The 53,625-nt window shown below is 51.9% G+C and overlaps 3 protein-coding genes and 1 long non-coding RNA gene across 4 annotated transcripts; 2 read left to right on the forward strand and 2 right to left on the reverse strand.

Moving 5' to 3' along the window:
• The first annotated feature begins 263 nt into the window (after window positions 1-263).
• MAPK8IP1 (mitogen-activated protein kinase 8 interacting protein 1) lies at window positions 264-28,521 on the forward strand. Its single transcript, XM_036762334.1, has 12 exons — window positions 264-370; window positions 19,156-19,261; window positions 21,845-22,231; window positions 24,220-24,301; window positions 24,675-25,499; window positions 25,627-25,702; window positions 25,814-25,986; window positions 26,428-26,537; window positions 26,884-27,000; window positions 27,913-27,983; window positions 28,066-28,164; window positions 28,297-28,521. Exons 1-12 carry the CDS (start codon window positions 264-266, stop codon window positions 28,367-28,369), a joined length of 2,226 nt encoding a protein of 741 aa, XP_036618229.1. The 3' UTR covers window positions 28,370-28,521.
• An 836-nt stretch (window positions 28,522-29,357) lies between these two features.
• Window positions 29,358-34,173, reverse strand: C6H11orf94 (chromosome 6 C11orf94 homolog). The gene is made up of 4 exons (XM_036762495.1): window positions 33,581-34,173; window positions 30,230-32,555; window positions 29,815-29,891; window positions 29,358-29,483 (listed from the first exon to the last, which is right to left on the reverse strand). The coding sequence occupies exons 2-4, from the start codon at window positions 30,424-30,426 to the stop codon at window positions 29,362-29,364; spliced, it is 396 nt and encodes a 131-aa protein (XP_036618390.1). The 5' UTR covers window positions 30,427-32,555; window positions 33,581-34,173; the 3' UTR covers window positions 29,358-29,361.
• Window positions 34,174-37,293: 3,120 nt separating this feature from the next.
• LOC118854459 lies at window positions 37,294-39,308 on the forward strand. The gene is made up of 2 exons (XR_005010720.1): window positions 37,294-37,418; window positions 38,530-39,308. It is a non-coding gene; the product is annotated as an uncharacterized LOC118854459 (long non-coding RNA).
• On the reverse strand, window positions 37,721-51,289 carry PEX16 (peroxisomal biogenesis factor 16). Its single transcript, XM_036764821.1, has 11 exons — window positions 51,091-51,289; window positions 50,207-50,242; window positions 49,880-49,956; window positions 49,667-49,800; window positions 49,442-49,542; window positions 47,251-47,331; window positions 46,966-47,118; window positions 46,784-46,856; window positions 44,990-45,109; window positions 38,752-38,816; window positions 37,721-38,404 (listed from the first exon to the last, which is right to left on the reverse strand). Exons 1-11 carry the CDS (start codon window positions 51,200-51,202, stop codon window positions 38,346-38,348), a joined length of 1,011 nt encoding a protein of 336 aa, XP_036620716.1. The 5' UTR covers window positions 51,203-51,289; the 3' UTR covers window positions 37,721-38,345.
• Between the last annotated feature and the right edge of the window lie 2,336 nt (window positions 51,290-53,625).

A 53,625-nucleotide genomic window follows, 5' to 3' on the forward strand; every position in this document is an offset into this window, starting at 1 on the left:
TCTCCTCTCTCTCCTCCCCCTGCCCCTCTTCCTCCCCCTCTCTTTCCTCCTCCCCCTCCTCCTCTTCCTCTCCCTCCTCTCTCTCCTCTTTCTTTCCCTCCTCCCCCTCCTCTCTGTCCTCCTCCTCTTCCTCCTCCTCCTCCTCCTCCTCCTCCTCCTCCTCCTCCTCCTCCTCCTCCTCTTCCACCTCCTCCTTCTTTCCCTTCTCCTCCTCCTCTCTGGCTCGCTCCGCCCGCCTGGATGGCCTGGGCTGCGCCGGGAGAATGGCGGAGCGAGAAAGCGGCGGGCGCGCCGGGGGCGGGGGTGCCGCGTCCACGCCCGGGGCCTCCCCGTTCCTGGGGTTGCATATCGTGTCGCCTCCCAATTTCAGGTGAGAAGTGCGAGGGGCCCAGGGCGCACATCCCTGCCATGCACTCTCCCCTCCTCGTCCTATCCCGGGGTAACTGGGGATCCCCTTCTCCCCTATCCAGGGCAGCGGCCTCTACCTGCACCCCAGGAGCAAGCCCTTCCCTCCTTGGAGCTGGACTGGGAGGGGCGGGGGTCGGTATTTGGGGAGGGAGGCTGGGGCACGGAGGAGGAGGAAGAGGGTGCCGGATGCCATTTCCCAGACTCGCTCTGGGTCCCTCTTCCCCTCCGCCAGAATTGGAGGTGGGGTCAATGGGCGGCGGACTTCAGCTTAGGCGAGGAGGATAGGGATTCTGGGCCAGCGACCCGGATCGCCAGCTCACGTTAGGGTACGCTATCCCTTGATTGGTGGTTACAGGACTTCCAAGGTGGAAAATGCCTCCCTAACCCAAAGAGAAAGCTCTGGGCCTTAGAATGAAGGGGCCTCAGAGCCACGTGTCCTTGTCTCTCCCCACCACCACGGTCAAGAGGATGAGGTCTGTGCTAGGCAAAGCTGGCCTCTGTCTGACCGTAATGTGAGGTGAAGGGAGACTGAGCAAGACATACTGGGAGTGGGGTGGGGGCATGGAATCTGGAGTAAGAAAACCTAGGCTTAAACCCAGCTCTGCCCCTTTCATTGTGTGTGGCCGTGGGCAAGTCACTTCCCCCGAGTCTCAGCTTCCTCGTCAATCAAGGGGACGGGACTAAATGATCTCTAAGGTTCCTTCCAGTTCTAAATTTTAGGAGCCTGTAATAATGGGAGGGCTCCAGGAGAGTAGGGGGAGAGCCCTAGATGTAATCTCGAGTGATCTCAGAGATACCTTGAGGCCTGACAACTCCCCCAAATGGGTCGGACAGATTGGGGAGCCAGGATGACTGGCGATCACATAAAAGGTGGTTTGAGCACCTTGGAGAGCGACAGGGGTTCTTCGATGGTTTTCTCCCCAGCCCCTCCAAGAGAAAGCAGGTGAGGTCAGAATAGCCTCTGGACCCCTTTTGCATTGGTTTCTGTCCTGGCTCTTCCTTATTGGACCCAGACCTAGGGAATCTCTCCCACTTGGGCTGAGCATTGTCCCTTGGCAGACATTTCATCTGGGGAGGACAGCCAAAGGAAGAGGAAGGGGAGAGAGAAGGCTGTTTTCTCTGTCTCCCCTTACCCCCATCAAAAGCAGCTCCAAGCAATCCTGGGAAGGTTATTCAGGATCAGAAGGGTCAAGTTGTTTTCAAAGATTTTTCTTTTTGCTCAGCTTGGACTGTCTGGGAGACTCTTATAAAGCACCTTCTTTCCCTAGAAAAGATCCTGGTCAGTGCAGGGTATAGGTGAAGGGGGGAACATGGAATAGGAAATGTATGTGTGTTCAGATAAGTGGGAGGTGTGAGTTCCAGTAATTGAATAATGTCATTCCTCCACCACCACCCTCCTGCCCCTAACCCCAACCCCAAGAGTTTTATGGGACTGAGCAGCATGTCTACAAAGTGCTTGGAGATCCTTGGAGAAGGAGGTTCAAATAAACATCATTGTTCTTTCTTCTGCTAATAATCTTTCCCTTTTCCCATGACACTAGCATCCCCCACCCCCCGCCTGGCAGTCTGATCCCAGCTGGGGCGCAGTGCCTGAAGGTTCCTGTGTCTGTGTCTGTCTCTTGCTAGCACATGCCAGAGACTGAAGGCCCCCGGAGGGTCAATAATGGTGCCTTCCAGCCACCAGGGCCCTTGGGACTTCCAGTCTGGAGAAGGGGATGGGAGTGGGGAGGAGCACCTGAGCCACAGTGGCAGTCTAAGATGGGGAATTCATTGCTAATGAGACTGAGGTCATAGGGTGGATCCCTGGAGGGTCCCCAGATAGCCCCCCCCCACCAAGGCAGCTGCCTACCTGGGGGCCTGGGAGAAAGACTGTGGATGGCTCTGTGCAGCCCATCTCCACTGGGGGTGGGGTGCAGACAGCTGAATGTGAGGACTATGATCTACCAAGTTCCAAGGAGGAAGATTCTTGCTTCAAGGCTTCAGCTGTTTCCCTCCCCTCCCTATCCCCGCCATCCCTTTGCTCTCACTTTCCAAATCCTCTCAATGTCTTTCTCCCTGACCCTCTCCCTCCCCCATCTCATCCCTACAGTGGACAAAGATGATAATCCCAGTGGCTCTGACACCAAGCTCTTCACAGTCCATAGAACATTTCCTTCACAGCTCTGTGAGGTTGGAGGAGCAAGCATCATTACTGAAATTTTCACTTGAGGAAGTTGAGACTCAGTTAAGACTTCATGGCATTGTGGTGCAGATTTGGGTTAGGAGCCCCAAGTTCAAATTCCAGTTCTACCAGTTAGTGGTGTGACCTTGGGCAAGTGGCCTCTCTGAGCCTCAATTTCCTCATCTGTAAAGTGGGAATACTTGCGTTTGTTCCGTAATGAATAGACTTCTATAGATATACAGAATTAAGTTGTTCCTTCAAACGACTTGCCCACAGTCACAGAGTTAGTAGGTGGCAGATTTATGTTTTGATCCAAAATCTCCTGATACTAAGTTAGCTTCTTTTTTCACAGCTACTTCTGAAAATGTATTGGAAAATATCGGGGCATTAGAGCATTGGAAGGTACTAGAACAGTCATCTGACTTAACTCCCTCATTTTACAGATGGGGAAACAAAGGCTAATTGACTCTCCCCAAGCTGCATAGCAAGTTAGTGGTTAGTTACTGCATAACCAAGTTAGCCTAGACTTTCCCAGGGGTCACTGGTCCAACGTCCATGCATGGCCAGGGTTGGGGAAGGAAGAGGAGAGGAGAGGAGAGAAAGTCATTGTGGGGGGGGTGGATGTAGGGGTCAGGAGAAAGAAGAAAGAGTAAGAGAGTTAAAGAAGACCCCTGTTCCTAGAGAGGCAAGAAACACCAGCTGCCTCAAGGCCATTGCTTCCTTCCTCTTAAAACACTGGAGGAGAGAATAAAGAGGATTTCCCCTTTTCAAAGATGGAGAACCCTAGAGACCCAAGATTGGGAAGAGAGACCCCTATAAAGATCAGACTTAATCCTTGAAGGAGTTATGGGGGAGGGGAGATGAGAACTGGAACCCAATAGAAAGAAGATCTAGAAAGGTCTTCTAAAAGAGAAAAGGGAGGTCAATCAGTCAATGAGCATTTATAAAGCTCTTACTATGTGCCAGGCACTGTGCCAAGCATGGGTGATACAAAGAATAGTAAAAAACGTGGTCCCTCACCTGAAGAAGTAGATGTGTAAATAACTTGGTACAGACAAGATTTAGATAGATGAAGAGATTCTCTCTAGACAGAGACAAAATGGAGGGGTGAGGGAGGGTCACTATAGGGTAGTGTGCAACTGGAAAGCATTTCTAGCTGGCGGGACTAGGAGAAGGTTACTGCAGGTGGTAAGATTTGTACTGAGTCTTGGAGGAAGCCAGGGATGTTAGATAGGGCTGAGGAAAGGAAAAGTATCAGTGAAAAGGCATCAATATGTGTGATGATGAAGTGATGTGTTTAGGGGATTACAAGTAGGTCAGTGTCATGGATTGTAGAATGTGTATGTGGAAGATTAGAAGAAGGCTGGAAAGCTGGTGGGGGGGCAAGTTATGAAGGGCTCTAAGAAGATTTTATGTTTGATCTGGGAGAAAATAAGGAGCCTTTGAAATATTAAGTGGGGAGGGGTGGCATGGTCAGACTTGTGCTTTAGAAATGTCGCCTTGGGTAGCTGAATGGAGAATGGATTGTGGTGGGGGAGAAATTGGAAGCAGGCAGACCAATTAGAGGCTATTGTAATAGGCCAAGAAAAAGGTGCTGAAGGTCTGAACTCAAGGGGTGACTGTGTGAGTGGAGAGAAGGTGACATATGTGAGAGATATTGCTTAGGTTGGAGAAGCATGGAGAGAGAGTGAGGAGCTAAAGATGATGCCAAGGTTGTGAGCTTGAAGGATTGGGGTGCCCTCCACAGTAGCAGAGAAGTGTGGTGGGCTACAGGTACAGAATAAGGTATACAATATCAGAGTGGTCAGTGGATTGTTTTATTTCATTGTAATTCTTTGTCCTAATGGTGGATGGTACTGGGAAGTGGTAGCAATTTTTCGTAAAATCGTCGATTAAAATCTGTGCGTTCAATTGTTTTTCAGTTGTGTCTAATTTTTTGTGATCCTATTTGGGGTTTTCTTGGCAAAGATGCTAGTGGGTTAGCTATCTCTTTCTCCAGCTCATTTTATAGATGAGGAAACTGAGGCAAACAGGGTTAAATGACTTGCCCAAGGTCACACAGCTGGGAAGTATCTGAGACTGGATTTGAACTCAAGTCTTCCTGACTCTAGGCCCAGAGTTCTATCCACTGCATCCCCTAGCTGCCCTTTTCAATATGACTTTTTCATAAATACACATTTTTAACGTCAGGAATCTCTGCTGCCAATGACCTACAGGCATTTTATTTTGTGGCAAATTGCGTTGAGAAAGAATATGGGGTAATGGATACAGCACTGACCTCAGGGCCGGCTGACTCATGCTTGAGTTTCACCTCTGATGTGTCCTGGCCAGGTGACTCTGCAAGCTACTCGACCTCTCAGGGTCCCAGGCAATTCTCTGTCATTATGAATGGCCAGCCAGTTGGTGATCTGCATTGGTAGGGAGAGTTACTCCACTGGGAGCTCCCTATGCCAACGAAACCCCAGGTCTCTTTGCTCCCACCCACCCCCATTCAAGGGATGTGCATTTGGTCCCCCCTCTGGGCTCCTACTCATGGCTGAAGCTGCCTATCTTGGGTGCCTGCACCCCCTCTTTCTGTTCCCCTTTTTAGTTATGGTGCTACCTCCCTAGCCTCCACCTCTGGGAGCTAAGGAACCTGGGATCCCTCCACGGGAAACAACCCTCGTAGAAGGCAACCTGTCAGTGGAATAAACACCATCTTTGGAGTCAAAGGAGCTGGCTCTACTATTTAACGTTTGGGTCAAGTCCTTATGTGACTTGGGCAAATTCCCTAAGCTCTGTGGGCCTTGGCTTCTTCAGCTATAAAATGAGAAGGTTGGTGCAGTTTAAAGTATCACACAGAGCACAACAAGCTGGAGGCTTTGGGAGTGGGATAGCCAGGATAGTGGCTGGGATGGAGACTCTCACATGTGTGGGTCATTTTTGTAATTTTAATTTGTATTTGTATTTCAGTTTTCAACATTTCACTTTTATATTTTTTTCTCCCCCCTCCCTAAGATGGCATGCAATCTGATGTGGGTTATGCATGTGCAATCATATTAAGCATATTTCCACATTAGTCAGGTTGTAAAAGAAGAATCAGAATAAAAGGGAAAAACCACGAGAAAGAAAAAGCAAAAAGCAACAAAAGAGGGAAAATAGTTTGCTTCGATATGCATTCAGACCGCATGGTTATTTCTCTGGATGTGGATAGCATTTTCCATCATGAGTCTTTTGGACTTGTCTTGGATCATTGTATTGCTGAGAAGAGCTAAGTCTATCATAACTGATCATCACACAATGTTGCTCTTACTGTGTACAATGTTCTCCTGTTTCTGCTCACTTCACTCAGCATCAATTCATATAAGTCTTTTCAGGTTTTTCTGAAATCCACCTGCTCATCATTTCTTATAGCACAATAGTATTCCATTACATTCATACGCCACAGCTTGTTCAGGCATTCGCCAATTGATGGGAATCCCCTCAATTTCAAATTCTTGGCCACCACAAAAAGAGCTGCTATAAATATTTTTGTACATGTTGGTCCTTTTCCCTTTTTTATCATCTCTTTGAGAGACAGACAGACAGACAGACAGACAGAGACAGGGACAGAGAGAGGGAGGGAGGGATGGAGGGTCACTATAGGGTAATCTGCAACTGGAAGGCATTTCTAGCTGGGGGGACTGGGAAAGGGTTACTGCAGACAGTAGGATTTGTACTGAGTCTTGAAGGAAGCCAGGGATGCTAGGCAGAGGTGAGGAAAGGAAACATATCCGTGAAAAGGCATCAATATGTAGTAGTGGTATTACTGGATCAAAGGGTAGGAACATTTTTATAGCCTCTTGAACATACTTCTAAATTGCTGTCCAGAATGGTTGGACTAGTTCACAACTCCACCAACAATGCATTCATATTCCAATTTCACCTACATCTTCTCCACTATCGTTTTTTGGTCATACTAGGCAGTCTGATAGGTGTGAGGTGGTATCTCAGAGTTGTTTTAATTCGCATTTCTCTAATCAATAGCGCTTTAGAGCATTTTTTCATATGGCTGCAGATAATGTGTGGGTCATTAAAAGGAAAGGGCATGGCTAGCCCGAGGAAGAAAAGACTCAGGAGGATATCAGAGCTGTCTCAGACTACAGGATGGGCTGGCCCTGTTGAAGAGAATTGGACTAGTTCTGCTTGGCCCCAGAAGGAAGAACAGGAGCAATGATTGGAAGTTAGAGAGAGGCAGAGTTTGGCTTGAGGTAACCAAAACTTCCTGACAGTTGGATCTGCCCCAAAACGGAATGGATTGCCTCAAGAGGTGGTGAACTCCCCATCACCTGATGTCTCCAAGAAGAGGCTAGATGACCACCTGTTGAGAATATTATAGAGGAGATTCCTGGTTAGGTGACGGGCTTGGGCTAGATGACCCCGAGGCCTCGTCCAGCTCTTGATTCTGGGAGCTCTTTTATGCCATCTTGACATGGGAGGGCTGTACGGCCTGCATTTTCATTCATTCAATAATTACTCACTGAAGGTCTTTTCCAAGGCCAACCCTGAGCCAGCACCTTGAGAGCCCACTACCCGGACATGGAGATGACACTTCCACGGAAGAGGATTGTAAGACAACTAGGGAGAGTTGGAGAATAGGCCAGCTGGGTGGTGCAGCGGATAAAACGCTAGGTCTGGAGTCAGGAAGACCTGAGTTCAAATCCAACCTCAGACATTTAGTTGTGTGACCTTGGGCAAGTCACTGAGCCTCAATTTCCTCATGTGTAAAATGAGTTGGAGAAGGAAATGGCAAACCACTCAAGTAGCTGTGTGGTCCTGGATAAGTCACTTAGCCTTGTTTGCCTCAGTTTCCTCATCTGTAAAATGAGCTGGAGAAGGAGATGGCAAACCACTCCAGTATCTCTGCCAAGAAGACCCCAAATGGAGTCACAAAGAGTCGGACATGATTGAAACATGACTGAACAATGTCACATGGGAATAATGGACCTTTCATTGTCTATTTCAATTGTGAGAAAAGCACTTTATAAATATTAAAAGTACTATAGTGTTTTGAGTTATTACAGTACATAGGTCCCTTAGGTCACAGGACTAGTAACTATGGAGCCAAGACTGGAACTCAGGTCTCCTGCCTCTTGGCCCAGGACTTTTTCTGTTATACTAGATCGTGCCAAGCCCTCATTCAGAGACTGATATAATAACAACCCCCAACATTTATACAGCATCTACTATGTGCCAGGCACTGTGCTAAGTGCTTCCTAATTATCCTCACAACCACCCTGGGAGGCAGGTTTTCTTCTGGTCCTCATTTTACAAATGAAGACACTTTGGCAAACAGAGATGAAGTGACTTGTCCAAGGTCACTTGACTAGTAAGGGTCTGGGGCCATATTTGAACTCAGCTCTTCCTGACTCTGGGCCTGGCTCTCTATCCACTGCACCATCTCACCGCCCCTATTGTCTGTTATTTTAGACAAGGCTAGTTATTTCTTTCCCAAACTACAGCAAATCAGAAGCAGAGAGTGAGGAGGGGAGGCTGACAGGCAAGGAGAAACGACTGCTAATAGTGGAGGAGGCAGGTAGACAGATGGTGAAAAGAAGACACAAGAACTAATGTGGAAGCCCAAAGAGCTAATATATCTTAACCTGCATGAAGCAGCTAGAATTCATATAGGGGTGTAAGGCACTTTACATATGTTATCTTATTTTTTCTTCACAACAATCTGGGGAAGTGGGTACTTTTATGATCTCCATTTTACAGATGAGGAAACTGAGTCAGAAACAAGTGAGTTACCCAGGGTCACACAGATAGGAAGTGTCTGCGGCTGGATTTGAAGAGACAATAGTCCCCTTTGTCCTCTGCCCTGGTCAGACCACATGTGGAGAATTATGTTTGGTTCTGGGAGCCACAATTTACTTCATTTTTTCCACTTTTTTTTAAGGAAAAAAACAAGCTTAATTGATGTCTTTTGTTTTTCATGCCACAGTGACTGGGGTATGAGTCATAGTCCCCCCCAGTGATGCACAGTGGCATATCAGATAGAGAATCAACCTTGGCATGAGGAAGACCAGGGTCTCAGTCCTCTCTGTGACTTTGTAACCCTGGGCACATCACTTACCCTTTCAATGACCACAGGCACCTCTCTGAGGTTATAAATCACAGAAGAGGTGCTGACCTGCAATGGTAGGGGTAAAGGGGCAGTTTCATCTCCCAGGAGTTTCAGACACAATGAAATCAAAGGTCTGGACAAAAAAGTCACTTCTCAATATACCACGCTTCCCCTCCCCCCACTATTCCCTCCCCCACCACATACACCCTGAACTCTGCCTTAGAACAAAGGAAACAGAAACCAAACCAACCAACACAGAATGTCCATTCATGACTGTACATGCACCCTTCAGCACCTGGAGATCCCCACCTCTGCTAAGGGAAGGGAAATGTGTGTCATCCTCTCTCCTCTGGAGCCAAGATTGGTCATGGCATCCGATCTGTATCCTTCTGTCTTTGAGCATGGCTTTCATTTACATCATTGTAGTCATGGTACAGACTCTTCCTTTGGGCTGCTTTCTTCACTTGGAATCCGTTCAGACCCGTTTTCCTATGTGTTTTCTGAATTTGTCATATTTGTTATTTCTTATGTTGCAATAGTCCATTACATTCTCATGATCTGATTAACTCTTTCCCAAGTTATGGGCACCTTTGTTTCCTGTTTTTGCTCCAATGGAAAAAAAACAGGCACCATGTTTTGAGAAATATATTGATAAACTGGAAAAAGTATAGAAGAAGACAGTAAGGATGGTGAAGGGCCTTGAGATCAGGCCAAATCCATGAAGGATTCGACAAAAGGCTGGGGTGGGGAGACAAGGGGGTATTATAGTTATCTTAAAATTATCTGAAGAGCTGTTCTAGGAAGAAAAATGAGAGATCTAAAGCCAGATCTAGGGACAACCACCTAATGATGAGAGCTGCCCAAAATTATGGGCTCCTTCAAGAAGTAGTGAGTTCCCTGTCAGTGGCAGATTTCAAGTGGGAGCTGGGTGTTGCAAAAGAAATACTTGATCAGACCAGGTTTGGATTAGATGCCTTTTGAGGACTTTTCTCACTCTGAGAGTCTGTAAATAAAAGGTGCCCTCCCCCCATGATCTGGGAGCACAGGGACAAACAACCCTACCTACCCTACAGGTCCTGAGAATATCCAGATATTAAAGCCCATTAGTCTGCAAAATGATGATCCTGCACCACCAAGCAAAGGTTAAATGATGTTCGTTCTCCTCTGTTTAAGAAAGGGGAGGATATGTCTACTGCGGTTTAGAAAAGTATCACCCCAACAGGTTTAACATTTTAAAACATTCTAGTGTTTAAAGGAGTGAATTTTAGTTGTTTAGAAAGCTCATTTATATGGGAAAATAATTCATTCATGGGTGAGAAAGGAGGTGCTTATAAATTGATGCTCAATTTTATGGTACAGTCTGTAAGTACATCATAGGATACAGAGTTGGAAAGGATATAGATGGTACCTTGTCCAACTGGTAGTGTGCTGGCTTGCAAATGTTTAACAACGGACTCTCAACATACTCATAACATTTTTAATCTGCATTATTAACATTTTCTCCAATGATTGTCAAGATGATCAACAAAACAACAAATCAAGTGCTGATTTGTAACATTTGCTGATGATTTTAGAAGTGTAAATGCTCGTGCCAGAAATTTAACAATCAGCTCTGGAGAGCCAGTTTGAACTGACTTGAGCACACCTCGAGTCCAACCCTGTCATTTCATAGTTGAGGGAATGAAGACCTATAGAGAATCTCCCAAGGCTTGTCAGACCAAATGACCACTACCCTGTACTGGCATTTCATGAGGACACAAATGATACTGGCAGAAAGAATCCAGAGAACATGGCTAAAAAGTTATTGGGCAAGAAACTGAAGACCTTAGGAATGGAGATAAGGTTTTATCCCTGTTGCTAGTGATAGAAGACAAAGGACTTCAGTAGAGAAAGGCAGATTCATGAATGAACAGTTGGTTAAGAAGATGGCAGCTGAGAATCGGATTGGATTGAAATGGCAGATTCCTGTCTAGGAGTGGAGTTCACCTAACAAGACCCCATAAGAGGCATTTGCTGGAGTCTTGCATATTTCCTAGAGCCCAAGCAATCTTGATCAATAATTGAGAAAATGAAAAATTACCTGGCTCATTATATCTAGTGGGTCCTAGACCAGATGATGAACCACCCCATCTAGTCATCTCCCGAAGACATCTTTCCAATAGTACCACCTTCCTTTCCCCTTTTTGTTCTATGCGCAGTAGTCACGTTAATACTGTTACCTCTAGAAAGGGGCATGTCAGATGACTGTCCTGTGAAATTCACCATCCCTGTGACTCTATACACACACACACACACACACACACACACACACACCTTCATGTATTAGAATGTAAGCTTCTTGAGAGTAGGGACTTTCTCATTTTTTAATTTGGATTTCCAGTATTCCGCACACTTTCTGGCACATAGCAACTGCTTAATGAATGCTTTCCCATTCTTTATTCATTCACAATCATAAGGCAAAATGGAGATAATTGCCTATGTATAGCCACCATGCTAGATACCACAGAATGAGTCGAGATACCCAGATATTCCTAGAAAACAAAACCCAAGAAAAGAGCCAGCAATAAAACCCATGACCTCAGATGTTTGTATACGAATGTACAAAGAAGGGACAAAAAGCAAGCTGAACTAGAGGGCCTCATATAAGGAAACAAATTTGACCTCAAAGGCATCATTGAGATTTGTAGAATAACACTCAACACTTAATAGAAAGCTGGTTCACATTCTAATAACATTCTAATATATGTGATATGCTTCTGGAAGGATATGCCTTATTTAAAAGGAACAGAATAGGTAAAGAAAGAAAGAGAGAGGGAGGGAGGGAGGGAGGGAGAGAGAGAGAGAGAGAGAGAGAGAGAGAGAGACAGAGAGAGAGAGAGAGAGGAGAGAGAGAGAGAGAGAGAGTGTGTGTGTGTGTGTGTGTGTGTGTGTGTGTGTGTGTTGATGTGGGAGGGGACGGGGTTACTGTAGCATTAAATTTAATGACATCCTCATGTAAGGGCATCCAGGAACCAGGGGGTGTAAGTATGATGGCAAGTATTTGGAAGAGGACCCACAGAGACAGAAAGAACAGCACATGAATGGAAAGAAAATTAGATGAGGAATTTGGGAATCAGGTCACAAGGCTGGCATGGAAGCATGAAACTGTAGCAGTGGGTGACTACAAATAGAAATATCTATGGAGAGTTCCCTCTGCCCAAAACAGCACAGCTAATAACTCGGCTTCCTTTAATAAATGCATCCTTCAAAAGGTGGAGGAACTAATGGGGAAAATTCTCCTCTGAATCGGATTCTCACTAACAAGGAGGAGTTAGTGCATTTAAAATGATGAGAAGAGTTGGCCAACTGGGAAGAATTGACCCATCCACCTTAGAATTTGCTGTAGAAGAAGAAAGTCAAGAAGAGTTTAATGTGAACTCTGGATTTGGGGACAGCAGATTTCAAAGGGTTCAGAGAAAGTATAGCTAAGGTCCTTCGGAAGTCAACCCAAGAAGGAAGAGAAGCTCTCACAAATAAAATTCTGAAGTGAAAAAATGGTGACAATAAAATATCTTTTTAAAAAAAATATGATGAAATTCTTGACAACACCAAGAAAAAATAATTGGGATGAAGAGGGAGAGGGAGAATTGCATAGGAAACATGTTAAAAAAAACATGTAAAGAAGATGGAAGCAAGAACAGGTGACAAAATGTGTCTACAAAAGCACAGTACAGTCTTGTAAAAAATAGTATCCAGGATGCAAAATCTCAGAGGGAGCCGAGGCTACTAAGATAAGCTGAAGACAACTGGAAGGTATTTTAGCTATATCAGGGCAAAGTGGAGAATCAAAAAAGAAATAGGACCAGCACCATGATGGGACAATGATAATACATAGACATAGCTGCTCAACCATGTTTGATTTCTTTGTTCTTTGTCAGAGAATGTTGTTCGGATTTGAAAAAGGACAGAACAAAACTTACTATTAGGAAGTTAACACCCAAGATAAATAAGAAAATGGTTGCTGCCTTTGATGAGTTCAGGACACTAAGCTCAGATGAAAAGTGGCAAAGACAATTGCTGAGCCACTGCCTATGGTCTTTGAAAGATCATGGATAAGGGGAGAGGGACTCTAAGACTAGAAAAGAACAAAATACCAATTTTCAAGGACAAGAATTGAATTTGCAGACTATAGACCAATGAGCTTGACATTGACTCCTGGGAAAATTCTATAATATATTTATAAAGGGGATGGCTAGTGGATCTCTAGAAATGAGAGCAGTGATCACTCAAAAGGCCTTGATCAGCTTCATCAAAGACATGTCATACCTAAAAGCAATTTTTCAATAGAGTAAGTGGTTAAAGGATATGAACACACAGCACAAAAAAGTCTATCTTACTGTAAAGGACAGAAAATTGGTGACTTTGATTTCTGTTAATACTTCCATTATGTATCCCTTCTTTTGAGTTACTCATTTAAGAGTTTGGCCTTTATTATTGAATTTGTTTAAGCTCATGATTTTAAAAGTGAATTTTTATGAGCATGCTTGTTTTTTTTATGATTTGCATGTTAAAAAACAGAAATCTTGTCAGATGTAAGTGTTTAAGCACCCATTGATTGATTTTTTAAATATTATCAAGCATTTGCTATGTGTAAGGTATAGAAGAAAATATAAGGATAAATAAGACATTTACAACAATGACCGGGATTTCGCAATGGGGAATAAAAAATTTTACATAGAAAAAAAGGGCTATCAACAGCCATATGAAAACATGCTCCAAGTCCCTAAAAAAAGAGAAATATAGGTGAGATCTCACCTCAAATTCTTCAAATTGACAAATATGATAAAACATGGAAATAAACCAATGTTGGGGGAACTATGGGAAGATAGGCATATGAATACAGTTTATGAAACTGTTCATTGGAAAACATTTTTGGAACTATGGGAGAAAAATGACTTAACTGTGCATACCCTCTGATACGGCAACCCATTACTGGGTATATGCCCCCAAAGGGGTCAATGACAGAAACATCCTATGTACACCAAAACAGTCATATCTGCATTATCTGTAATGTAAAAAATTGGGAACTCCTTGAATAAGGACTGGATAAACAACTTTTGGCATATGAATGTAATTAAATATTATTAGACCATAAGAAATAGTGAAAATGGTGAAGTTGTAAAAAACCCCATGAGATTTGTATGAATTGATACAAAGGATAGAGGGTAAAATCAAGACAACAGCATATACAATGACTACAACAAAGAAATTATTATCCAGTGCTTGGCACATCATACCTGGCATTTAATAGATGCTTAATAAATGCTTGTTGACTTGAAATGGAAGACAAATCTAAAAGACATCAGAGTTCAGGTTCAGTCAGTGCAATGGCCAGACGGTCTTGTTTCTAGAGGCTAGGTGATGAATTGCATTTCCCTTCTTTTGGTAGAGTTCAGGAATTACAATTGCTCAGAACGTTGCGCCTGCTAGCGGATGTGGGTGCTTTGTTGTGACTCTCTTTGTTATGAGTATTCTTTGGGGGAGGGAATTCATTGTGAAGTGACCATGATATTGAAAGAAGAAAGTATCCATTAAACATATATAAAAAAAGAACAGATTATGCCAGACTAATCTAATTTTCCTTTTTGGCAGGGTTACTAGACTGGTAGAAAAGTGGCGTGCTATTCATATAGTTTACTTAGCTTTTAGTAACGCATTGGACAGCCTCCTGTGCTATTCTTGTGGCAGATAGAGGGGTAAACAAAAGTATGGTTAAGTGAATTAGCAACCAGTTGAATTGTCAGACTCATAGTATAGTTTTCAGTGGTCTAATATCTACTCAGAAGGTCTCTAATGGATCACCCTGGGGAGCTGTCCTTGGTCCTGTACTAACATTTTTTGTTAATGACTAGAGAGGTAGATGGTGTGCTTATAAAATCTGCAGATGATACAAAGGTGGGAGGGGCAGCTAACACTTTGGATGATGGAATCAGGATCCAAAAAAATCGTGATGAGAGAACACTGAGCCAAATTGAGTAAGACAAGATGTAATAGGGATATACATATATATTATTATACTTGGGTGGGTGCAAAAAATCAACATCACACATAAAAGATGAGGGAGATGGTGCTAGGTAACAGCTCCTCTAAAAAGATCTGGGGTGTTTTTGGATTGTAAACTTCACCATACACCCAAAGAAGCTAGTTTGATTTTAATCTTTGTTAAAAGAGGTTTAGTTCAGGACAAGGCAAGTGAATGAGAATTCTGCTGTACTTTGTTCTGGTTAGACCACTTCTGGAGTATTCTTGTGGTCTGGCATGGTCACCCTAGACTGGAGAGGGTCCAGAGGAGGGTAACCAGGACAGAAAAGGGCCATCTCAACTTTGCTTTATGGGAATGTGTTGAAGAAACTGAGGATATTTCACTTGGAAAAGAGGTTTGGTTGTGAAGGGCACAAGAGCTGTCTTCGAGTATCTGAAGGGCCGAATCAAAATTAGACTTACTCTGCTTGGCCTCTAAGGGCCGAACCAGAAGCAGGAGGTCAGAGTTGCAAACAAACCAATTTAGGCTGAATGTCAGACAAACTTCCTAGCAATCAGAGCTGTCCAAATATGGAAAGGCCTGTCTCAGGTGGTGGTGTTTGTCCTCAGTGGAGGTCTTTGACCTCTTGTCTTTCATGCTAAAGAGAGGATTCTTTTTTTGCTCTTGGTTGAACAAGATGACTGAAATTGGAAGTCCCTTCCAACAAAGGTTCTGTGAGCCTCTGCCCAACTCCATATCTTCATACAACCCTAGCTGCCGCTAAACTCACATATGACTTGCTGGACTTGTGGGATCTACTGTTGGTGTTCCCCAAGAATATGTCTCCGTGTCTAACATGGCAGCAGGGTGGAGCAGTGGATAGAGCTCTGGACCTGGAGTCAGGAAGAGCTGAGTTCAAGTCCTTACTAGATGAGTGACTCTGGGGAAGTCTCTTAACTTTTGCCTGCCTCAGTTTCCTCATCTGTAAAATGGTGGTAATTGTAGCATTTTGTTGTGAGGATCAAATGAAAGAATATTTAAAGTGATTTGCAAACCTTAAAAATACTATTGCAATGATAGCTATTACATGAGGAAAGTGTGGAAGGCACTGGAGAGCAAGGAAGCATCAGAGAGCCCCAAATCTGCTTATAGGTCCTGTTTCTGTAGTGACATCAGGGCCATCTCAGCTGGACCTTGCCTTCAGAGGGTGAGAAAGCTATTCCTTTTCCTATTTACCAGGGAATCATTTGATACTTTTGAGAATGCAAATTGTCTGCTGTTGGCCTTAGGTCCCTGGACAAATCAGCAGTTAGTGAGCATTAATGTATTCAAGGCTTGCTATGTGCCAAGCACTGTGCTAAATGCTGGAGATGCAAAAAAGGCAAAAATACAGTCCCTGCCCTCAAGGACCTCGGAGTCTGATGGGAGAGAAAAGACGTAAACTATCAGCCTACAAATACATATATATACATATATATATATATATATATATATATATATATATATATATATATATATATATATGGGACAGAGGCAAAGGGAAAAGAAGGGATCATAGGTGGGGAGCTTATGGTGGCATAAGGAGGACCTGGTGGAAACAGCTACCCCAACTCTTCAAGCTCAATGTGCCTAAATCCAAGCTCACCTTCTTTCCCACTGACCTAGGATCCTGGAGAGTCATTTGTCCCACATGCTGTGGTTTGGGTGTTGGGGGAGGGGGGTGGGGAGTCACACCCTAGGCTGGCAGGAGGATTAATCATACAATTTAGAACTAGAGGGACCCTCCATATCAGACAGTCCATCCCCCTCATTTTAGAGATGAGGAAACTGAGGCCCCAGAACCCAGGTCCCCTTGCTCTAAATCCAGGGCTCTTTGCATTCCCCAGAGCTCTCCTCTAGAGGTCTTTCTGTGGGGCTTCAGGGTCAACCCAGTTTCCCAGGTCTAGGGAGTGGAAGGCAGAGAATCAGACATCTCCATCACATTTTAAGGTTTACAAAGTACTTTCTATACAATTCCCTTGTGAAGTAGGTACTATAAATGTATTTTCATTCCCATTTTACAGATGGATTAAGCTGAGGTTCAGAGGCTAACTCAGTTGCCCTATCTCTTGCCCCCAGTTGAGGCACCCCCTGCCTCCTCCCCATCGGTTGGAGAGTAAGGAGAGGGCTGAAGAGGACTAGATCTAGTCCAAAGCTCTTTATTTTACAGAACAGAAAACTGAGGCCCCAGAGACTCGAGTTTATAGAGGTAGTAAGTAGCAAAGTTGTCTGGATCCACATCCTCTGACCCTTTTCTGCTAACCTCATGCTGCCTCTTAAGAGAGGAGAAGAGCAGATGGGTGTGGAAGTTTTCCCTCTAGCATCATAGAGAAAAGCTCTGTTGGTAAGGTTTGGGGAGTAGAGAGGAGGCAAGCCATGTCTGGGGCTGCGTCAGCCCAGAAGCTTCTGCCAGACCTGGGCAGGGGGGTAGGGACCCTCCCAGTTGAGGAATCAGCTCTGTCCTGCTCTGATCCAGGTGGTCCCTGGACAGTGCTGGTCCTTTAAAGAGGATTTGGGGTCAGGGAAAGGGGAGGCCAGAGGAAGCAAGATTTTTGCCGTCTGCATGTGAGGCCCTCTGGGAAGGGGAGGGCAGGGACCCTCAGCCCCCACAGGGGCACAGGAAGGACAGGTGGAGCCGCTAGCATCGATTGAAGTAACCTGACTCTGGTGGTGGGGGAGGAGGAGGAGGGCGAGGATGCAGAGGACTAGGGGGAGGGATCCGCAGCCTCCTCACAGAGAAGGCAGCCCGGCATCGCCAGAGCTGGGAGCCGGGCCGAGGCAGAGACAGCCGCTGCCTCCTCTCGCTGGGCCCATCTATTTTTAATGAACTCCCCATAGCTTCTGCAGTGAGCAGCGAGGAGGCAGACAGTCCAGGCAGCAGGGGGAGGGGGGGGAGAGGCCCAGTCCCTGCTCCGACCTCCAGCTCTCTACTCCTCGACCCCCCCCTCCCTCCCGGGCATGAGGACACTATTCTGTGGCCCTGAAGCCCCCAGGACGGGGAGGCCTCCCCATGTCTCTGGTGATGGAGATGGAGTCAAGCCCAGATAATAACAGCTGGCTGGAAGATCAGTGGGAACGCTGGTAGGGAGCTGGGGAATGGGAGAGGGAGGTGGGAGGGGGTCCCTGGGGGGGTCACCTGGGGCTGTGGAGGAGTCCTTGGAGTAGGGAGACCTCACTGGGGCGAGAGGATGAGAACCAGGCTTCCTGAATCATCCTGGAAGTTTGGCCATTGGTGCTGCTGCTAATACCTGTGTGACCTTGGCCAAGACACATTCCTCCTCTAGGTCCTGGGTTTTCAAATATAAAATGAGGTTGGACTGGATGACCTCCAAGGTCCATTTCAGCTCTAAATCCTGTGATCTGTGATCATGACCTTGAAGTAGCAGGGCTTCCCAACTTTGTGGCTCAGCCTCTTTACCAGATAGAAGAGTTGGAGCTAGTCTGAAATCAGCCTCCAATCTACCCTGCCTTATCAGCATGGCTCCAGGCTGAAAGCACCCAGAGTCTGAAGAGGGTGGGGGGGGGGTCTATGGGCATAAATTGTGCCAGGGTGTGGCTGGCACCGCAGAATCTTCTGTATTTGGGGGTGGGTGAAATAAGCCATTCAGCCCTTGGTGCCAAAGGTTGGCCTCCAAACATCTCTGCCCATTGGAGCCACCCCCTAGAGTCCATGAGTTGACTCTGTCCCATATGCCCCTGGGGAAGAGAGGGAGCCTCAGGGACCTCTGGGGGACTATGAGTCTCTAGTTACTAAAGTCTTCTTGGCCCCTTGGACATGTATTTCCCATTCCCCTTCTTTGTAACCCAGCCCTTCTCTAGACTTGTAAGGAAGGGATGAGTGGTGGGATACAATGCGGCATGAAGACCAGACTCTTAGCCCTGGCCTACACTGTTGTATCAGTCTGGATTTTCTGTCTCATCTCAATCCCAAGGACAGGAGGGTCATTGGGGAAATTCCAACCCCTTGATGTTGGGGGGAAGAAGAGGGCATCTTCTTGGCTGATCATTTTCATCCTACAGCCAGCAGTGCGTTGTTTGGCAAGGGGACCCCCAGAGCTTCAGAGATTTTTGTGTCTCAACCTCTTTAGGCTTCCCAACTGACCCCCACACCTCATGCCACATGGTCCAGCCCACAGGAAGGCTTGGGCTGTGCCCTGGTTCTTCACCTTAACCCTGACAGGCGCTTAGCAAAGATGCTGCTCTAATATCTCCCACTACGCCTTCTTGTAGGCCCTGAGGCTTCACTTTGGGACCATGGATGAATCCCATCTGTGTTGAGTCTGAGAATTGGTTTTATATCTCTTCTAGAGACAGACTCCTGGGCATGCCCTCAACAGCGTCTGCACTAGCACAGGCCTAGCTCCCATCAGCATGAACAAGCCCTACCTGAGCGTTCACCAAGGATGGCTCTTGCCATATCCCCACCCCTCCCAAAGTAACACTTGTCCTTGTCTCTTCCAGGCTCACCCATGACATCAGTCTAGAAGAATTTGAGGATGAGGACCTCTCGGAGATCACTGATGAGTGTGGCATCAGCCTGCATTGCAAAGACACCCTAGCCCTACGGGTAGGTGAAGGAAGGCCATTGGGTGGAGGGGGCAGGGAAATACTAGAGGACAGAAGAAGGTCCAGAATGGGCTGGGTTTGGTTTTCAAGAGGCAGTGGGGGTTGGGAGTGCGGGGTAGAAGAACAAAGCCCCCAGTGGTGGAGTTATTTTTCCATGGACTGGTTTTCAAGTAGCAGCGTCCTAACACCTGGTGTGTATGTGGTGTGTAGTGTGTGTGTGGGGGGTGTGTGTGTGTATGTCTGTGTGTGTGGTGTATGTGTGTATCTGTGTGAGGTGTGTGTAGAACAAGGGTATGGCATCCAGGGGGTCACACAGGAATCGAAGAGGGCAGAGAAGGGACACTGGAGTTTTCATGCATGTCAGTCATGTAGGCTCAAAACAGGAAGCAGTTTTCCTGGGACCATCACAGGAGACTGAGGAATCTCCAGAGGAATCGGGAATGCAGGCCAAAAGCTAGGGAAACTCAAAGCCCAAAGCCCTAAAATGATGCCAGCAGCAGGGAAGGTCAGTAGGGGAAGGTGGAGTCCGTCCTGCTCTGGGGTTCGAGAGGCAAGCTCTAGGTTGCTGCACAGGAGCCCGGGCTGGTTCCAGCCAGGATGCTCCAGCTGGGCTCCTCCTCTTGGCTTGGGCCGGGCTCCGGGCTGGGCAGAAGCCACTATCCCGGGCCACCTCTAGGAGGCTTCTGCCCAGGCCAGGGCCGCTTGCCCACCGAAAGGCCGAGGTTGCCAGGGAGATGGAGCTCTCTCCAAAGCACTCCAGGGCCGAGGCACAGCGTAAGAGGCTGGAGCGCCCGCAGCTCGGGTGATCCTCTCTGGTGCCAGGCCCCAGGCCCCAGAGCCTGAGGCGGAGATGCTTGTGTCCAGGTGCAGGCCAAGGGTCATTCCAAAGTCCTTCCTCTAGCCCCCACACTCACAAAAGGGAATGAGGTCGTGAGAGGCTTAATCCTAGGAAAGAAAGGGGGCAGAGGGAGGGAGACGGGCAGGTGCCCCCAGGCACAGCAGGGTCTCCCTCACAGCGGGTGCACAGACAGGTGGAGAGTCTTCCCCAAGGAGCCACCTTACCCTGGTCCTCCCGGGAGGGGCAGAAACTCTCCAATCCCGTACCCACCGTGCCCAGGGCAAAGCTCCCTAGGAGCCAGGCGGGGCCGGAGGAATAATTAGAACGCCAGCCTGGGGTCCTCACGAGGAGCTGGCTCTCACCGGCCGCCTGCAGAATGCTTCCGATTTGGGGGCGTCTCCAGGAAGTCGCTGCCCTGGGGACCCCCAAGGAGAGCGCCCAGCAGGTCCGCAAGCGCGCCTGCGGCCAGAGCTGGCCCCTCCTGCCCAGCAAGCCTTCGGGGCTGTAAGAGTGTGCCCCTGGAAGGGTCTGGAGCCCCGGGGCTTCGGGGACCGCGGAGGATCGGGGTGCCTGCACCCCAAAGCCAGCCCAGCCCAGCAGGCCGCAGACTCCCACTCACGTCCCTGATGGTCCCCCATGAACTCAACTCAGGACCCTCCAACTCACCGCCCAGAGACCCCCACCTTGGCCCTTCCCTCCTCCTTGACAGCCCCCCCTCCTCTCAGCCCCCCTCACGGCCCCCTCTACTCTTAGCCTCCACCCCGCAGCTCCCCCCTCAAAAACCTCCAGCTTCTTCTAAGCCCCCACCTCCCTTTACAGACCCCTATCTGGCCCCGCCCCCCAGCCCAGTCAAGTGACGTAGTGGAGAAGGCTGTGCGTTTGGAGTCTGGAAGGCCTGAGTTCAAGTTCTAATTCCGATGCTTATTGGCTTAGTGACCCTGACAAGTCGCTCGATCGCTCTGTGCCTCAGTTTACCCTTTCGTAAACTTGAGGAAGTACCTCCCTGAGGTGTTCTGAGATTCCCCATATGTCTAGCGCTTTGCGAATCTCAAAGCGCTACATAAACCTAGCTAGATCGCATTATCGTCGTATTACGCCCACGTCGCCCCGCCTTTTCCACCTCCCCTCCCTGGTCCTCCCCATTGCGCAGGCGCGGACTGCAGGCCCAACCCGGCCCGCCAGGGGGCAGCTCCGGCCTCTTCCGTGATCTCAGCGAGAGCTCAGAGCCCGCCCCAGCCCCGGCCCAGAGGGACCCGTCGGTCCTCGCACCAACCCCCAGAGGGGCCCCCGCGTCTCCATGACAACAGAGGTGACCTCACTCCCCCGCTCGGCTTACAGCCCGGGTGAGGTCATCGGCTGTTGCCACGGAAACGACAGGGCGTAGGGGGAGGGGAGTTTGGCGGGTCGGGAGAGGAGGGTGGAGAGGGATGAATGGGAGCGGGAGGCGATCGGCGCGGGGCGTGGCGAGGGGTCGGGAGCGGGCGGACCCAGGGTAGAGAGGCAGGCCCGGCGGCCCGCCCCGGGAGCGAGGAGGGCTAAGCCGCTGCTTCCCCGAGCGCGGCGCGCCCGGCTACCCCCAACCCTCGCCGCGGGCGGCCTAGTGGACTTGCCCGGAGGCGCGGCGGAGGATTGGCTGCTTGCGTACGGCCCCGCCTCCGGCCGGCCGGCCCCACCCCTGTCGTCCAGGCTCCGCCCCCTTCGGCCCCGCCCCCGCTGACGCCCCGCCTCTTGCCTGCCGGCCCCCAGCCCCAGCGCGGCGGACTCGTGCCGGGAGGCGGCGGCTGCGGGGGAGCGGGCAGCCGGCTGCAGGCCGAGATGCTGCAGATGGACCTGATCGACGCGGCCGGGGACACGCCCGGAGCCGAGGAGGAGGAGGACGAGGACGAAGACGAGGACGAGGAGGAGGAGGAAGAGCGGCGAGGGCGGCCCCGGGGCCCCGGGCAGCAGCAGCAGCCGCCGCCACCGCCGCCGCAGCCTCCGCAGCCTCCGCAGCAGCAGCGCGGGCCTGGGGGCGGCGGGGGCCCGGCGCCCGAGCCCTGCCAGGACACGGTGCCGCGAGGCCTCGGCGGGGACACCTACCGGCCCAAGCGGCCCACCACCCTCAACCTCTTCCCGCAGGTGCCGCGGACGCAGGTGAGGCCCGGGGAGGGGAGAAGTGGGGCGGGGGGGTGGTCCTCGCTCCGGCCCCATGCCCGTCATCAGCTTCATCCCAGGCCCTCCCCATCAGCACCATCCCCGGCCTCCAGCACCGTCCCAGGCCCGCAGCACCGTCCCAGGCCTCCAGCATTCCCCCAACCCCCTGCACCGTCCCAGGACCCCAGCACCCTCCCAGCCCCCCAGCATCGCCCCAGCCCCTCCCCATCATCACCATTCCAGCTCCCTTCATTGACCCAAGCCCGTCATATCTTCCCCATCTCCCTCATCATCCCAGTCCCCATTAGCTCACTTCTCATCATCTTAACCTCCCCATCATCATGTCAGCCCCTAGTCATCTCCCCACCCTTTTCTTCGGCCCATCTCATCTATCCCCATAGCAGCCCCCCCATCTTATCTCCCTCCCCCATCTTAGTCTGCTTCATCTCATCCCTTCTCATCTTCTCAGTTCTCCTCTTAGTTCGTTTTCTTTCCTATCTCATCATCCCTCTATCTCACACATATACATTGGCTCACCCTCCTCACAAAGAGGGAGGGAAGAGGAAGGAGCTGGGGGGGGCGGAGAGGAAGTTGGAGAATAGGGTTTTTGGAGGGAAATACAGAAGAACGGGGGAGGGAAAGGTCCAAGGTGTAAGAGAAAGGAAGAAGTTTGTCTATGGGGAAATTCAGGGTCGAAAAGAAGCTTAGGGATGGGATTTGAAAGACAGGTGAGGGAATGACCCCCAGATTGTTGAGTACAATAAGTAGGGAAGTCTCTTCTGGCTCCACCACTGTGAGCCTTATGAGAGTTGGAAGGATTGGGGGACAAAGTTCTGGGAGGATAGGGGGATGGGAGTGGGGCATGCTGGAGGTGGGCTGGAGTTGAGGAGGGGAGAGAGGTTTAGGGGAAGGGGGTCTTAGCAATGAGGTGGGCATGGAGCCCAGGATGTCATATGGTGGCCAACAGAGGGAGGAGGTAAGGCTGGAAGCTGGGAGTCCTGGAGACAGGCATTGAAGGAGGGAGCAGGTGTCAGGAGTGGATAGGTCTGGTTGGCTCCAAAGGTACCAAGCAATGGCAGAAGAGGGAATAGGATCAGAAGAGGGGCCTGATAAGGAGGTCTGGATGGGCAAGGGTTGTATGTCTGGGGAGGGTGACTGGAGACGGCCTAGGGGAAAGGCTGGCAATATTCTCGTCTTAGTGCCAGAGAAGGCTGGTTTGGGAAATTGGGGAGAGAGGACAATGTTGGTACCAAAGGGAATGGGCTGGGTTCTGGGGACTCCTCTGATGGTGAATGAGAGTGACCCTGAGCTGCTGGGATGGGGACTGAGGGAGAGGGGGCTTACGTGTTTATTTTGGGCAAACAAGAGGAGCCCTGGAATGTAGGTGGGAGTGGAAGAGAGGGCCAAGGGCCTATGAGAGCATGGACAATACAGGAAATTTAGGAAGTCAGCAGCTGACAGTTACAAAGCCTCTTCCATCATTCTTCAGTCATGCGCTGCTGTGGCAAAAAATTCCCCAGAGGAGGAGGAGGCTCAGAGAGCTGGAAGAGACCTTGGGGAGAACATGGGGGATAAGGGAGGTGGGGGCAGGGTGTGGAGATGAAAGGGTCCTGAAGGACAGAGGAGAGGGGGATCAGACCGTGGATGAGTCACCTTTGTGAGTCATCCATTGCCTCCCCCCTCCAACCTTGAGATATAGGAGACCCTTTCTCCAGCAGTCAGCTCGAGCTAGGACCCTAACTGAGTCAATGCCAGCCAGCATTCCAATCCCCCCTGACTATTCTCAGGGATCTCAGGAGGGAGGCTGAGGGGCTGGGGGTCCAGGCATCCCACAGCTGTGGGGACTGAGTTGGGGGTGAAGTGTCCTGGGAGATTGGGGAGGGTGGTACCCTCATCAAGGGTGTGGGTAGGTGGGTAGGGCCAGGGCCTCCCTGTGCCGGGCACTGTCAACAGCTCCAACCACAAGGGCGCTTTGTTTCCATACACAGGACACCCTGAATAACAACTCCCTGGGCAAAAAGCACAGCTGGCAGGAGCGAGTGTCCCGGTCCTCTTCTCCGCTGAAGACAGGTGAGCCAGGCCCCGACCCTTCCCCCTGCTTTGGGGTGTGCCCCTTCTGTGGCTTGTTCTTGGGGCCTGGGGTTCAGGGCCCCCACAGTGTGCTTCCATCCCCCGCCCTGAGTTGGGCCAGCAGCTGGGGGCTGAGGTCAGCCTATGCCTATGTCAGCTGCCTAGTCCTGGAACTCATTGTGGGCACCATGCCAAGGAACACTTTGGCTCAGATCCGAGGGGTCGAGATGCCTCATGGGCAGCATCATGGAAATCCCTGGGGAGGGCTGGGTAACCGACCACACCCTAAGGTGGCATCTGGGAGCTGTCGGGATTCCTCATATCCCCTCCCTCCCAGGGTCTTACCCGGGTACTGACACACATTCCTTTCTAGGGGAGCAGACCCCTCCTCATGAACACGTCTGCTTGAGTGACGAGCTACCGCCCCAGAGCAGTCCAGCACCCACCAAGGACCGGGGTACCTCCACAGACAGTCCCTGCCGCAGAAGCACTGCCACCCAGATGGCCCCTCCGGGTGGCGGCCCCCCAGCCTCTCGGGGCTCCGACAAGGCTCCAGCTCCCTCTGGAGGCCGGGCCCACCCGCACCGTGACCGTATTCACTACCAGACAGACGTGCGGCTAGAGGCCACCGAAGAGATCTACTTGACCCCAGTGCAGCGGCCCCCTGATCCCCCAGAGGCCACGCCGGCCTTCCTCCCCCCAGCCGAGAGCCGCATGTCAGTCAGCTCTGACCCCGACCCCACTGGCTATCCACCGGCCCCCGGCCGGCCCCACCCCTCCATCAGCGAGGAGGATGAGGGCTTTGACTGCCTGTCGTCCCCAGAGAGGGGCGAACCCCCTGGCGGGGGCTGGAAGGACAGCCGGGCGGAGCTGCCCCGGGCCTCACTGAGCTCAGACACCAGCGCCCTGTCCTATGATTCGGTCAAATACACCCTGGTGGTGGACGAGCACGCCCAGCTGGAGCTGGTGAGTCTTCGGCAATGCTACTCCGGCTACAGCGACGAGAGCGACTCGGCCACAGTCTATGACAACTGCGTCTCGTCCCCCTATGAGTCGGCCATCGGGGAGGAGTACGAGGAGGCGGCGCGGCCGCGGCCGGCCGCCTGCCTCTCCGAGGACTCCTCGCCCGACGGGCCCGACGTCCACTTCTCCAAGAAATTCCTCAACGTCTTCATGAGCGGCCGCTCTCGCTCGTCCAGTGAGTGGGGGGAAGGCAGGGGTGGGCATCTCTGCCACACGGGGCGAGGCCCGGGGCACGGGGGCACGGCATCCTTTCTCCTCCGGGACCCCGGGCTGAGCTGGGACCCCCAAACCCTCCCTTCCAGGCGCCGAGTCTTTCGGATTGTTCTCCTGCACCATCAACGGAGAGGAGCAGGAGCAGACGCACCGGGCCGTGTTCAGGTGAGAGCCGGGGAGAGGGAGCAGGTGGACTGGTCTGGGATGCGCCCAGAGCTGGGAGGGGGGCGCGGGGAGCCTCGAGCTCGGCCTTTGAGACCTCCCAACTTGGGGCAGGTTTGTGCCCCGCCATGAGGACGAGCTGGAGCTGGAGGTGGACGACCCGCTCTTGGTGGAGCTGCAGGCGGACGATTACTGGTACGAGGCCTATAACATGCGCACCGGCGCTCGCGGAGCCTTCCCTGCCTACTATGCCATCGAGGTCACCAAGGAGCCCGAGACCATGACAGGTAGCGACCCGCCTCCCTGGGAGAGGCTGCCCCGAACTGGGAGGGGCCTGGACCTGATTGGTCCGTGCTGGTTACCGCCCTCACTAGAATGAGAGCAGGGGAACGATTCAGTAGAACATCATTGGTGTTTAATACTGATTGACTGGAGATCAATTTTATAAGAAGCAGAGTCTTCCTGGCCTGAGCTTGTCATTCCTGCCCAAATTGTCACCAGTTTGCTGTGGGCCAGGCACTTAGCCCACCTGTGTCTCAGTTTCCCCCAGCTAAAAGAAGAGAGAACAGGCCTAAATGAAGTCTGAGCTCCCCTCTTTCTGGGAGGGTCACTCTCTGCTGCTGGCTCTGAAGGTCGACCATTCACGCCATCGTTAGTTTGGCCTTCCACCCTCGGCTCTGCCACCCCCAAATGGTACACCTTCCCCTGACTCTGCTCTTGCCTTCCAGCCCTGGCCAAAAACAGTGACTGGGTGGACCAGTTCCGGGTGAAGTTCCTGGGTTCTGTCCAGGTCCCCTATCACAAGGGCAACGACGTTCTCTGCGCTGCTATGCAAAAGGTGCCAGGCTGCTCCCCAGTGCCCACTTCTCACTTGGCCTCTGCTGCCCAGCCTCACCCCGCCTTCTCCCTGGCCTAGTCCTCCCCTCCCCTCAGCGGCTGCCGACCAGTCCCAGAGCCCTGCTGTCTCCCCTCCTCCCCAGCGGCTGCTCCCTTTGTACACCTCTGGGGCAGTCACCTACCTGCTCACTGCCCACTTCTCCCACGCCCTATTCCTACGGGGTGGGAAAGGGAGGTGGTTTCTCAGAGGCCTCGGGGGGCCAGGGGAGCACAGCCCCGGGCCGAGTGGAAGGGTGAGGAGGAGAGGGGCCTGCCTCGGGCCCCTCTCACCTGGCACCGCCCTGCAGATTGCCACCACCCGCCGGCTCACGGTGCACTTTAACCCGCCCTCCAGCTGCGTCCTTGAGATCAATGTTCGGGGAGTAAAGATTGTGGTCAAGGCCGAGGACGCCCAGGAGCACAAGGTGACTGGGGCCCCACCTGGGCTGTTCCCCTTCTCCAAGACCTTCCACAAGGGGTCCCAGGGTCCTTCCTACAGCATTTGCCCCAACCACTCAAGCCCTGGAGTCCCTTATCCTTCAGCTGATAATCCGGGCTAGACGCCTGGTTCCTAGGACATGGGCAGCCTTGCTGAGTGGAGGGCAGGCTTTGGGGGCTTTTCAGCTAGCACTTACAGTAGAGGACAAAACATTTCCAGTATTACCTCCTTGGATTGGGGGTGTGGCAGGGACTGCCCGCCCTTTCTCCAGAGGTCTCCAAGATCCTGCTCCCCCTTTGGCCCACAGAGACACCCCTGATTTCTCTTCCCAGCCTGGGCCTCATCCCTTCATCTATAAAATGGACGGTTTAGCTCTGCTCCACCTCACATCACTGGGATGTTGGGAAGGAGGGTGGGCCTGAAGCATTAGGTGAGGAGTCACGCAATGTCTTAGGCATTCCTGTTACCTCACTGGACTCTTCCGTGGTACCAGGAGGTCGACTGAGCACAGGAAAAGGCAGGGAAGAGGGCTGAACCTGGCCCAATGGGACCTAGGCTTGACCCTCAGCTCTGCCTCTTCTGAATGTCCCTGGACAAGTGCCTGTCTCAGCAAGGGCTGAGCCTTGGCTCTCCTCACCTCTAGTCTCTTCTCGCTCTAAACCCCATGACCTGAGCCTCAGAGAGGGGAGGGAGGTCTTCAGGTCCCCCCTAGAGTAGAGAAGGAGGGAGCGGGGACCCGATGCCCTACCCATCGAGATAACAGTGCCCATAGGGATGACCAGTGGGGTGTGCCCAGCCCTCCATGCCCGCCGGGAGCCCCCACCCCATTCTCCATCTCTCTCCTTGGGAGCTGGAGCTCGGTGGAAGCTCCATCCCCGACTCCTCCTTTCTCCTGCAGGGGAATAAATGCAGTCACTTTTTCCAACTGAAGAACATCTCTTTCTGTGGATACCACCCAAAGAACAACAAGTGAGTGGGGGATGGAAGGCCTTGAGGCTGATGAGGGAGGGCCCAACTCTGGCTCCACTCACCGCCCTCTGCACCCCCACAGGTACTTTGGGTTCATCACCAAACACCCCGCCGACCACCGGTTTGCCTGCCACGTCTTTGTGTCCGAGGAATCCACGAAGGCTCTGGCCGAGTCTGTCGGGTGAGCCTTCCCTCCACCATACTTCCTGATTGCCGCCTTGGCCTTCAGGACCATGACCCCCGGCCCAAGCCCCTTCCCCGGGAGGGCTTCCCCGACCAGGGTCTAAGCCTCTGCCTCTCCCTCTGCCCCCAGGAGAGCGTTCCAACAGTTCTACAAGCAGTTTGTGGAGTACACGTGCCCCACGGAGGACATCTATTTGGAGTAGCCCTGCTGCCCCCTGCTGTCCCCATGGACATGCCCTGGGCTGCCCACCCCAGACTGCAGGAAGTGCCCGCACAGACTAGGGGCACCCGGCAACACCATCTCTCCTCTGCAGGAAGCCCTCTGGGGCAAGATTGGGGAGGGGGGAGGACTAGCCAAGGGTGGGGGGCCATGGGGGAGGGTGGACTGAGGGGTTAGGGGAGAGGCAAATGCAGTTTATTGTAAAATACAGGATTAGATGATTCTATGAATGAACAGGAGATGCTGCTTCAGAAGGTGGGAGGGACAGGGGAGAGGGATGGGCTCAGAGCCGATGGTAGGGCCACCTCTGTCCTCCGTGCCCCACAGCCTTCCCCTGGGAGCGCTGGCTGTGCCCTCCCCTGGCTCCCTGCTTCCCCCGCCTGGGCCTTGGCTAATGGTTCCTGCCTTTACTCAGTCAGCACCACCTGTACCCACTGACCTCTGTACCCCTGCCCTTCACTCAGGGCCTTGCTGGGCTGGCCCATTGAGGACTTTTTCAATGAAGACATAGCAGCAGGTACAGCCCCTGTGAGCCGCTTGCCCGGGGCCCCCTCAGGGCTCTCTCTGCACACACCAGTAGCCTTTGTGGCACAAGGGGAAGTTTCTCCTATTCCCTGGCAGGCAGGTCCCTTGACAGGGTTAGGGCACCCAAGGCTCTGGGGTGGCATGGGTAGCCTCTTGTGTTGGCAGGAGGATGGCAGCTTGGGCCCCCCTTGGCCTGGGCATGGAGAAGTGGGCAAAACCATCTCCTCCAGGCCCCTTCAGGGCCTTCCTGCAGCTGCATCTCGGCCCATCCGGCAACCATTATTAAAGTGCCATTTCCTGTAGGGCCTGCTTGGTGTCTCAGCGGCGGGGCATGTGTATGTCTGTGTGTCTGTGTGCACTCGAGCGCATGTGGCTGGATGTGTGGATACCCCAACCCAGGAAGCTCAAGCTTCAAGCCAGTCTAGACAATAATTTTATAGGGCCTTTTCATCACTGGTGGGCTTCGTAGTAGTATTCGGACAAATCTGGCCCATCCCGCTTGCGCTTCTGGGCTCTCGAGAGACAGGAGCGGACAATTCGATGTCCTGGGTGCTTAGGAAGGATCCCATAATCTGGAGGAAGAGAAGGAGGTGGGGGAGCTGGTTTGGGCTCAGGTGGAATTACAAGGTTTAACACTAGAAAGAAAGACCCATAGAAGTCCCCTAGATGAGGCCCAGAGAAGGAAATGAGTTGGCTCAAAGTCCTACAGGTCATAAATAGCCAACCCAGAATTCAAACCTGGGGCCTCTGACCCCAGACTCTTCTTTCTCATTCACTATGCCCTGATGCTTCTTAACGAGGAGGCGGCTAGAGTCAGGTATCCTCCTCCCTCCAGGGACACTTCTACCTCACCCTGGAAAACCCATCCCAAGATCTGAAAGGAGAAGAGGAATGAAATCCTACCATCCACCAGGCCATTGGGGAGCTCCATGGTGTCTAACTCTTCAGGAATGGATAAGGGCTGATACCTGTGAGACGTGAGGAATGAGGGAAGGTGCCAGGATGAAGAAAAGACAAATCCCCCAGGGAAACAGAGACCCCCACCCTCCCTAAGAAGCTCAAGCCTTGCCCTTTAAGTCATGAACAAGAAGTCAACCCCAATCAGCATTGCTTGCTGGTATCAAGAAACTGGGCAGAAGGGTCCAGGACCTCTACCCTGAGGAGGAGAGGCTGACTTAGACCAGGTTCCAGGAGCTTACTGGGGTCCTATCTGAGGACACTTGCATCTGGAGTTGAAGCCTGCTCTTGCCCCAAGGTGCAGCCCACCCTGCCCCAGGATTACCTCTGAGGCTGAGGCTGAGGTTGAGGTTGAGGCTGAGGACGGGCAGCTACCAGGACAAGGGTGAGGAGGAAAAGCCCCAGCCCAATCCTAGGGCACAGGGACCCTAGCATGGTGAGAACAGTCTCCCCAGAACTCATATGCCAGTCCCTTCTCCCAGGGGAGTTACGGAATGCACATGGATAGGACCACCTCACAAAGGGAGAAGCAGTTCTGAGGCCCTGCCCCCACCCCATTCCAGTGGCTCAGGCTTCTATGGTACTCACTTAATAGTTGGCAAAGCACCTTCCAATAAACCTGTGAGTCTATCGGGCTGTAATTAGTGTGAGACAACCAGAGCTTTCCCCCAGGCATTAGAATTCACAGGGCCCCAGGCCAAATGTCAACAGAGGAAATGACTACAAATGATTCATGGAAGACATAGGACCTCTCCAGTAGTGACTGTCCACATGCCAATACTAATAAGCCCCTACTGCGTACAACATCCTTGCCCTGGCAGCTAACACCATTCCACTAGAGTTTGGGGAACGTGGAGCCAGGCATCTCTTCTTCCTGTGGACACACCAGGTTCCTGGGCACAGGAGTTGAGACAAGCATAGTTTTTTTGCCTACCACTAAGCATCTGGGACTTTAGCCATCCATCACTGCTCTATACTGGTCTAGGACCTGCCCTTGTGGTGGAAGGGAGGCTAAGCTTGGGCTTTAGGGTCAAGAAGGAAGGAATGACCAGACCTGGAGGACTAGGGAGGCTGGGAGGGATCCAAACTGCATCAGGGTGCCCCATTATTTCAAGTTTCCACCCTTTGTTGCCCATGCACATCCTGTTCCACCCCCAGTACCCAACACGGGGCCTTCTCAAAAAGAGTTGTCACATAAGGGTACCAAAGGACAATTAGCTCCTTTCCCCACATATGTAAAATGCCCAAGTCAAGACATCACCCTCGTGATGTCACTGGTCCTCTTCAAGAAGGATGAACAAAACTCCCTTCATACCTTAGTGGAGGATCCCAGCCCCTTGTCACCCCCAACTTGTGGCTGGGCCTCACCTACCACACTCAGGAAAAGGGACTGGTGCCTGGAGTCATACCTTTGTGAAGAGTGGGGAGAAGGGAAGGTATTAGACCCCCTTCCCCCAATTACAACTGCTGTTCTTGGGATTACAAGCACTTAGTACCTAGCTAGCAAGAATTACGAGGCTAACCGCTGAACCCCATCAAGGGACTTTTTGGAACCTCTTGTCCCAGATGTGGCTCTGGAAGATTTGTTCCCAATTTATTCGAGGACAGTGACTCACCCAAAGTGCCACAGCAAAGTCAGGTGAGCCACTTAGGCAGGATTCAAATCCAGTTTTGGACTCCAAACCCTACCAGACTGACTCTCCTGTGCCACCTTGAGAGAAGTTATGCCCAACACGTAGGATGTTTGGGGCTGTTTTCTGGAAATCTTCAGGGTGGCAAAGTCCCAGAAAGTCAGACGCCAAACCATGATGTCATCAGCAATCTTCAGAGAGTGGCCGATAGTCAGCCAGCCTTTCTTCTAACTCAGCTTCAACCCCTACATTTCCCTCTCCTCTCTGCCCAGAGGCCACCAATCCAGGGGAAAAGATGATTCTCTCTTAGTAGGAGCAAGAGCGGTGTTTCCCCTTCCCCCGAACAATCCTATAATTTCCTCTCTCTTCTTGTCACATCTTCATCTCTAAAACAGCTACCATCCCCTGCTGGGGTGTTCTTCGTCTTTTTCATAACATGGACCATTTAGCAGTCTAGTGAAACCTGTGAGCTCCTCAGAAAGTTTTTTTTTTAATTTATAATTGAAGAAAACGCCAGATTTCAGTTAGCAGTTGGAGTAAAGTGTTTTGGTTTTGTTGGAGTCTTTTTTGGCCATCCAAGATTAAGAACCCCTAGCTTAGTTTCTGGGCAAATCCAAATATTTCCAAATCTTTGAATCCAAAGCTTTCACTCTGCTAGGAGGTTGTCTTCTGCCCTTCTCTTCTTAGTCATTTCAGCATCTTTTCCAAGAAAGGGTGATAGTTTGTCAGAAGTGAATCCTCTAAGGATTCTACCCATCCTTGTCCTATCTGCAGAAGGCAGTGGATGCTGGCTGCACACGCCATGTCATTGGCCAGTTGCGGGTGATCAGAACAGAAATGGCATCATGGCAGAGGCAGACCTGGAGATGGGCAGCCTGAAGAGACAACTTGGTTGGGGGTGGAGAACATGAGATTATTTATCTCAAATATCTGAATATGAATGGAATTCATGGTGGTGAGGGCTCCAGATATTAGAACTCAGACTAGCAAGTGGTAGTTACAGGAAAAGACTGGGGTGAGGCGGCCATACTTGGGGGAGTGGTGTACTGGTTCAACCTTTCTGGAAAACAACTTGGAATTACATGAGAAAAACTGATAAACTATATGCCCAGCACTAGTCATATATGCCAAGGAGCTCAGGGTCAGGAAGACAGTAAAAGTCCTCCTAGGAGCACTCAACAGCAACAAAAACTAGGAAACAAGATGCTTGCCCTTCGTGTTAGCCAAGCAAATGACCACAGCAATGGCTCCTCTTCCTAGTCTGACCATGTCACGGTGGCCTCCCAGAACCCCCCCCCCCCCCCCCCCCCCCGCCCCATTCAATAAACTCCAGGTCTCTGTGACCTCCAGGATCAAATGTAAAATCTCGTTTGGCCTTCAGGGCCTTTGTTAACCTACCTCCTCACCCACCAAAAACCTTTCCAGTCCCCGCTGATGCACTCTGGATCCAGTGACACTGGCCTCCTTGTTGAACCCGATCTCCTGTCTCAGGGCATTTCCACCGGCCATTCCCCATGCTTGTAATACTGTCCCTTTTCATGTCTGCCTCCTGGTTTCCTTCCAGGCCCAGCTAAAATCCTGCCTTCATCAGTAAGCCTTTGCAGATCCCCCCGAATTCTAGGGACTTCCTGTTAGGCCGGGAGCTCCTTGAGGGTGGAGACTTTTGTCTTTCTTTGTACCCTCAGTGCTTAGCACAGTGCCTGGCACATGGCAAATGATAAATACACGGTTTTTGACTGACATCTGCATGTGGCTTTTGTGAACAACTTTTGCACGTGAATGTGATGGAAAATCACTGCACCGCAAAACCAAATGGTATGGAAAATTCAGAGAATTGGAGGACTCAGATGAGGAACTCACTCAAAACTGTGAGAACAACCCTGTCCTAGAGAACTCATAAGGAACATGGTAATACCTAACATTTATAAAGGGCCTACTATGTGCCAGACAGTGAGCTAAGCACTTTACAATTATCTCACTTGATCCTTACAACAAACCTGGGAGGTAAGGGATTATTCACATTTTACAGATGAGAAAACTGAGGCAAACAGAAGATAAATGACTTGTCCGGGGTCACATACCTAGTGAGGCTGGATTTGAACTCAGGTCTTCCTGACTCCAGGCCTGGTGGGAGGCAGATGATGACTCACTATTTTAAAAGGCCTTCCACACACCTAGAACTGTCCTGAAAAAGCAATGAGCAATGAATTCCCTGGCACTGGATGAGTCCAGAGGTTGGACAAGCCCCCTTTGGAAAGCCAGGTGAGAGAATTGTGGGAATTGAGTGACCCACACCGACTCCATCTTGCGAGTCTGGCTCTGGTTCAGTTCCCTTTCTGTTCAATTGTGGGTCGAGCCCAATTTCTGCCTTGTGAGAAAACTTTATTGCATTGTTTGAACCTGCCCTGCGCAGCTGGAAAGTTGGACCACCTCTATCTGCTACCTAGAGACCCTTAACTCAGGACCTAGGTTACCCCGGCCAGAAAGCGGGTCGGATCTGAAGACTGATGCGAGGAATTTTCTCACAATTGTCCATCTCAAGCAACCCATGTGTCTTCTCTGAAAAGTGGCCTCGTACTGGTTGTCATTGCTTCCATATTCCTTTGTTTACAGCCACTTGGGGGGGGGGAATGGGATACCTCTTTTTCTGATTTCAGGGAACTGCACCTGTTCACTCTCCCCCTCCCAACTTGGAAAACCCCTAATCTTTCCTCCAATTAGAAATCAGATCACCTCATCTTGTATCCCTGTTCATTGTTTTCTTTTAGTGCAAAAAAGAAATCTGTCTATTTGGGGTCCGGTGCCAAGCTGATGAGCCCTGGTCCCAATTTGTTATGCAATTGGCATAAATTGATTAATAAATCTATATGCTCGAAAGCTCAAATCTGTTCCTCAACTATTTCAGATTTCACCTATCGCACGGAGAAGAGATTCAAGCTGGCAGGACTTGGACCCAGGTCTTCCAGGGCCAGCTGTGCCAAGCTGCCTCTGAAACACATCTGAGCTAAACATTTCTCCTATAGGTACCACTGTGGGACCCAGCCAAAAAGTAGGAGAAACCCCTCATGTCCTGCCCCTACTGCTTGCCTACGCTCTTCAAAGGGCTTTCCGGGCCTTGCTCTCAACCCCCAGATAGGCCCACCCAGCTATGTGGCAGCCTGGTGTAATGAGGGGCATTAGACTCAAAGTCAGGTCTTTGACCCCAGCTGCCAGGGACATTCTGTCCCTGTGACCCTGGCAAGGCACTCAAACCCTCTTTGCTCTAGGCAGCTCTAAGACAGGTACACAGAAGGGTGGGCTTACCGAGGTACCAGTGAAATCCCAGACCCTGCACCTTTGTGTTTTACACATACTTGTGAATGTACATGGAGTCTCCTGGTCTCATTTTAGTATTTCTATCACCAGGACCTAAAACAGTGCTCGGCACACAGGAAACAGTTAATGGTCTTTTGAACTGAACTGAGTATGGTTACTATCACGCACTGTTGACTCAGGCTCAAACAGTCACTCCCTAAAATCCCCAGATGTTTCACAAGAACTCTACCCATCCCCAATCCTGAATACACTTCCCTCATCTTCCATGGTTCCTTCTCATACTCTTTCCATCTTACTGCACTTGGGGAAGTTTGGCTCTCTCTGGAAGACACTGCCAATTCTTTCCAGGGTTGGTTCCTCCTCATGGGTCCCTCAACAAATGCAGTGTACTCCATCACCCTTGTATCCTTTGAGGGTCACTGTTGTTCATGCCATCTGGTCCCTAGTCCTTGCTGTAGTGATCTCTGTCCTCTGAGACATCCCTCTTTTCTTCAGGTAAGCACCTAATTCACTCTCCTTACAACCCAACTCCTGCCCTCTTAGGGTCTTCAGTCCTCCTCAGAAAGTCTATTAATCAATCCCCTTAAAATTCCAAGGCCTCCAACTTCATCCACACACACAGAAGTCACCAGCACCCATAATTGTGCCATCTCTATCCAGGATTTGGAACTCTGAAATTCCGATCATCATCGCACTCCTCCTAAACCCTTCCTCACCATAACCTCTGCTCCTGCTCAGGTACCATTTTTCTATCACCACCAGAGACTGATAGGTTTTTGCCAGTGAAAAAGACCTGAAGATGCTTTGTACCCTAAGCCTCACGGGGCCTTTCCATCTGAGCCCCCCCAAGCACAGAGACTGCCTTCTGTCTCTGCACCCCCACTGCTCAGCTCAGGGCTCATCCATGCTCTTCACAGCTTTGACCCCAGGGGTGACCACTTCAACTACAATGTCCTCCACACTTAACTCGCTTGTCCCACCACCTGCCTTCTCTGATCATATTCCCCGCACCACCTAGCTGACCAGGTCGTGACCAATCCCCTCACCTAATCTCAACTGGACCTTCACTGCTGCAAAGCAAACTAGTCACTTCCCTGGATAGTTGTTTCACATTTTTTTCCTTCCTTCCCAAGCCCCCATCTTCCTCTCAGCAGATATACTCACTTCCTACTTTACTAAAATAGAGGCCATCTGACAGGCGTTCCCCCCTTACTCCCACCTTGGAGGAAATGGCCCTCCTCTTTGCCAAGGCTATCCTCTTCGTTCCTTCAATGCTATCCTTTCCCAGCTCCTTGAGGGTTCCATCCATTCATCAGTCTCTCTCTCTCTCTCTCTCACCTTCAATGTTTGCTACCTCTTTCCTCGGTGCCCAGGAGCACATTCAGCTCCCTTCTAGTCTCAGTAGCCCAGGATAGGGAGCTGTGGACTTGACCTAACAATCTCCTCACACTATTGATCTCCAAGCATTTACCATAATGCTTACACCTAAGTGCTTAACAAATACTTGGTGACTCCCCCCTCCCTTTCATAGCCAAATTCCTTGAGAGAACAGTTTAATCCTAGAATCTACTAATGGTCTCTAGCCCCTTTCCACCCACTATCCCAACCCTTTCCTGGCTGGCTCCAGACAGCATCACTTGACTGAAACCACCCCTTGAAGCCAATAATGATCTCAACAGCTAAATGAAATTATTTTCTCAGTCACCACCGCTGTCTTCCTGGACATTCTCTTTGCTTGGTTCCTATGATACTGCTCTCTCCTAGTTCTGCTCTTCAGTCTGAACATCACTGATCTTAGGCCCCCTTTAGTATGGTGTTCCCCAGGGTGGTCTTGGGCCCTTTTCTCTCTATACTCTTATCCTTGAAGATCTCAGCAACTCCCACGGGTTCTTGTATCTCCAGGAAAATACTTTCTGATACTATATAGTCAACCTCCTGCCTGCTGTGCACATCCTGAGTAACCCAGAGACCTCTCTAATTACATCCCAAACAGAACACATTACCTCTTCTTTACCCACCTCTGCTCCTTCCCTATTTCTGCTGAGGGAGGCTCTAACCTGTAGCTACCCGTTTATAGCCTCAGAGGCATCCTCTACTCCCCCCTCCCCACCCCCTCTCCTCCATCCAATCAGCTGCTCAGTCTTGTCCATCTCACCTCCAGATCTTGCAGTGATGCCCTCATAATTCACTCACAGACACCAAAGCTGAGGGGTTCAAGCCTCACCATGTCTTGCCTGGATCATTTTAATAATCCCCAATGAATCTCCATACATCCCAGTCTCTCCACTTTCTAAGCCAAACTCCAAGGCAGAGGTCTGGCTATGTCACAGCTCTGTTCAAACCCTTCTGTGCCCGCCCCCACCCCCCCCCCCCCCCCCCCCCGTGTCACCAGGAGACAGGCTGGAGCCTGGAGGCCCTGCCTTCCCAATCCGACTTCCTATCCCTCCCTTTCACAAACTGTGTTCCAGGCAGAGCCTTTCTGCCTCCCATCTCTCTGCACTTAACCCAGGCATTCTTTAGCCATTCGCTCAGCCAGAGGACTTTCTCATCGGTGTGTTCCCCTAGGAGAATGGAAACAGTTTGTTTCTCTCCCTGGACCTCCCGGTAAGTTTTCTCATCTGTAAAGTGAAGGAGCTGGCCCAGATAGCCTGAGGTCTCCTTCCCAAAAGCTTAATGACCTTGATGTGAGCGGCTCTCTGAACAGGCCTGCTTGTGTCACTGATTCTTTGAATCCAAGTGTCAGACTTTATATTTGACCTCATTAAAGGTTGTATTAGAATCTGCCCCAAGCCCTTGAGATAGTTTAGATTCCGACTGGCAAACAGGTTAGCTATTCTTCCCCATTCTGTCATCTGGGAGTGAGGGTGGCATCCCACCTACAATTTCATCCAAGCCACTGATAACAATTAGCAGTCAAAAGTGTTCATTGTGAAAGTGAAGCCTTTTCTTATTTTTGAGTTGGGGAGGAGAGGACAGGGGAGACCCTGGAAGTCGAAGGACTCCCTCCGACCAGATCCCAGCTCTACCAAGGTCCTCCCTATTTACCTTCGACAGGAAGCCCTGACCAAAGGTAGATGGTCCTGAGGCTGGAAGGTGCCAGTTCTACCTTCCAGGGATTAGAAGCTTCTTGCTTTTGAACAAAGCTGATTGCACATGATGGAGCTTCATAGGAGGCTCATTAAGAGAGGTGTCACTGTAGTGTAGGGCAGGCCCAGGCTGCAGTAGTGACCTCTCAGGCCCAAGAGCTATGCTGAGTAGAACGAGTGGCCATTCATTATGGAGCCCCAGTGACTTCTGTGGCTCTGGCTCCCTGGAAGGCCAGCTGGGTTTGGGCTCTCTGTGGGGCCCTGGGCTCCCCCTGCTGTGGGGGCACAGAGGGGACACACTTAGGAGCATCACTAGGGGCCAGTTTTATTAGAGGACAGAGGAGCTGAGAGGCTGAAGGGATGGGCTGTCTGATCCTGCAGCAGATCACGCCCCCCACATCCCCCACCCTCTCAGCAGCCCTCCTCCTCAGCCCTGGATCGCCTGTCAGCCCCAATTGTAGAAATAAATTTTCTGCCAAGCAGGCAAGTAGTCCATCAGTGGCCCTGAAAGGAGAGAAGGAAAGCATGAGGGGGCCAAGGCCTGGAGGGTGCTGACATCATTCCAGGCCCCTTCCCCTGCCCTCCATGGCTAGCCCCTCCAACTTGGCTCATTCCATCTCTACCCCCAGGCCTAGTCTGTGACCATGCCTACTCTCCAGCCACCAGAGCCCACCAACTTCTGGTCTCTCAACAGCCATTGGTGGGCCTTCAGCAGGTCCAGACTCAAGGAGCCCCTCCTCTCAGCCCTAGCTCATCAGAGCCCCTGAGCCCAGCAGGAAAACCCAGATGCTGGGAGCTGCCAAGCTGGGTTCAGAACACCTGCTTCACTCTCACTCTGTCCCAACACTTACGGGTGACCAAGCCAACACCAGGAATGTAATCAGCCAGCAGCCGCAGCAGGAAGAGGATCCTGTCCCTGCATGGAAAGATGGTGAGAAAACAGGCTGAAGGAACTGCGGGAGGAAATGCTCAAGCCAAGGGGGCCCCTAACTCTGAAGGTACAAAGTGACTTTGGGGAACAGAACAGAATGAGACCTGAGGAAAGGAGGAGAGAGACTGTGCTGGGGGCTGGGGAGGGAGGGACAGGGAGAACACAGCCTTAGCCTCCTCTCTCCCACCGGAGCTCCACTCAGCAGCCCAGTCATTAGCTTCTAACTTTGCCTTCTGTGTCCACTAGCAAGTGTGCCACCAGCCCTCCTTTCTTCAAAAGGGTGAAAAGCCAAAGCCAAGGACAGAGGAAAGCCTGCTAGCCCAACTGGCCGGCTCCTCTGTCGTTGCCTAATCTGACGCTCGGTCCCCCACATCTGTCTGCATAGGCAGGAGTGGCCAGGTTAAAAGGTAACTGGGCCCTATTTAACACAGTAATAAAAATCCAATAAAGCCAGCAACACTGCATTTGAAAACACTAGCCAGCAGTTTTCTGCGTGGGTTCAGGCCCCCTAGTATACTTCTTAGAAGCCTTTGCGTCCTTCCTACAGGAGGCCTTCCCTGATGACTCCCCTTGGCTGCTGGTGCTTCTGCCTCAAATCACCTCACGTTCATACATTTTTTCATTCATTATCTGTTCCCTCTGTCTCTGTGTGTCTATTTGTATTTACATGTTCATATTCTGCGTAGACATTTCTACACACTGATAGCTACAGTTCTGTTTTCGTGAAGTATTTCCCCTGTAGAATAGAAGCTCTTTGAAGGCACACATTGATTTTCATTTTCTCCCTGTCCCACGGTGTCTTGCACAAAGGACTACTGATAAATGCCTGCTGTTTGGTGGAGCTGATTCTGTGGGACAAGTTGGCAGCTTCCTAGGCCAAGGCTTCCTCCATCCCCTTGCTTGCTCCCACGCCTCTCCCCACACCCCTGCAGCTCTAAGGTCCACCCCAACTCCTGCCCTTTGAGGGAAATGTGGGATTTTGGATTCTCCCGTGAGGTTTGGACTCTGATACTAGCTACACAAGTCACAAAGATATCAGAGCACTTGCAAATGTGTGAAGCATCCCCTCAGGAAAGTCACTGCAAGCACCTGAGCCCACTCCACAAAAACTGCGTGAGGTAGGGCGCGCAGGGATTGTGACCCTCAAGTCATGGAAGAGACACAGAAGAGGCTGAGAGAGGCAGCCCAAGGTCCTCAAGCGACAGAGCTGAGATTCCAACTGACCATGTTCCTCACTGTAATGTGGGACCTTCATCTCAAAGCACACAGTGCTGGCCTTGGGGAGCCAGAGGGAAGGAACCCGAAAGGCCTCTGCTTAAGGCTAGCCCATGTGGCCAATGCTGAATGGAGACTAGGGGAGACTGGTCATTGTGTGACCAGCAGAAGGAAAGCTCCACTCTTGACCTCATGGACCATCTTGGAGGCCAAACTGGGGGTCTCCACCTCTCTTCTCACCTGTCACACAGTACTCAACACAGAGTAGGTGCTTACTGACTATGGCCACAGCAGAGCAGAACTAAACTTAGAATCACAGAATTTCAGAGCTGGAAGGGACCTCAGTGGCCCCCGAGCTCCAGCCCCAGCCCCCTAACCATCCCAACTATAACAAACGTGAGCAGTCATCCAGCCTCTGCCTCCAGGCCTCCAATGAGGGCAAACCCAGTAGTTCGGAGGCAGCTGAGTCCACTCAGGGCTAGCTCTAATCGCTGGGTGCTTCTCCCTGAAATCCAGCTTCACGTGCCTCTGTCACTTCCACACAGTGGCTTGGGGGCCAACCCTCTAGAGCCAAGCAGGACGGATCCATTAGCTCTTGCACATGACAGCCCTTTTCTTCTCTATGCTCAATGTCCCTAATTCCTTAACAGATCCTCACAGGACCCTCCCCATTCTGGCTGCCTTTCTCTGGACACTGTCCACTTTATCCACATTTTTTACTCCCTCTCTCAACTTGCTGGCTTCCTCTTCTCCCCTGGGGAACACTTGCCTGTTAATTCTGATCAGATGCTTTCTAGGTGGTGCCCACCTAACCCTCTGAAACATTGTTCATAATCCATTCTAGTATTTGAAAGGGCCATAGATATTTCTGGTGTGGGCACAACCTTCACTGATGCAGATGGCACCCCCTTGATGAACTGGCAGATGGTCTTCGAGCGTTACAGCAGAGGCCAAAAAATTCAACATTCTGTGGTCAATTGGATGACAAGATCCTCCCAATTTAGCAAGGCTACTCCTTGGACAGAATGCCCAGTGATTCCCCTCCCCACCATCTCTGATGGGAGTCTGTCCCTTCCGTCAGTCCCCACCAACCAATCTTTGATCCTCCATCTGTCGGCTTCTTCCCTGCTGCCTTTTAATATGCTCAAAGCTCCTTCATCTCCAAAAAACTTTCATTTGATCCTGCCATCAATTCATGCTCTTCTCTCTCCTCCCTTTCACAGCCAAACTAGAAAAAGCCACCTATGCTCATCACCTCCACTTCCTCACCTCCCACTCACTCGTTAACCCCTCACAGTCTAGATTCTGACAGCAGGATCTGTATCCAGCCACTGGTCCCAGATGGCTCCGGAGAAGAATGTGAGGCTGGTGACTGTGCACAGTTCCACCTCAATTAAATCCAATTCACTTGCAAGTCACGGCATCACCTTCCCGATGTCATGGTCCTCTTCGAGAACAAAGGCCAAGTAAAAACAGCTCAGCCCAAACTGCTCCTTCCAAAGTTTCCAATGATGGTAAATTGGTAAAGCCAAAGAACTCTTGTCCATTCTTCCTGACAAATCTATGGGAGGCAGTGTGGGCCATCAGAATGAGTACTGGATTTGAAGTCAAGGGTTCCGAGTTCAAATTTGGCTGTGCTATTTATTACTGATGTGACCTCTGCGAAATGAAGGGAATGGACCAAGGACTCTAAAGATTCTTTCTGGCTCCAGGTTCCTTCTCCTGGTTCTCCCACCAATCTGAGCGCTTTCTCGTTCTCCTTTGGTGGGCCATCCTACATGTCTCATATTTCTACGTGTGAGCACTTTTCTAGAACCGTCTTCTCTTTCTCCCCTCTCACTTGGTGATCTTGTCAGCTCCCAGAGGTTCAATTATCATCTCTATGCAGAAGAGGCCCAGAGCTCCCAATTCACCCCCCCTCCACCAGCCCCAGCCTCTCTCCTGAGCTCCAGACCCCCATCTGTCTGCTGAACCTACCCACCTGTCAGTTCCCACTGGCATCTCAAACTCAATGGGCCCCAAATGGAGCTCATTATCTTTCCCCAACACCTACCTCTCCTTCACCCCGATCTGCCATCAGCTGCAGAATCTTCTCACTTCAACCCTTCCAGCATCTCTTGTGGCCATCCCCTTCTCTGCACCCTGGTTCAGGCCTTCCTCCCCTCCCACCTGGACCCTTACAAAAGCCTCCTGATTGGTCTCTGTTCCCCCTCCAATGCATCCTCCATCTGCTGCCAACTGATCTCCTTAAAGCCTAGGTTCACCCATGTTGCTGCTGCTCAGGAAGACTCGGTGGCTCCCTCTCGCCTCTAAGATACAAATGAAACTCTCCTGTCTGGTTCTGGTGCACTTATTTCCCTATTTCATTACTCTCTCTCCAGCCAAGTGGCCCACTTGCTATTCCTCTGACTTGTTCCATCTCTTACCCCCACACCTTTGCACAGGCAGTCCTTCCTGCCTCAAATGCCCTCCTCATTTCCACCATTAGAATTTCTAGCTCCGTTCCAGGATCAGCTGCAGCTCCACCTCCTAGCCAAGGCTCTTCCCAATTCCCTCCCTTGAATTAGCGAGAGGTGCCTCGCAAATCATTTTGCATCTCTTTTGTATTTAATTACCTAGGTATAGATTGTTTCCTGCAGTAAACTGAAAGGTCCTGAAGGGAAGGAACTATTTCATTTTTGAATTTGTAATCAATCATTAAGTATTTATTAAGCACCTACTATGTGACAAGTACCGTGCTAGGCGGTAGGAATGCACATGCACAAATAAGACAGCTGTGGCCCTCGCAAGCTCATGTGCTACCTGGGCACATGCACACACACCCACACACCCAGCTGCATCCATCTAGGAAGCACAGACAAGGCCACAGGGAGAGGAAAGGCACCAAAGGTGGGGACAGTGCCTCCCAGGGTAGGTCGGTCAGGCCTAAGAGCATCAGGAAGAGCTGGTGCTTAATCAATGCTTGTGTCATTACAGGAATGACTTCGGGCCTGGGCCAAAAGCCCCTGTGGCTCAGCAGGGCTCTCCAGGGCGAGGCTGAGGTGCCCACAGGAGCGTGAACAATGTCTGACCACAGCAACACTTACACAGAACAAAGGGTTCTGCTCACTAGCCGGGGACGTAGGGAACATGAGAACCATTGTCACTCTCAGTGTGCTGGTGAGGAAACAGATTCAGAGTAATAACAATAAAAATGAGGGGGGAAAAAGCACTGTGCTATCCCCAGGGTCACACAGAGCGAATGGCTAGTGGGGCCTCGAACCCAGCACGCTGTGCTATTGCCAAAGCTCCTTCAACAGCATCCTCTATGGAACCTGGCCTGGTGTTGGATAAAGACTGCCTGCTTTAGCCATGGAAGAAAGGAGGGAAAGGAAGGAACCAGAATTTCAGAGCCAGGAGGGACCTCCGGGGACATCTTGCCCAACATCACCACCACAACATGGCCCACTTAGTGGCTGGCCATCCTCTCCTGGAAGACCTCAGCCCATGCCGAGACAGCTCTCACTGTTAAGTGGCTCCTTCCCCCAAGCCCTTTCCACTCACTGCTCCTGGTTCTCCCCTTTGGACCAAGCAGAACTAATCTAATTCCTCCTCCATGGCCTTTCAGATACACTAGGAGAGCTAGCAGGTCGCCCCGAGGCTTCTTTTCTCTTCAACTGGCCCTCACTGGGCAGGGACCTTTAGTCCTCCACCAGACTGGCTGCTGTCCTCTGGGCCCTCATCTTCTTAAACTGAGACCAAGAACTGACCAACTCTCCTGATGTGATCTGACCCATTGGCTGGTAACACAGTGGGCCTGCTGCCTCCCACAATTACGGGAGCTTTGTGAGATGCCTGTGGACCATGTCGAGGCTGCAGTCCACTAAAAGCCCAACATCTTTTTCAGACAAACTATCTGCTCAGCCATTTTGTTTTTGCTAGATTGATGCTTGGAGCCAAATTTGTAAGACTTGGCCTTTATGCTTCCTCAACGTCCTGGCCTACAGAGGTACTTCCAGATCTGGTGTATGAACTACTGTTTCCTGAGCTCCTAGCACTTCTAGATCCGAGTCATCGGCAGCTTTGGTCACCATGCCACCTGAGCCTTCACAAGTGGGACACTGATAAAAACTGACCCTGAGCCATTAACAAGCACCTCTTGGTCCAGCTCTCAGTGATTCTAACTGCATTGTCATATGGGATGTTATCCTAGGCAATCCCTCCAGTGTTTGCACAAGGACAGCAGGAAGAGCCTGGCTCCCCTGAATAAGAGGTCAGTCAGTGATGGCCGTGGCATTCTCCAGATCCCCCCCCATCCCTCCCGGGCTCTTTAAAAGGGTCTAGAATTTTGCAGAAGTCAAACAGAGCTCACTGGCCTCCAGCCAATGGCCTTACTTGTCTTCATTTCACATAAATGCTGCCCCATCCCCAAGCCTGCAGCACCTGGAGCGAATCACAGCTGAGGGCTCAGCTACCACAGCCGGCCTGGGAAGGATGTGGTTCCTCAGCGCCGGTGCTGTGAATTTCCCAGGCGGCTGCGGGCTCTCTTTACTTCCTTACTGATACTGGGTATCAGTTCCCTACTTAGCCTCTTTTGGCCAGTCCTTCCCAACCCAAAGGTCATTTTCCTTGACAGAGAAAGCAAGTGAAATGGGAACCGAGCAGCTCTGACCTGGCTCCTGTTGGATATTGTCCTTGTACACACCCAGCAGCGATCCTCCCCTTTTCTCCTCCCCTCCTTTTCTTTTCCAACTGGGCTTAAAAACCAAAGCTCTCAGCTGCCTCAGTTCATCCTGCCTCTGCCCCCACAGTCCCCCGTGTCCCCTGCTTGGCTTCCACCTCCTGGACATCAATCCTCCACAAATCTAGGTTGGCAGATCAGTTCTCTGGGGGTGCACACTGGTCCCTCTGGGCCCCACCCTGGCCCACCCCAGGGCCTTACCAGCCCCCCAGGAATCCCTTACTCAGAGAAACGGTCATAGAAGGGGGAGCGCAGCAGGTAGTAAAGTAGCAGGATGGTCCGTCGCCGGAGCTCCAAGCGCTCCCGCCGAGTCAGCCCTTTTTTGTCACTCAGCAGACTTAGGCTGCGGATGGAAGGAAGCAAGGGGGCCTGGTCAGGCCTGAAATACTCAAGGCTGGGAACCCATGCATTCAAAGAGGCCATCCCCTACACTAGTACACATCTTCTGCTTATCTCCATTGGTCAAAACCTCTCTTCCTTCAATCAGTAAACATTTATTAAGCTCCTACCATAGGCCTGCCACTGTGCTAAGTAAATACCCACAATGAACCAAGCCCTCCTCTCTCAAAGCCTGAAATCTGCTGGCTCATCTGAGGAGCAGCCCCCTCTGTGATGCTCACGCTGACCCCCAGGAGGCAGAAAGCTCCCTGAGGACACGAGCCACTTTTGTTTTTGTCTCTATACATTTTTGACTGTACTTGCGCCTGGCACCCAGAGGCATTTCTGAAATCCTTCTGAATCTCTGCCCTATGTCCTCCGACTTCTGTCTGAATTTCTTTGTCCCCTAACAGTTTCTCTCTCACTGTATTTGCCTCTTTACCCTCTCCCCTACATGGCCCTTCCCCCATTCCATTATGGGCAGGGACTGTGCTCTTCCCCTGTGTCCCTAGTGCCCAGTCCAGAGCAGGCATTCAATAAACGTTTGCTGCTACGAGTGAAGATAGGGGGAGAAGGGGAGTCATCACTCGAGCTCTTCACCCCCTCTTCTGAGTTCCCCTTCCCCCCATCCTAGCATCTATAAAGCACTGCCCTGGGACACACGGAAGCCCTAAGGTAATCAATGCGTGCGTCATGAACTCCATTTTGTGGATGAGGAAACGGAGGCTCAGGAGAGGTTGGAGGACTTGCCCATGGTCACAGTGAGTCCTCTTAAGTGCCTGGACTAGAACCCAGGTTCTCTGACTCCCGTTCATAGATCCAGAGCTCAGAGGAACCTTAAAGGCCACATGGCCCAAGAACCACCTTAACTGAAAGGTGATGAAACTGAGGCCCAGAGGGTTTCTTAAAGGGCATGGCCCAGGACACTCAGGCAGCGATGGAGCAGGGATTCTGAGCCAACTTCTGCCCATCTGTGGCCCCGCCCTGGGCACGTGCCCTCAGTGCGCCACTTCCCACATTAATTCCCCTGGACAAGAGCGGCTCTCCCCCTTCGGCAGCCTGGCCACAGTGGCCCGCTCCCTGGGGCCCTGACCTCACAGGAGTCTGCCCTCCCTGCGCACGTCTGGGGCTGTCAAGGGGGAGACAAGGCTTGTTCAGCTTGGCCCCAAGGGCTGAGCAAAAAGCAATGGAAAGGAGCTACAAAGAGGAAGATTTAGATGTGAGGGAAGAAAAACCTTCCTAACAGCTAGACACGTCCCCATGTAGAGCTGGCTGCCTCCAACTCACTAAAAGCCTTGACAAAAGGCTCTATGACCACGCGTGGAGTGTGCAGCAGAAAGGGTCCTGGGACAGGTACAGCTTCTGAGGTCCTAATAACACCCGCATTTACAGAGTGGGGGAGGGGAAAGGAGCAAGCATCCATATGGAGCCTACTGTGTGCTGGGCGCTGTACTAAGCGCTTTGCAAGCAGGATCTCCTTTCATCCCCACAGCAACTCTGGGAAGCCGTCGTTCTCCCCGTTTTGCAGGTGAGGCCAACAGGGGTAAAGTGACTGTATCGGAGTCTGGATTTGAATCCAGGTCTTCCTGACCAGTGTGCCACCACCGTGGAAGCTGTCACCCCAGCCACACACACTTACCTGGTCACGTCCAAGATGGCAGAGAGGAGCCAAGGCTTCCATGACCGCTGACCCCACAGGCCCAAACTCAGCACTGACAGTGAAAGGGTCAAGGTCCTCTTGAACAGAGCGGCCCACCCACTCCACCCCCCTCCATCCTTAGCCTCTCCTCCCCTGACCACAGCCTGGGTTCCAGCAGATACAGTGCAGCAAGGGTCGGGCTATATACACTGACTCGGCAATGGTCTCCTGTAGCCCCAGTGGGGTTGGGCCGGCTTCCAGCTCCTCCCCTCGGTGGTGTATCCGCCCCTCCTGCTGCTGAGGGGCTCCCCAGTGCCTTGAGTGCAAGGATGGTGCTGGAACACAGAATCACACCCATAAGACGGGAGAGCTTCCAGGTGGGTCCCTGGGAGTGGGTGGGGATGGGGTGCCACGAACCTAATGCCCAAGTGACCACGTGTCCCTCCCCCCTGCTGCTTCCTGCTTACTGCTCTGCAGGGATCGCACCACCCGGTTGGACCGCTTCCCCACATAGGGCTGGTCCTGGCTGTCCATGCTGCGCTCACCACCTGGAGAGGGAAAGAGGCCAAGGGAGCAATGTGGTTGGTGTCCTGGAGGGACAAGTCACAGGTATCACCACCACTGAGTGTTTAGTAGGACCACACCAGCCCCATACTTAAGCAACTACATGTTACCTCCAGAATCAACAATAAAACTCTCTCTTTGATGTTTCGAGCCTTTCCCACCTTGGCCCCTTCCGAGGTCTCCAGCCTATTTCTGCTGTGCTCCCTTCTCTGCTCTGTGATACCAGGGGACCCCTGACCTCCTCCCTCTGTGCCTACATACCCTCCCCTCCCACACCCTCCCTGCTCACTCTGGCTCCAATGCCCCCTTCTGCAGGAGGCCCTAGCCGTCATCCACTCTCAGGTTCCCTGCCATTCACTCTACATAGATGTGGCCCACACCTAGTTCCTTCATGTTGTCTCCCTCCTTAGATGGTAAGTTCCTTGGGGGCAGACTGCTTTAGCATGGAGCAGGCCTGGTACACAGTAGGCCCTTAATTAATGCATGAAGATCAAAAGAGAACAAAGGCTCTGTCACTGTCTGAGAACTAGCCCCGACTCTCCACAATGACACCAGGAGGAGTGTCCACTGGATACTAGTGTTCATTCCATCAAGTCAGTCCTCTACGGAGGAGCTAAATGACCCCCGTCCCACCAATCCACAAGGAGGGGAAGCACACTGCCACAGGAAGGAGCCCGGGAATTAAAATTCTCCAGGGGAAATCCGCCTAGGTGAGATGAAACCCTCTCCAGCAGGAACTTCCCAAGACACAAGGAAACCCTTCCAAGCAGAAAGAAAAAAGATGAGAGCTGTCTCAAGAAGCTGATGTGCATCAGAGAAGGGGACTCAAGGAATATGCAGAAGGAAGCAAGGGCGGACAAGAGAAGATGAGGGTGAAGGCAGAGCCTGGCCTCCATTCTGCTGACACCCAGCAGCAGCTGAGCACGGGAGGGAGAGGGGAGGACAATGGAGAGATAGCCTAGATTTTGTTTCCAGGGGTCCCTGTATCGTGACAGAGGCAGAAGGCCCCAGCAAGGCACGGGAGGAGCTGCCTGGCTCAGCCTTTGCTTCTTTTCTTGCCTAGAGGGCCACCTGTGTGATAGGGGGCAACGCTTGGGCTCCAAACTAAGTCCTCGGATCCACTCGACAACGTTTTCATGCCACTACCTGCACTGATTACCTGGAAGGGCAGCCACTCAGCTGTCTGCCATGGAACCCATTTTCTTTTGCTAAGGGTTGGGAGAGGTGTGGCAGTGATCCAGTGAGCCTGGAAACTCTGCTACCACATACAATCCTGGGTTTCCCCCAAGAGGCAGCGTGATGTAGGGGACGGAGCATGGCTCTGGAGTCAGGAAGACCCGAGTTCAAATCCTCGCTGTGTGACCTAGGCAAGTCCCTTTACCTGTTTGCCTCAGTTTCCTCAACTGTAAAATGGGAATAGTCATAGCACCTACCTCCCGGGGCTGTTGCGAAGACTAAATTAGACAATAACTGTAAAGCGCCTAGTGTAGCAGCTGGCATACAGAAAGCACTCTATAAATGTTAGCTATTTTTATTACTGATATTAAATTTCTGCTGTTACATGCCTCTCAGGGGCCTTGTAGGAGCAAAGAAAGAAACATAAGGAGAAACTTTAGACATGAAAGCTCCCCACGGCCATTAGTAATCGGGTTACGCAACCCCAAAGCTTTTGGGTCCAAAGTTCCAACAACATGCCTGCAGGGGAGAAGCCAGAAAAGGAGGCCAGGAGGGGCCAGGAGGGTTGTGGCAAAGCAAGGCCCAGAAGCCAGATATCCCGTGTCTCAGGGCCTGCCGCTGCTCAGAGCCCAAGGCCTCATCGGGTGTGCAGAGGCTATCTGCCACCTGTTTGAACCAGGGGTCTGAGGATGACCCCCATCTTAGAGAGAAACTGATCTGCCCCAAATCACCTGGCTGGCAAGTGTTAGAGCTAGGACTGGAACTCGGATTCTGATGCATCAAGGAGTGCAAGCACAGCCCTTCTCAGCAGTCTAAGGGCCCTTCTCATGCTACCTCTGCCAGATGACTGGCCCAAGGGCCCCTGAAGAGCAGGTCCCAGGCTTGGGGGAGCAAGGCAGGGAGAAAGTGGAGGCTCACCTTGGGGGTGAAGCTGCATTTCCCGATCAAGCGGCACAATGGGGGGTGAGGTCTGGAGGCCAGCCTTGTACCAGAGCAGCAGCAGGACACGCAGCACGGCCCTGTGGAAAGTGGTGGGTGCCTTGGAGAAGAGAGCAGCACAGAGCGGATAGGGGACCTACCCTGGGAGGGCTCACTTGAGGCCAGGAGCGCCCTGGGCCATCCCCCCACCCCCCTCAAACGTACTTAGCCAACTGGATGAGGACGATGACCAGCCAACGGCCCATCTCCCCCCACACCTTGGCGGCCCCCATCTCCATGAACACTTCCACGCACTCCAGCACACTCAGCCATGTCAGCAACTTCTGCTGGGACAGAGACTGCAAAGAGGAGAGGGGCATCAGAGGGGGCGCTGCGCGGGTCTCCCCCCGCCTGCAAGGGTCCCTCCCTGGCCCTTACCACGGGCAGGTTCTGCCTAAGCTCCTTCCGCAGGATGCCGTCGTTCAGGAGCACCAGCAGGTTGGAGGCCGAGTACACTGGGAAGCGCCAGAGGCAGCCAGTGAGGAAACCCTCTCCTCACCTTCAGCCCAGAGCCACGAGCACGGACAGGCTCCCACTCAGCGCCAGACTGGGGAAACCAACCTGTTCTTCCACCTCCTGTCTCCCCACAGGGCAAACCGACCGGGGGAGGGGGGAGCTTCGAATCCAGGTTTGACAGCCCCACCCCACACACACCTCCCTCTTTCAGGCAAAACCCCCCGCCCCCTCCCCACCCAGCATACACACCCAGTTCTGACAGCTCGTGGGAATCGGCAAATCGACCTGGCAAAGACAGAAGGGAAGGGGCTTGGAGGGGAGCGCACTCCCCCCAAGGGGGCTCAGACCACAAGGACCCCCATTTTACAGAGGACAACAAGGCCCTGACGAGGAAGGCTTGCTCAAGGGCACCCCTGCAGCACAGCCAATGGACCCGCTGAGATTCGAGCCTCTAAATCTTGTGCACACACAGGAAGGGAGTTTTTCTGAATTCGTGAATCTCCTGGGCGTCTCTTAATCTTGATGAGATCTCTGTCTCTCAGTCTCTGGGGGTACCTGAATGTATCTTGGGGGTCTCTGTCTCTCGGGGGGTGGTCTCTGTCAGTCTCTTGGGAGGTCTATCTCTCGGTCTTGGGAGTTTCTCTTAACCTCAGGGGTCTCTCAGTCTCAAGGGGTCTGTCTCTCAGGCTCGGGGTGGGGGGTCTCTGTATCTCAGTCTGAGAAGTGTCTCTTGTCTCTTAGTCTTGGGGGTCTCTGTCAGTCTCTGGGCATCTCTGTCTCTCAGTCTGAGGAGTGCCTGTCTTTTGGTCTAAGAGGTCTATCTCTGGTGGGGAGGGTTCTTTCTCTCAGTGCGGGGGGGGGCGGCTTCAGCCTGGGGGGGTGTCTCCATCTCTCGGGGGTCCGTCTTTCTCTCTGTCTTGGGGGTCTTTATCTCTTAATCTCGGAGGTCTCTGTCTTTCCGTCTCAGGGGTTTGTCTCTCAGTGGGCGGGGCGCTGTTTCAGTCGGGGGGCGGGGTCAGTCCGTCTCTCAGTCTCTGGGGTCTCTGACTCTGTCCCTCAGTCTCTGCGCAGAGAGGGGCTCGGGGATCCCGAGGCCACATACCCCACTCCGGGGTCAGAGGTCAGAGCGGTACCTGCCAGCAGGTAACTGAGGCCCCGCACCGCTGTCTCCAGCTGGGCCGTGGCGGCCGGGTGGCGGGTCACGTACTCCTGGTAGCGCAGGCCCAGGAGCCGCAGCTTCTCCATCGCGCCTCGGGGCTGGAGTGAGACCCTGACTGTGAACAGAGCCCAGCCGCCGCCGCGTCCTGCGCCCCGCAGACTACTTCCTGCTTCCGTCCCTGATCCCGCTTCATTTCCGCCAGGCCAAGTTCCCGCCCCTTAAGGTCGTCCTTGGCAACGGCCTGACCGGGCCCTCCCGCTCAATCCCGCCATTTCATTGGTCCCGATACTCTACAGGGCCGTCCAATCAGGATCCTGCCAGGCTGTGCTCTACCGTCTTTTGGCAGAGTTGGCTCTGCGCCTGCGTCGATCCGTGAGCCTTGGGTAGCAGCCCGTGCAGTTGCTTCCAGAGAAGGGAGGAGGAAGCTTGTCTCTTTCGACAGGTGGGCTGAGCCAATCGAACACCGAGAGGGTCGAGTGGAAGCACGGAATTTAAAGGGCTCCGCGGCTCGGCTGCCGGGAGACCTGGCCCGAGGTAGCGGGCGGGGAGCGGGGTTCTGGCGAGGTTTTCCCTCGGTTTCTTCTGCGGGATCCTCTCCTCCCATCGGACGGAAGCTGTGTCATTGGGGGAAACTGAGGCACAGGGCCTGGGAGGGGCATGGGGTTCTGGGCGTTCTGCCCCTAGCCCAGGCTCTGACGCCCAGACCCCTGCCCGTCCAGGGTCCGAGCATCCCCAGCACCCGCAGCCCCAGGAGAGCACTACCCGCCCGTGGGGGCGGATAATCCGCAACCACTGAACCCTCCCAGCGCAGAGAAGCGCCTGGGCGAGACCCCCCCCCCCCTCTTCGCGGTCTTTGTGGGGGTCCTGAGCCCCACCAAGACTACACTGGAGCCCGGAGACACTGCCGCCTCTCCTGGGAGGGCTCCCTAATGCAGGAACTTGGAATGAGGTGGGGGGGGGGGCGCCTAGAAGTTTCATACCGGGGTCGTAGAAAGAGCCCTAGAGTTGGAGTCAAGAGCACTGGGTTCAAATTCTGACCCTTCGCCTTGAAATCATAGGTTTTAGAACTGGAAGGTCCCACCAGATGCGAAACTGAGACCCCAGAAAAATTCAGTGACTCGCCCAAGATCACCCTGCTAGTAACGACAGCACTGTCCTTTGGCTCCGAATCCGGCGCCCTTCTCCAGTCTTATGCCCTCGCTCTAACTAGTTGTGCATCCGCGGAGAAGTCACTCCCTTCCCCGGGCCTCAGAGTGGGAAGGGGGGTAGACCAGATGATCCCTAAGACCCCTGCCAGCCCCGACATTCTGTGATTCCAGGAGCATGACTGGTTTGAAGGGAGAGGGAGGGAGGAGAGAGGAGAGGAAGAAAAGAAAGGGAAGGTCCTGCTGATTAGACGGGAGGAGGAGGAGGAGGCTTTCTTCCCTCGGTAGGGAGGTGCCAGCAAGCCCTGATTGGGTGACACTTCGGGACAGAGCTAGCCCTGGGAGCCAGGGCATGTGGGGCTAACTTGGGCACGCATCATTTAGCTTCTGGGGCCCAGATCTTTCTGTCTGTCTCCCCACCCCACCCCCTTCCCCGACCTCCAGAGGATCCCAAGTGCCCTCCTTTCCAGCTTAAGGGGGTTTTGGAGATCCAATAAGGTCATGGGTAAAGAGGTGCCTTTTCTTGTTTCCCTCCTCCCCTCACAACATAGCAGGGGCAGAATGTAAGAGAAGAAAACCAAGGGGAGGGAGCACATGGAGGTGTGTGTGTGTGTGTGTGTGTGTGTGTGTGTGTGTGTGTGTGTGTGAGAGAGAGAGAGAGAGAGAGGAGAAGAAGAAGAAGAAGAAGAAGAAGAAGAAGAAGAAGAAGAAGAAGAAGAAGGAGGAGGAGGAGGAGGAGGAGGAGGAGGAGGAGGAGGAGGAGGAGGAGGAGGAGGAGGAGGAGGAGGAGGAGAGAGAAAGGAGAGAGAGGGAGATATGGAGAATGGAGAGACAGAGAGAGACAAAGACAGGGGAGAAATGGATGGGGGGAGAGAGAAGGGGAGAGAGGAGAGAGAGAGAGAGAGAGAGAGAGAGAGAGAGAGAGAGAGAGAGAGAGAGAGAGAGAGAGGAAGAGGAGAGAGAGGGAGAGGGGGAGATGGAGAGAGAGAGAGACAGAGAGAAGGAGAGACAGAGAGGAGACAGAAGAGAGAGAGACAGAGAGGGAAGAGGCAGAGATAAAGAGAGGGAGAGGGAGAGATAGAGAGAGAAGACAGAGACAGAGGAGAGAAAGACAGAGGGGGGGAGAGACAGAGCCAGAGACAGGGGAGAGAGGGAGAGAAACAGAGAGGGAGAGATGGAGAGAGACAGAGAGGAGAGGAGAGACAGGGACAGAGAGCGAGAGAGAGAGAGAGGAGACAGAGACAGAGAGGGAAGAGGCAGAGATAAAGAGGGAGAGAAACAGAGAGGGAAAGGGAGAGACAGAGGAGAGAAAGACAGAGGCGGGGAGAGACAGAGCCAGAGACAGAGACAGAGAGGGAGACAGA

Source organism: Trichosurus vulpecula, chromosome 6, assembly GCF_011100635.1.
Source record: "Trichosurus vulpecula isolate mTriVul1 chromosome 6, mTriVul1.pri, whole genome shotgun sequence".
Taxonomy (NCBI): Eukaryota; Metazoa; Chordata; class Mammalia; order Diprotodontia; family Phalangeridae; genus Trichosurus; species Trichosurus vulpecula.

Coding starts and splice junctions, on each gene's coding strand:
- MAPK8IP1 (XM_036762334.1), top strand. CDS start 264: ATGGCGGAGCGAGAAAGCGGCGGGCGCGCCGGGGGCGGGGGTGCCGCG. Junction 19,262..21,844: donor AAGACACCCTAGCCCTACGG/GTAGGTGAAGGA, acceptor GCCGGCCCCCAG/CCCCAGCGCGGCGGACTCGT. Junction 25,987..26,427: donor GGAGCCCGAGACCATGACAG/GTAGCGACCCGC, acceptor CTTGCCTTCCAG/CCCTGGCCAAAAACAGTGAC.
- C6H11orf94 (XM_036762495.1), bottom strand. CDS start 30,426: ATGGGGTGGGGGCAGGGCCTCAGAACTGCTTCTCCCTTTGTGAGGTGG. Junction 29,892..30,229: donor GTCCTGGTAGCTGCCCGTCC/TCAGCCTCAACC, acceptor TCCCTCATTCCT/CACGTCTCACAGGTATCAGC. Junction 29,484..29,814: donor CCCCAATGGCCTGGTGGATG/GTAGGATTTCAT, acceptor CTCTTCCTCCAG/ATTATGGGATCCTTCCTAAG.
- PEX16 (XM_036764821.1), bottom strand. CDS start 51,202: ATGGAGAAGCTGCGGCTCCTGGGCCTGCGCTACCAGGAGTACGTGACC. Junction 49,543..49,666: donor GTCCTCATCCAGTTGGCTAA/GTACGTTTGAGG, acceptor CACTTTCCACAG/GGCCGTGCTGCGTGTCCTGC. Junction 38,405..38,751: donor TGGTGTTGGCTTGGTCACCC/GTAAGTGTTGGG, acceptor CTCTCCTTTCAG/GGCCACTGATGGACTACTTG.